At 49.4% G+C, this 71,771-nt stretch overlaps 1 protein-coding gene across 5 annotated transcripts; it reads left to right on the forward strand.

Moving 5' to 3' along the window:
• The first annotated feature begins 18,062 nt into the window (after positions 1 to 18,062).
• Positions 18,063 to 53,529, forward strand: LOC147099008 (transcription factor VBP-like). Of its 5 annotated transcripts, none has more exons than XM_085969533.1 (5): positions 18,063 to 18,635; positions 40,418 to 40,729; positions 42,532 to 42,755; positions 44,781 to 44,980; positions 47,654 to 53,529. In XM_085969533.1, exons 1-5 carry the CDS (start codon positions 18,521 to 18,523, stop codon positions 47,673 to 47,675), a joined length of 873 nt encoding a protein of 290 aa, XP_085825659.1. In that variant the 5' UTR covers positions 18,063 to 18,520; the 3' UTR covers positions 47,676 to 53,529. The 5 variants fall into 5 exon arrangements, with proteins under 5 accessions (XP_085825659.1, XP_085825661.1, XP_085825660.1 ...); XM_085969535.1 differs by having other exon boundaries at positions 44,781 to 44,968; XM_085969532.1 differs by having other exon boundaries at positions 18,066 to 18,635; positions 44,781 to 44,992.
• The last annotated feature ends 18,242 nt before the right edge of the window (positions 53,530 to 71,771 follow it).

The following is a 71,771-nucleotide window of genomic DNA, read 5'->3' on the forward strand; positions in this document are numbered from 1 at the left end:
TTAACCACCGCCCCGAACCCCCCCACCCTCGTGACCTTTAGCTGCAGGTAGTGAGTGGGACCGAGGTTAGGATCGGGCAACAGACAGTAGAAGTTGAGAAGTTTCAAAGGAGACGTCAAGCGCCAAGGCTTCTGAGAGAAGATTTCCTCCACACTTTGTGCAACAAAGTCATTCTCCTGCTTTTTATGAATAGGTTTAAGATTCTGCTCCCCTCATGTGGCTAATACATGGTTTCTGAACCCTGGTCCTTGTTTTCCGAGGGTTCCACCTCCCTTTCTCTCTTTCCGTAGCCTGGCTCCGCTCTATCCCTCCTGCCCTCCTCCAGTCCGGCTCGCAGTCACTGCTGTTCTCAGTCTGTGCTGCCGTGTACTCCTTTGCCAGCCCCACCCCCACACCAACCATTGGTGACAGAGCCTCCAGTCTTCCCAGCCCTGCACACGAGTTCACGCCCTCAACCCCTTGGTCTCGCCACATCCTTCCCATTTTCAGAAACTTGCTCAAAAACATAAGAAACAGGAGCAGGAGTCGGCCATTCGGCCCCTCGAGCCTGCCCCGCCATTCAGTAAGATCATGGCCGATCTGATCTTGGCCTCAACTCCACTTCCCTGCCCACTCCCCATAACCCTCGACTCCCCTGTTGCTCAAACACCTGTCTATCTTCGCCTTGAATATATTCAGTGACTCCGCCTCCACAGCTCTCTGGGGAAGAGAATTCCAAAGATTCACGACCCTCTGAGAGAAGAAATTCCTCATCTCCATCTTAAATGGGCGACCCCTTATCCTGAGACTTTGCCCCCTAGTTCTAGATTCCCCCACGAGGGGAAACATCCTCTCTGCATCTACCCTGTCAATCCCCCTCAGAATCTTATATGTTTCAATAAGATCCCCTCTCATTCTTCTAAACTCCAATGAGTATCGGCCCAACCTGCTCAACCTTTCCTCATAAGACAACCCCTTCATCTCCGGAATCAACCTCGTGAACCTTCTCTGAACTGCCTCCAATGCAAGAATATCCAAAACTGTACGCAGTACTCCAGGTGTGGTCTCACCAACGCCCTGTACAGTTGTAACAGGGCATCCCTACATTTATACTCCATCCCCCTTGCAATAAAGGCCAACATTCCATTTGCCTTCCTATTTACTTGCTGTACCTGCATGCTAACTTTTTGTGTTTCATGTACGAGGACCCCCAGGTCCCTCTGTACCGCCGCATTCTGTACTCTCTCTCCATTTAAATAATAATTTGCTTTTCTATTCTTCCTACCAAAGTGGGTAACCTCACATTTTCCTACATACTTCAACTACAACTTTGGTTCATTTTATCCCCAACCTTCAGCTGCTCACTGGAGAGGGAAAATCAACCAGTGGGAGGGAGAGAGGGAGGGTGGAAATTGGGCAGCGGAGGAGGGGGAGTGAACCAGCGGGGGAGAGGAGGAGTGGGGCAGAAGCAGAGGGGGAGTGGAGGAGTGGGGCAGCGGGGGAGAGGAGGAGTGGGGCAGCGGGGGAGAGGAGGAGTGGGGCAGCGGGGGAGAGGAGGAGCGGGGCAGAGGGGGAGAGGAGGAGCGGGGCAGCAGGGGAGAGGAGGAGTGGGGCAGCGGGGGAGAGGAGGAGTGGGGCAGCGGGGGAGAGAAGGAGTGGGGCAGAGGGGGAGAGGAGGAGCGGGGGAGAGGAGGAGTGGGGCAGCGGGGGAGAGGAGGAGTGGGGCAGCGGGGGAGAGGAGGAGTGGGGCAGCGGGGGAGAGGAGGAGTGGGGCAGCGGGGGAGAGGAGGAGTGGGGCAGCGGGGGAGAGGAGGAGTGGGGCAGCGGGGGAGAGGAGGAGTGGGGCAGCGGGGGAGAGGAGGAGTGGGGCAGCGGGGGAGAGGAGGAGTGGGGCAGCGGGGGAGAGGAGGAGTGGGGCAGCGGGGGAGAGGAGGAGTGGGGCAGCGGGGGAGAGAAGCAGAGGGGGAGAGGAGGAGTGGGGCAGCGGGGGAGAGGAGGAGTGGGGCAGCGGGGGAGAGGAGGAGTGGGGCAGCGGGGGAGAGGAGGAGTGGGGCAGCGGGGGAGAGGAGGAGCGGGGCAGAGGGGGAGAGGAGGAGCGGGGGAGAGGAGGAGTGGGGCAGCGGGGGAGAGGAGGAGTGGGGCAGCGGGGGAGAGGAGGAGTGGGGCAGCGGGGGAGAGGAGGAGTGGGGCAGCGGGGGAGAGGAGGAGTGGGGCAGCGGGGGAGAGGAGGAGTGGGGCAGCGGGGGAGAGGAGGAGTGGGGCAGCGGGGAGAGGAGTGGGGCAGCGGGGGAGAGGAGGAGTGGGGCAGCGGGGGAGAGGAGGAGTGGGCAGCGGGGGAGAGGAGGAGTGGGGCAGCGGGGGAGAGGAGGAGTGGGGCAGCGGGGGAGAGGAGGAGTGGGGCAGCGGGGGAGAGGAGGAGTGGGGCAGCGGGGGAGAGGAGGAGTGGGGCAGCGGGGGAGAGGAGGAGTGGGGAGCGGGGGAGAGGAGGAGTGGGGCAGCGGGGGAGAGGAGGAGTGGGGGAGAGGAGGAGTGGAGGAGCGGGGGAGAGGAGGAGTGGGGCAGCGGGGGAGAGGAGGTGGGGCAGAAGCAGAGGGGGAGCGGGGCAGCGGGGGAGAGGAGGAGCGGGGCAGCGGGGGAGAGGAGAAGCGGGGGAGAGGAGGAGCGGGGCAGCGGGGGAGAGGAGGAGCGGGGCAGCGGGGGAGAGGAGGAGGAGCGGGGCAGCGGGGGAGAGGAGGAGGAGCGGGGCAGCGGGGGAGAGGAGGAGCGGGGGAGAGGAGGAGCGGGGGAGCGGGGCAGCGGGGGAGAGGAGGAGCGGGGCAGCGGGGGAGAGGAGGAGCGGGGCAGCGGGGGAGAGGAGGAGCGGGGCAGCGGGGGAGAGGAGGAGCGGGGCAGCGGGGGAGAGGAGGAGCGGGGGAGCGGGGGACAGGAGGAGCGGGGCAGCGGGGGAGAGGAGGAGCGGGGCAGCGGGGCAGAGGAGGAGCGGGGGAGAGGAGGAGCGGGGGAGAGGGGCAGCGGGGGAGAGGAGGAGCGGGGCAGCGGGGGAGAGGAGGAGCGGGGGAGAGGAGGAGCGGGGCAGCGGGGGAGAGGAGGAGCGGGGGAGAGGAGGAGCGGGGGAGAGGAGCAGCGGGGGAGAGGAGCAGCGGGGGAGAGGAGGAGCGGGGGAGCGGGGGAGAGGAGGAGCGGGGCGGCGGGGGAGAGGAGGAGCGGGGCGGCGGGGGAGGAGGAGCGGGGAGAGGAGGAGCGGGGGAGAGGAGGAGCGGGAGGGAGAGGAGCAGCGGGGGAGAGGAGCAGCGGGGGAGAGGAGGAGCGGGGCAGCGGTGGAGAGGGGGAGCGGGGGAGAGGAGGAGCGGGGCGGCGGGGGAGAGGAGGAGCGGGGCGGCGGGGGAGGAGGAGCGGGGAGAGGAGGAGCGGGGCGGCGGGGAGAGGAGGAGCGGGGCGGCGGGGAGAGGAGGAGCGGGGCGGCGGGGAGAGGAGGAGCGGGGCGGCGGGGGAGAGGAGGAGCGGGGCAGCGGGGGAGAGGAGGAGTGGGGCAGAGGCAGAGGGAGTGGGGCGGAGGGGGGGCAGAGGGAAGGGGGAGGGGGGCAGAGGGGGAGGGGGGCAGAGTGCGGCAGAGGAGAGGGGGAGGGGGCAGAGGGGGAGGGGGCAGAGGGAGAGAGAGGGAGAGTGCGGCAGAGGGGAGAGAGGGGGAGGGAGAGGGGGCGGAGGGGGAGTGAGGCAGAGGGCAGGGGGAGTTGGGCAGAGGGGAGGGGGAGTGGGGCAGAGGGGAGGGGGCAGAGGGAGGGGGAGGGAGGGAGAGGGGAGTGGGGCAGAGGGAGGTGGGAGTGGGGCAGAGGGAGAGGGAGGGGGAGTGGGGAGGGAGAGGGGAGTGGGGCAGAGGGAGGGGGAGAGGGGAGGGGGAGTGGGGCAGAGGGAGTGGGGCAGAGGGAGGGGGAGTGGGAGAGAGGGAGTGGGGCAGCGGGAGAGGGGAGGGGGAGTGGGGCAGAGGGAGAGGCAGAGGGAGAGGGAGGGGGAGAGGGGAGGGGGAGTGGGGCAGAGGGAGTGGGGCAGAGAGGGAGGGGGAGTGGGGTAGCGGGAGGGGGGGAGTGGGAGAGAGGGAGTGGGGCAGCGGGAGAGGGGAGGGGGAGTGGGGCAGAGGGAGAGGGGAGGGAGGGGGAGTGGGGCAGGGGGAGTGGGGCAGAGGGAGTGGGGCAGAGGGAGAGGGAGGGGGAGTGGGGCAGCGGGGGGGGGGGAGTGGGAGAGAGGGAGTGGGGCAGGGGGAGTGGGGCAGAGGGGAGGGGGGCAGCGGGAGAGGGGGAGGGGGGCAGCGGGAGAGGGGGAGTGGGGCAGCGGGAGAGGGGGAGTGGGAGAGAGGGAGTGGGGCAGCGGGAGGGGGGAGGGGGAGTGGGGCAGCGGGAGGGGGGAGGGGGAGTGGGGCAGAGGGAGAGGGGAGGGGGCAGCGGGAGAGGGGGAGGGGGCAGCGGGAGAGGGGGAGTGGGGCAGCGGGAGAGGGGGAGTGGGAGAGAGGGAGTGGGGCAGCGGGAGTGGGGGAGTGGGCGAAGAACCAGACTTCACCAATAATCAGGGAAACAATTACGTTTTCGGGAATAACCACTTCGATATCCCTTCCCTTCCATACAGGCATAACTGCGACAAGCAGTCAAATACCAACGGAAAACAGCTACTACAGCTCTGTCGAAACCTGGGTCTGTACATTGTCAATGGTAGGTTCATAGGAGACCTCCTAGGAAGATCGACCTATTGCTCACCTCTTGGCTGCAGCACAGTAGACTATATGATTACAGACTTAGACCCATCCTCTTTCAGAGCATTCACAGTCAAACCACAAACAACACTGTCAGATCACAGTCAAATTACTATGTTCCTCAAAAAGACAGAAACAAACAACATAGAAACACAACCCAGTAAACTGTACAACACCAAAAAATCGTACAGATGGGCCAAAAACGACACGGAAAAATACCAGAAAACAATTAGCAATGCATCAACTCAAGCTCTCCTAGACACCTTTCTGGATAACATATACACTCACAATAAAGAAGGCGTAAACCGGGCAGTTAGTAAACTGAACAATATTTTTGATAATTTGGCAACAAATGCAAACTTGAAAGCTCGCAAGAACAAACCCAAAACAAAAAACTATGAAAAATGGTTTGACCGAGATTGCCATAACATGAGGAAAAAACTTAGAAAAATATCAAACCAAAAACACAGACATCCAGAAAACGAGGAACTACGCCTTACTTATTGTCAGACACTAACACAATACAGAAACACACTCAGAACCAAAAAAGAGCAATATATTAAGAATACACTCCGCTCCATGGAGGAATCCATTGATTCCAATTGTTTCTGGGAAAACTTGAAAACACTACACAAAAAACAACACGGCGATTTGGCCATTCAAAATGGGGACACATGGGTAAACCACTTTGAAAAATTATACCAGAAAAACACACTAAGACCAGAGCAACACCAAATATGCAAAAAACTGGAAAAGCTAGAAATGGCCATAAAAGATAACCAAAACCCGCTAGACGCCATAATAACAGAAAAAGAACTTCTTGAAAAACTCAAGGACCTGCGACCAGGAAAAGCCTGCGGGACAGACGGCATACTAAACGAGATGATTAAATACACAGACAACAAAATGAAACTGGCTATCCTAAAACTCTTCAACTTGGTTCTGAGTGTCGGTTATTTCCCTGATATCTGGAACAAAGGACTCATAACGCCCATATACAAAAGTGGGGACAAAATCGACCCAAACAACTATCGAGGCATCTGTGTAAACAGTAACCTGGGGAAGGTATTCTGTAGCATCATAAACAAAAGACTTATAAACTTCCTTGAGGAGCACAATGTCTTGAGTAAAAGCCAAATTGGATTCCTGCCAAACTATAGAACATCCGATCATATCTTCACCCTACAGACCCTAATTGACAAACACGTTCACCATAACAAAAGCAAAATCTACGCATGCTTTGTAGATTTCCAGAAGGCTTTCGACTCCATCTGGCATAACGGTTTATTCCTGAAACTTATCGAAAGCGGGGTAGGAGGGAAAACATATGGTGTAATTAAATCAATGTACACAAACAACAAATGTGCAGTTAAAATTGGAGACAAACAAACAAAATACTTCCCACAGGGGCGGGGGGTGACGCAGGGCTCGCCAATCTCACCGACACTCTTTAATATTTACATAAATGGATTGGCAAAACTACTTGAACAATCTACAGCACCCGGCCTCACCCTATATGAATCCAATGTTAAATTCCTCCTCTATGCAGACGACCTGGTTCTGCTGTCACCAACTAAAGAGGGGCTACAGCAGAACCTGGACCTGCTGGAGTCGTACTGCCAGACTTGGGCCCTGACAATAAATCCCCAAAAAACCAAAGTCCTTGTGTTCCAGCAAAGATCCAAACATCAGGGACCCAAAATAAATTTCACAGTAGGAACAACCAAAATTGAACAAACCACTAACTACACATACTTGAGCTTAAAAATCAGTCCTACGGGAAACTTCAAACTGGCTGTGAATGAACTGAAAGAGAAAGCAAGAAGGGCTTTCTATGCCATCAAAAAATCAATCCAAATAGAAATCCCAATTAGCATTTGGCTCAAAATTTTCAAATCAGTAATTGAACCAATTGCACTCTATGGCAGTGAGGTATGGGGACCGCTAACTCAACAAGAATTTGCAAAATGGGACAAACACCCAATTGAGATCCTACATGCAGAATTCTGTAAAAGTATCCTCCGGACTCAAAGGAAAACAGTAAACAATGCATGCAGGGCGGAACTAGGCCAATATCCATTAATAATCACTATCCAAAAAAGAGCCACCAAATTTTGGAATCACCTACAAATGAGCAATCCCCAATGCTATCACTACGACGCCCTGAAATGCCAAGAGCTGACCATAAAGAAGAATACCCTCAGTCAACTAGTCCTGGGACTCAGTGAAGTAACTACTAACAATACTAACAATAACCAGCCCCAGGACAGTGACAGGGTAACACAAAGAATTCGACCCAACACAATCGTCGCTAAGCAAAAGGAAAAATATCTGACATATTGGGCAGAAACAACAAAAACCCAAAGCAAACTCAATTGCTACTTGGCCCTAAACAGACAATACAACATAGCTGATTACCTGACCATGGTAAAGGATAACAAACTGAGAAGAACCTTGACAAGGTACAGACTTAGCGAACATAGCCTAGCGATCGAAAAAGGCAGACCAGGCTGCCAAGAGAAGACAGGATATGCTCTCACTGCAGTCAGGGAGTAGTGGAGACAGAGATGCACTTCCTCACAGCCTGCGGAAAATATCAGGGCATCAGGGAGAATTTCTACCAAAAATTCTCACAAATATGCCCTGATTTCAGAAATCTGAATGACAACCAAAAACTCCCATTCCTACTGGGAGAGGAGAGAAGCTGTGTAACACTGGCGGCACACTATGTTACAGCTTGCCATGAACAGAGGGACAACCAGTAAACTAAGAAAAGAATATATATAAACAATGCGAATGTATATTTATACACTCAGGGATATACCTGTTTATACACTGTATGAATAGAACTGCGTTTATGTGCTAAACCATAAATGTATTTTGATGCTTTGGCAACATAAGATGTAACTTATCATGCCAATAAAGCGATTTGAATTGTGAATTGTGAGTGGGAGAGAGGGGGAGTGGGGCAGCGGGAGAGGGGGAGTGGGAGAGAGAGGGAGTGGGGCAGCGGGAGGGGGGGATTCGGGGAGTGGGTGATGAGCCCGGAGACGGCCATTTCACTATTGCAGTGACTCTGAAAGAATAAAATGTGAACAAATGTCTCCTCTTCACCTGCCAGCAAGGTCCTTCAGTCAGCTGTGGCGGTGCGAGGTGATCAGTTCCTGCTGTCTGAAGTCCAAGTGGAAAATAAATAGACATCTCTGCCCAATTTAAGAACAAGGTATGGTTCTATAACGTATACCGAGGTAAGAACTTTAAGCGATAAATTACTGGCTAAACCAGCCTTCGGAGCAGAATGAAAATTCTGGCCTCCGAGTTCAAGGTGAAATTTAGCAATAAAGCTGTCTGCAGTACCCGGATCCTCCCACCAGGTGGTGCCTTGGCTCACTGTTGGCAACAGAACACAAGAAGGTCACTGCTCATGTTGATGCATTTCAGAATTATGTAACACAGGGTAGAATCTATTTTTCTTTCTTCCTGTCTTTCTTGACTCTTGCTGGGGAAATTGTTTCACTGGTGCCAGCAGCCCTCTGCCACCTAACCCTAGCAGTCAGTCTTCAAACCAGAGTCAAGACAGTGATCGTCAGCAGGCTATTCGACTGTGCTGGGCATCACGTTCAAGCCCTAATCCCAATACCCACCCCTCCAACACCGCCCCCCCCCCTTTCGGTGTTGATTACTGGATCCGAATCAGGGTCCGAAACCCCTTCCCGACCTGGGAGGGGCTCAGATTGATTGTCGAGGCTTTGTCACTGATCCAGCTAAGACCTGGGGACCCAGGCCGGTGTTCGTGTGGCTTAGCGAGTCAGTGGGCAAACTCCGAGCTGCCAGCGCAGCCGGCACCTGTGTTTGCTCTATTTTTAATTTTTTTTTCCCTTCCGACAGTTGGGCCCCTGTGGGTTGGACTTTTAATGAGCTACTCACACGCACACTTTTGAGATTAACACCTTCGTTGTGGAGATGTAAGAGAGAGCCTCGCTCTGTTTACAAGAGTGTGGCTGAATTATTCCCCACCCCCTCCAATTCCCTTTTTGCAGTAGCTCATAGAGCAGCCAGGCTCAAATTTGGTTTGACCGCCGCAGCAACAGGTAGGGGGGCGCAGTGAGGGTCATACAACCTGAGCCCCAGTGTCATTATTTGGGCCGAGCATTAGAAGGTATTACAGTCCCTACCACTTAAAGCTAATGTGCTTTGCCCGCTATACGCACTGGACAGTTTAGAATCTTGTAACACAGAAGGCCATTTGGCCCATTGTGCCTGTGATGAAATATGTCATTCATCAGACTCTGTATTTAACTACATATATTGTATTGCCTGCTCCTGTGTTTGTATTGCCTGCTCCTGTGTTTTCACCTTGTATTGTATATAGTGCACCGCCCCCTTTCTCCCCATTGGGTGTGTCGGCTCCGCCCATACCTGGCCCTACTTAAGACAAGCCCAGGCTTGTCTTGCAGCAGAACAGCAGAATGCTAGGTGAAGACACAGGCATCTTTCTTTGCTAATAAAAGCCTTGTTTTATCCAGTTAACTTTGAGCCTTGAAGTTATTGAGGCGCATCAGTGCCAGTGCCGGCTCTTTGAAAGAGCTATCGAATTAGTCCCACACCCTGCTGCTCTTTCCCCGTAGCCCAGCAAATTTTTCCTTTTCAAGTATTTCTCCAATTCCCTTTTGAAAGTTACTATTGAATCTGCTTCCGTCGCCCTTTCAGGCAGCGCATTCCAGATCACAACAACTCGCTGCGTAAAAAAAATTCTCGTCTCGCCTTCTGGTCCTTTTGCCAATGATCTTAAATCTGTGTCCTCTGGTTACTGACCCTCCTGCCAGTGGAAACAGTTTCTCCTTATTTACTCTCATGATTTTCAACACCTCTATTAAATCTCCACTTAACCTTCTCTGCTCTAAGGAGAACAACCCCAGCTTCTCCAGTCTCTCCACATAACTGAAGCCCCTCAACCCTGGTACCATTCTGGTAAATCGCCTTTAGGGACAGTATTCTACTGTAGGCCCACTAGGAACTGTGTTGAAACTCGTTTAACAAAGGACCCTTATAAGTAGAAGGCAGAGAGATTTTAATCCCACAGGTTTGGGCTGGTTTTCAACCTCAGCTCCTGGTGTGAAAGGCCACTGGATAACTCGCCCCACAGAAGCACGTTTTCTGCATAATACACAAATTTTGCAGCAGGAACCGGTCAGAAGAATAAAACGAGAAGTGGGGGGAAAAAAGACTTGCATTTATATAGCGCCTTTCACGACCACCAGACGTCTCAAAGCGCTTTACAGCCAATGAAGTACTTTTGAAGTGTAGTCACTGGTGTAAAGTGGGAAACACGGCAGCCAATTTGCGCACAGCAAGCTCCCACAAACAGCAATGTGATAATGACCAGATAATCTGTTTTAGTGATGTTGACTGAGAGATAAATATTGGCCCCAGGACATCGGGGAGAACTCCCCTGCTCTTCTATCGAAATAGTGGCCATGGGATCTTTTACGTCCACCTGAGAGAGCAGACGGAGGCCTCGGTTTAACGTCTCATCCAAAAGACGGAACCTCCGACAGTGCAGCACTCCCTCAGCACTGCACAGGAGTGTCAGCCTAGATTTTTGTGCTCAAGTCTCTGGAGTGGGACGCGAACCCACAACCTTCTGACTCAGAAGCGAGAGAGAGTGCCGCCCACTGAGCCACGGCTGACACACGGGACTCAGTGTTTCCAATTTTACTCGCACGTAAAATTCCAACAATTAAAACCCAACCTTCGTTTAGGTCGATGCATTAAAAGTATTGACATTTTAATACTGCGATGATGTGGAAACCTGATTCACGTGTTGCAAGCAATGGTACGTGGCTCTGTGCACTTACTGTACATGGGAAACGCTGGACGCAAGAAGACCCAGGCTCCAACTAGTTGGCCGCCTACCATTCTGGTAGTCACATGATACTACGATGATGGAGTTGTTGACAAGCAATCTCTTATCGAGCAGTGGTTTTCACGTCACGTCTCGACTGACTCATACTGTATCCTAAAATGTTATTTTCTGCAAAATCTATCGAATTTACATTTGAGTCCATCAATACTAACTGCTTTCACTGTCTCCCTGGGGAGCCTGTTCCACAGATTGACCGCTCGTTCACTGAAATAATGTTTCCGCAGATCAGTGCAGCGCTGAGGGCCAAGGCGGCTGAAGGCGCAGCAGTCAATGGCGGGGTGCAGAAAATTGGGGGGGCGGGGGTGATAGATCATAGAGTCATACAGCACAGAAAGGCCCTTCGGCCCATCGTGTCCATGCCAGCCATCAAGCCCTGTCTATTCTAATCCCATTTTTCAACACTTGGTCCCTAGCCTTGTATATTCCTTAGAGTTTAGAATAATGAGAGGTTATCTAGAAACATAGAAGATAGGAGCAGGAGTAGGCCATTTGGCCCCTCGAGCCTGTTTTGCCATTTAATGAGATCATGGCTGATCATCCAAATTTAGTACCCTGTCCCTGCTTTCTCCCCATATCCCTTGATCCCTTTAGCCTCAAGAAATATATCCAACTCCTTCTTGAATATATTTAATGAACTGGCCTCTACTGCCTTCTGTAGTAGAGAATTCCACAGGTTCACCACTCTCTGGGTGAAGAAATTCCTCCTCATCTCAGTCCTAAATGGCTTACCCCTTATCCTTAGACTAATTGAAACATATAAAATTCTTAGGGTGTTGACGGGGTTAATGCTGGGAAAATGTTACCCCTGGCTGGGGAATCTAGAACACGGGGTCACAGTCACAGAATAAGGGGTCGGCCATTTAGGACTGAGATGAGGAGAAATTTCTTCACTCAGAGGGTGGTGAATCTTTGGAATTCTCTACCCCAGAGGGCTGCGGAGGCTCAGTCGTTGAGTATATTCAAGACAGAGGTCGATAAATTTTTGGAAACAAAGGGAATTAAGGGATATGGGGATCAGGTGGAGATGAGGTAGAAGATCAGCCATGATCTTATTGAATGGCGGAGCAGGTTCAAAGGGCCAAATGGCCGACTCCTGCTCCTATTTCTTACGTTCTTAGGTTATTATAAACTCTCCTACCCATATACACGGCCACAACCTCAATCTTGTCATCTCACGTGGCCTTGCCCCTCCCACCCTAACTATCACTGATAAGGCAATCTCTGATCATTTCCTTATATCGCTCTCTACCCATATTGCCCTTCCCTCTTCAACTCCACTTCTTTCTGTGTCCACCCCTGGAAAAAAGCTCTCCCTTAAGTCCCAAACCACTGCACTTTAAATTCTCAACTATCTAACCTTTGGCCTACAATTCTTCATGACATTTCTGCAGCTACTGATTTGCTAAATCACACGCTCTCCACCACCTTTGATGCCCTTGTCCCCACTAAAACCATTACACTCTCTCACCTAGTCGTTCCCCTGGTATACCCCTCATCTCCGCTCCCTTAAGTCCAAGGGACGCCGACTTAAATGTCTTTGGCGGACGACCGGTTTAACCATCCACCAGATATTGCTGGATCATATGAAGCATTATCGAGTCCTGGTCTCCATCACTAAAACTGCGCACTATTCTAAGTTCATCCAGGAAGGCAAATATAACTCCTGGCTACTCTTCTCTGTCACAAATCGTCTTCTCAAACCTCCCTCCCCTGCCTCCTCCTCCCTCACCTCCAACAATAACTGCGAGGAGCGCATGGACTTTTTTGTTACAAAGGTCGAGAACATCTGTTCAGCTGCCTCTGCTACTTCCCTCCCTTCCCCTAGCCCACCAGGCTTAACTTCCTCTCTGTTTTCCCCCCTGCCCTAACCTGAATCTGCATATTTCTCTAGTTTCTCTCCTATCTCCCCTCCTTCTCTCTCAAAGCTCATCTTGTCGATGAGACCCACCTCTTGCTCTCGCGACCTTATTCATACTAAATTGCTGACCACCCAACTTCCCTTCCTGGCTCCCATTTTAGCTGATATTGTTAACGGTTCTCTCTCTCCTCGGGTACGGTCCCCCCTCCTTCAAATCTGCCGTCATCACCCCTCTCTTCAAAAAAAACCTCCATCCTTGCAAACTATCACCCCATCTCCAACCTCCCCGTCCTCTCCAAAATCCTTGAACGTGTTGTTTCCTCCCAACATCCCTGCTGAAACGGCTCTTATCAATGCCACAAATGACATCCTAATTGACTATGACAAAGGTAAACTAGCCCTCCTTGTCCTTCTCGACCTGTCTGCAGCCCTTGACACAGTTGACCACACAATTCTGCTCCAACGCCTCTCCACCGTCGTCCAGCTGGGTGGGACTGCACTCGCCTGGTTCCACTCTTATCTATCCAGTTGTAGCCAGAGAATCACCTGCAACAGCTTCTCTTCCCGCTCCCGCATCGTTACCTCTGGGGTCCCCCAAGGATCTATCCTTGGCCCCCTATTTCACATCTACATGCTGCCCCTTGGTGACATCATCCAACGACACTGCGTCAGTTTTCCCATGTACGCTGACGACACCCAGCTCTACCTCACTACCTCGTCTCTCGACCCCTCCACTGCCTCTACGTTGTCAGACTGCTTATCCGACATCCAGCACTGGATGAGCAGAAATTTCCTCCAATTAAATATCGGGAAGACCGAAGCCACTGTCTTCGTTCCACACCACTAACTCCGTTCTCCTGCCACCGGTTGATTCCATCCCTTTCCCTGGAAACTGTCTGAGGCTGCCCCAGTCTGTTCGCAACCTTGGTGTTATATTTGATCATCAGATAAGCTTCCTACCTCATACCCGCACTGTCACTAAGACCGCCCATTTCCACCTCCATAACATCGCCCGTCACTGCTCTTGCCTCAGCTTCTCTGCAGCTGAAACCTTCATCCATGGCTTTGTTACCTCTAGACTTGACTATTTCAACACACTCCTGGCCGGCCTCCCTAGTTCAACCCTCCATAAACCTGAGGTCATCCAAAACTCTGCTGCCCGTGTCCTAACTCGCACCAAGTCAAAGAGATAGGTTTTAAGGAGACCCTGAAAGGAGGAAAGAGAGGTAGGGAGGAACGAGGCCATTTGGTCCATCGTACCGGTGGCGGCACCGGCTCTTTGAAAGAAACTATCCAATTAGTCTCCCTCCCACCCTCAGCCTTTTGCCCATAGCCTTGCAAATCATTTTTCCCCCTTTCAAGGAGAAATTCAAATAATTTGATGCAATGCGATGACAGCAATGCAATGTGATGACAGCAATGCAGTGAGGAAAGCAATGCAATGCGATGATGAAAATGCAATGTGATGATAGCAATGCAATGTGATGATAGCAATGCCCTTGACATTCAATGGCATTACCATCGCTGAATCCCCCACTATCAACATCCTGGGGGTTACCATTGATCAGAAACTGAACTGGACCAGCCATATAAATACTGTGGCTACAAGAGCAGGCCAGAGGCTGGGAATTCTGCAGGGAGTGTCTCACCTCCTGACTCCCCAAAGCCTTTCCACCATCTACAAGGCACAAGTCAGGAACATAAGAACATAATAGGAGCAGGAGTAGGCCAATCGGCCCCTCGAGCCTGCTCCGCCATTCAATAAGATCATGGCTGATCTGATCCTAACCGCCAATCTACTATCACAGAACCATCTCCTGAATCTAACAGAATTAGACACACGAAATAGGAGCAGGATCAGGCTACATGGCCCCTGGGCCCACTCCGCTACCCACAGGGCCATGTCCGATCCGAACCTAGACTCATGTCCAAATTCCTGCCCGCTCCCCGTAACCCTGAATTCCCTTTACTTCTAGGAAACTGTCTATTTCTGTTTTAAATTTATGTAATGATGTAGCTTCTACAGCTTTTTGGGGCAGCATATTCCATGGACCTACCACCCTCTGAGTGAAGTAGTTCCTCCTCATCTCAGTTTTGAAAGAGCAGCCCCTTATTCTAAGACTATGCCCCCTAGTTCTAGTTTCACCCATCATCGGGAACATCCTCCCCGCATCCACCCGATCCAACCCCTTCACAATCTTATATGTTTCAATAAGATCGCCTCTCATTCTTCTGAACTCCAATGAGTAGAGTCCCAATCTACTCAACCTCTTCTCATATGTCCATCCCCTCATCCCCGGGATTAACCGAGTGAACCTTCTTTGTACTGACTCGAGAGCAAGTATGTCTTTTCTTAAGTATGGACACCAAAACTGTATGCAGTATTCCAGGTGCCGTCTCACCAATACCTTGTACAACTGAAGCAATACCTCCCTATTTTTATATTCTATCCCCCTAGCAATGAAAGCCAACATTCCATTGGCCTTCTTAATCACTTGCTGCACCTGCATACTAACCTTTTGAGTTTCGTGCACCAGGACCCCCAGATCCCTTTGTACTTCAGTACTTTCCAGTTTCTTGCCATTAAGATAATAACTTGCTCTACGATTTTTCCTGCCAAAGTGCATAACCTCACACTTTCCAGTATTGTATTCCATCTGCCAAATCTCTGCCCACTTACTTAGCCTGTCTATGTCCCCTTGCAGGTTTTTTATGTCCTCCTCACTCACTACTTTCCCTCCCATCTTAGTATCATCTGCAAACTTTGATATGTTACACTCGGTCCCCTCCTCCAAATCGTTAATATAGATTGTAAAGAGTTGGGGACCCAGCACTGACCCCTGTGGAACACCACTAGTTACTGATTGCCAGTCTGAGAATGAACCATTTATCCCAACTCTCTGCCTTCTGTTAGATAGCCAATCCTCTATCCATGCCAGAATATTACCCCCAATCCTGTGATTTTTTTTATCTTAAAACAATAATCTTTTGTGTGGCACCTTGTCAAATGCCTTTTGGAAGTCTAAATACACTACATCCACTGGTTCCCCTTTATCCACCCTATATGTTACTTCCTCAAAGAACTCCAGCAAATTTGTCAAACATGACTTCCCCTTCATAAAACCATGCTGACTTTGTCCTATTAAATTATGATTATCCAAACGTCCTGTTACTGTCTCTTTAATAATGGACTCCAAAATTTTACCTACCACAGATGTTAGGCTAACCAGTCTATAGTTTCCAGCCTTCTGTCTACTGCCCTTTTTAAATAAGGGTGTTACATTAGCAGTTTTCCAGTCTGCCGGGACCTTTGCTGAGTCCAGGGAGTTTTGGAAAATTATTACCAATGCATCCACAATCCCTACCGCCACTTCCCTCAAGACCCTAGGATGTAAGCCATCAGGTCCAGGTGATTTATCCGTCTTGAGTCCCATTATTTTACCGAGTACCACTTCCTTAGTGATTTTGATCGTGTTTAGCTCCTCCCCCCCTATAACCCCCTGTTTGTCCAGTGTTGGGATATTCTTAGTGTCCTCTACTGTGTGATGGAATACTCTCCACTTGCCTGGATAAGTGTAGCTCCATCCACCACCTTCAACATTCACTCCCTCCACCACCGGCGCACTGTAGCTGCAGTGTGTACCATCTACACGATGCACTGCAGCAACTCGCCAAAGCTCCTTCAACAGCACCTTCCAAACCCGCGACCTCTACCACTTAGAAGGACAAGGGCAGCAGACGCATGGGAACATCACCACCTACAAGTTCCCCTCCAAGCCACACACCATCCTGACTTGGACCTGTATCGCCGTTCCTTCACTGTCGCTGGGCCAAAATCCTGGAACTCCCTTCCTAACAGCATTGTGGGTGTACCTACACCATATGGACTGCAGCGGTTCAAGAAGGCGGCTCACCACCATCTTCTCAAGGGCAATTAGGGATGGGCACTAAATGCAGGCCTAGCCAGCGACACCCACATCCCATCAATGAATTTTTTAAAAATGCAGTGATGATAGCAATGCAATGTGATCGTAATGCAGTGATGATAGCACTGCAATGCGATGATGAAAATGCAATGTGATGACAGCAATGCAATGTGATGATAGCAATGCAGTGATGATGAAAATGCAATGTGATGATGAAAATGCAGTGTCACGATAGCAATGCAATGTCATGATAAATGTAAGATATCACACAACACCAGGTTATAGTCCAACAGCTTTATTTGAAATCACAAGCTTTCGGAGCACTGCTCCTTCGTCAGGTGAAGTCCGAAAGCTTGTGATTTCAAATAAAGCTGTTGGACTAAAACCTGGTGTTGTGTGATATCTTACATTTGTCCACCCCAGTCCAACTCCGGCATCTCCACACAACCAGGGACCCGGGTTCGAATCCGGCCTCGGGTGACTGTCTGTGTGGAGTTCGCACATTCTCCCCGTGTTTGCGTGGGTTTCCTCCGGGTGCTCCGGTTTCCTCCCACAGTCCAAAGATGTGCGGGTTAGGTTGATTGGCTATGATAAATTGACCCTTAGTGTTAGGGGGATTAAATACGTGGGGTTACGGGGATAGGGTGGGATATGTGTTGGTGTAGGTGTTACGAGGATCGGGTGGGATATGTGTCGGTGCAGGCTCGATGGGCCGAAATGGCCTCTATCTGCACTGTGGGGTTTCTGTGATTCTGTGATTTCTGTGATGTCATGATAGTAATGCAATGTGATGAGAAAATGCAATGTGATGTCAGCAATGCAGTGATGATAGCAATGCAATGTCAGGGCAGCACGGTGGCATAGTGGTTAGCACTGTTGCCTCACAGCGCCAGGGACCCGGGTTCAAATCTGGCCTCGGGTGACTGTCTGTGTGGAGTTTGCATATTCTCCCCGTGTTTGCGTGGGTTTCCTCCGGGTGCTCCGGTTTCCTCCCACAGTCCAAAGATGTGCGGGTTAGGTTGATTGGCCATGATAAAAATTTGGCCCTTAGTGTTAGGGGGGATTAAATACGTGGGGTTACGGGGATAGGGCTCGGGTGGGATGGCTGTCGGTGTAGGGACCGGGTGCTAGGGTTTGGATGATCAGCCATGATCTCGTTGAATGGCGGAGCAGGCTCGAAGGGCCGAATGGCCTACTCCTGCTCCTAGTTTCTATGTTTCTATGATAGCAATGCAGTGATGATGAAAATGCAATGTGATGATGAAAATGCAATGCGATGACAGCAATGCAATGTGTTAATTGAAAATACAATGTGATGATCGCAATGCGATGTGCTGTGATAATGAAAATGCAACGTGACGATAGCAAAGCAACGTGTTAATTGAGAATACAATGGAATGATCGCAATGCAAGGTGATGATCGCCCAATGTAGGTCAGGCTGTGCCGGGCTCCCGCTGTGGCTGCACGTGTACTGTCGCCTGATCTAAGCCATGGGGCCGGCCCGCCATTGGTCCGCCTCCCGCCACGTGACGTTACCGCCCCGTGACCGCGCCTGCGCGCGATGGCGGAAAGCGGCGGTTGGATAAATTATGCTAATAAAGTCTTATATAACACTGGCAAAGGATACCCTTGACAAACACGACTCTTGACACGAAAGCAAGTTGGGGCTGTGGAGAAATCGAATCCGTCGAGCCAAAAGTGTTATTGAAGCCGACGAACTCCGATAAAAATCAATCGGGTGAACGTGCGCTCCTTTTGCACCAATCAAAGCCAGCGCCGGGAAATAAATTATGATAAGCAGACATGACGTCAGACGCTCCGTTCACGAAGGAGTGCGGCGTTTGAATATATTATGATAATGAGCACCAATAGCGAGCGCGGGGCGGTCCGAGGGCGTAATTAATTATGTTAATAGCTCCCGGAGGACCAATGAGGACATTTGGCGTTTTGCTGCGCGCTGATTGCCATTCTATTGAATACGAAATGAGCCTGATCGGGACGCTGAGGTGAAATATCGGGTTTTCGGACTGACAGCGGCTGGCTTGTTGTGGATAGAAATAACATTCACTTCAATTAAAATTGTCAAAAAATGCACCGCAAGAGTTCGCAGCTCCCGGAGCGCGAGTCGCCGCTGCTGTCCTCGTTCCCGGTGGTTTTACAGAGTCTGATCGAGAACACGCCGCAGAAACTGCTGGAAAATCAGGGTAAGGACAGGCTTCAAAACAAGGCCGCGACCCCCGGTCACCCCCGGGTCCCCCCGCCCGCCGGATTCACCCCCTCACCCAACCCCGGGTCCCCCCGCCCGCCGGATTCACCCCCTCACCCAACCCCGGTCACCCCGGGTCCCCCCGCCCGCCGGATTCACCCCCTCACCCAATCCCGGTCACCCCCGGGTCCCCCCCGCCCGCCGGATTCACCCCCTCACCCAACCCGGGTTCCCCCCGCCAGCCGGATTCACCCCCTCACCCAACCCCGGTCACCCCCGGGTCCCCCCGCCTGCCGGATTCACCCCCTCACCTAACCCGGGTCCCCCCGCCCGCCGGATTCACCCCCTCACCCAACCCCGGGTCCCCCCGCCCGCCGGATTCACCCCCTCACCTCACCCCGGGTCCCCCCGCCCGCCGGATTCACCCCCTCACCCAATCCCGGTCACCCCCGGGTCCCCCCCGCCCGCCGGATTCACCCCCTCACCCAACCCGGGTCCCCCCCGCCCGCCGGATTCACCCCCTCACCCAACCCCGGTCACCCCCGGGTCCCCCCGCCTGCCGGATTCACCCCCTCACCTAACCCCGGTCACCCCCGGGTCCCCCCGCCCGCCGGATTCACCCCCTCACCCAACCCCGGTCACCCCCGGGTCCACCCGCCCGCCAGATTCCCCCCCTCACCCAACCCCGGTCACCCCCGGGTCCCCCCGCCCGCCGGATTCACCCCCTCACCCAATCCCGGTCACCCCCGGGTCCCCCCGCCCGCCGGATTCACCCCCTCACCCAACCCCGGTCACCCCCGGGTCCACCCGCCCGCCAGATTCCCCGGGTCCCCCCGTCCGCCGGATTCACCCCCTCACCCAATCCCGGGTCCCCCCGCCCGCCGGATTCACCCCCTCACCCAACCCCGGTCACCCCCGGGTCCACCCGCCCGCCAGATTCACCCCCTCACCCAACCCCGGTCACCCCCGGGTCCCCCCGCCCGCCCGATTCACCCCCTCACCCAATCCCGGTCACCCCCGGGTCCCCCCGCCCGCCGGATTCACCCCCTCACCCAATCCCGGTCACCCCCGGGTCCCCCCGCCCGCCGGATTCACCCCCTCACCCAACCCCGGTCACCCCCGGGTCCACCCGCCCGCCAGATTCCCCGGGTCCCCCCGCCCGCTGGATTCACCCCCTCACCCAACACGGGTCCACCCGCCCGCCAGATTCACCCACTCACCCAACCCCGGGTCCCCCCGCCCGCCGGATTCACCCCCTCACCCAATCCCGGTCACCCCCGGGTCCCCCCGCCCGCCGGATTCACCCCCTCACCCAACCCCGGTCACCCCCGGGTCCACCCGCCCGCCAGATTCCCCGGGTCCCCCCGCCCGCTGGATTCACCCCCTCACCCAACCCGCGTCCCCCCGCCCGCCGGATTCACCCCCTCACCCACCCCCGGGTCCCCCCGCCCGCCGGATTCACCCCCTCACCCAACCCCGGTCACCCCCGGGTCCCCCCGCCTGCCGGATTCACCCCCTCACCCAACCCCGGCCACCTCCGGGTCCCCCCCGCCCGCCGGATTCACCCCCTCACCCACCCCCCGGGTCCCCCCGCCCGCCGGATTCACCCCCTCACCCAACCCCGGTCACCCCCCCGGATCCCCCCGCCCGCCGGATTCACCCCCTCACCCAACCCGGGTCCCCCCGCCTGCCGGATTCACCCCCTCACCCAACCCGGGTCCCCCCGCCCGCCGGATTCACCCCCTCACCCAACCCGGGTCACCCCCGGGTCCCCCCGCCTGCCGGATTCACCCCCTCACCCAACCCCGGCCACCTCCGGGTCCCCCCCGCCCGCCGGATTCACCCCCTCACCCACCCCCCGGGTCCCCCCGCCCGCCGGATTCACCCCCTCACCCAACCCCGGTCACCCCCCCCGGATCCCCCCGCCCGCCGGATTCACCCCCTCACCCAACCCGGGTCCCCCCGCCCGCCGGATTCACCCCCTCACCCAACCCGGGTCCCCCCGCCCGCCGGATTCACCCCCTCACCCAACCCGGGTCCCCCCGCCCGCCGGATTCACCCCCTCACCCAACCCCGGGTCCCCCCGCCCGCCGGATTCACCCCCTCACCCAACCCCGGTCACCCCCGGGTCCCCCCGCCCGCCGGATTCACCCCCTCACCCAACCCCGGTCACCCCCGGGTCCCCCTGCCCGCCGGATTCACCCCTCACCCAACCCCGGTCACCCCCGGGTCCCCCCGCCTGCCGGATCCACCCCCTCCCCCAACCTGGGTCCCCCCGCCCGCCGGATCCACCCCCTCACCCAACCCCGGTCACCCCCGGCCGCCGGATTCACCCCCTCCCCCAACCCGGGTCCCCCCGCCCGCCAGATTCACCCCCTCACCCAACCCCGGGTCCCCCTGCCCGCCCACCGGATTCACCCCCCCCACCCAACCCCGGGTCACCCCGCCCGCTGGATTCTCCCCCTCAACCAACCCCGGTCACCCCCACCGGACAAGCGGGTCTCCACTCCCCCCATGACTGCTGGGTCCGGCCCCCCCCCCCCCCCCCCAATGTCTCTGGGGTCCAGATCGCCCCCACCCCCTCCATGTCTCCAGGGTCCGCGTCGCGCCCCCCCCCCCCCCGCCCGCAATGTCTCCAGGGTCCGTTTCTCTTTTTCTCTCTCTCTCTCTCTCTCTCTCTTTCTCCCCCCCCCCCCCTCCCCCCCCCAAAAATGTCTCCAGGGTCCGGGTCTCTTCCCCCACCAATGTCCAGGTTCTCTTTCTCCCCCCCCCCCCCCCCCCCAACCCCATGTCTCCAGGGTCCGCGTCCCCCTAACACTGATATATAAATCGATATATAATGAAACCCCACTAACATGGACACATTTTTGGGATGTAAGGGTAGCAAGGATTATGGCTCAAATGGTTTAATGAAGTTGAGGTACAGATCAGCCATGATCTAATTGAATGGCGGAAGAGGCTCAAGGGACTGAATGGCCTCCTCCTGTTCCTATTTAGCCAAAGCTCATAAAACAAACCCATGACCTCTAACACCTAGAAGGACAAGGGCAGCAGCTGCATGGGAACACTACCACCTCCAAGTCACACACCATCCTGACTTGGAAATATATCGCCGTTCCTTCATCGTCGCTGGGTCAAAATACTTGCTCTGCCAGAGCCAAGTCCACGGCGCCATGGGTGGCTCAGCTGCACGGGGGAGGAAGAAGAGTGAAAGAGCAATAGTCATAGGGGAGCAGACAGGAGTTTCTGTGACTCCAGGATGGTATGTTGCCTCCCTGGTGCCAGGGTCAAGGGTGGCGCTGAGCAGCTGCAGGACATGAGGGGGGAGGGTGAACAGCCAGAGGTCATGATCCATATCGGTACCAACGACATAGGTAGAAAGAGGGATGAGGTCCTGCAGGCAGATTTTAGGGAGCTAGGAAAGAGATTAAAAAGCAGGACCTCAAAGGTAGTCTCCGGATTACTCCCGGTGGCACCTGCTAGTGTGTACAGAAATAGGAGGATAGAGCAGATGAATGCGTGGCTGGAGAGATGGTACAGGAAGGAGGGCTTTAGATTCCTGAGGCATTGGGACCGTTTCTGGGGAAGGTGGGACCTGTACAAGCCGGGCGGGTTGCACCTTAACAGGACCGGGACCAATATCCTCGTGGGGGGGTTGCTAGTGTTGTTGGGGAGGGTTTAAACTAGTGCGGCAGTGGGATGTGAACCTGAGAGTAGATTCAGAAGGGAGAAAAGCAAAGCTGGAAATGGAAGGCAGAAAATTAGTAAGCGTGTTTGGAAGGCAGAGGAAACTAAGACTAGGAAATAGACAGCAAGGGAGTTTGGCAGTGCTAAATGCTATATACCTCAACGCAAGGAGTCTAAGGAATAAAGCAGATGAGCTGAGGGCACAGATGGACACGTGGGAGTATGATATAGCTATTACTGAGATATGACTGGAAGAAGGGCAGGACTGGCAGCTCAACATTCCTGGTTACAGGGTTTTCAAACAAGATAGAAAAATAGGGGCAGGAGCCGGCCCTTCGAGCCTGTCCGCCGTTCAGTACGATCATGGCTGATCCTCTATCTCAATACCATATTCCCCCTCTCTCCCCATACCCCTTGATGCCTTTTGTCTATCTCCTTCTTAAATATATTCAGTGACTTGGCCTCCACAGCCTTCTGTGGTAGAGAATTCCTCAGGTTCACCACCCTCTGAGTGAAGAAATTTCTCCTTATCATAGAGAGGGGGATTAAAAAAAGGCGGCGGGAGGATCACAATATTGATTAAAGAAACAATTACAGCTGTGAGGAGGAATGATATCTTGGAAGGATCATCCAATGAGGCCCTATGGGTTGAACTGAGAAGCAAAATAAGGGGCAATCACACTGCTGGGAGTGTACTATAGACCCCCCAAACAGTCAGGGGGCGATAGAAGAGCAACTATGTAGGCAAATTTCTGAGACGTGCAAAAATAGGGCAGTAATACTATAGGATTTCAACTTTCCTAATATTAACTGGGATAAAATGAGTGTGAAAGGTATAGAGGGAGCAGAATTCTTAAAATGCATTCAGGAGAACTTTTTTAGCCAGTACGTAGCAAGCCCAACAAGAGAAGGGGCTTCTGGACCTAGTTTTAGGGAATGAAGCTGGGCAGGTGGAAAGGGTATCAGTGGGAGAACATTTTGGTGGCAGTGATCATAATTCAGTTAGATTTAGGGTAGTTATGGAAAAGGACAAGGATAGACCAGGAATAAAAGTTCTCAATTGGGGAAAAGCTAATTTTACTAAGCTGAGATTTGATTTAGCCAAAGTGGACTGGAAACAGCTACTTGAAGGTAAATCAGTGACAGAGCAGTGGGAGGCATTCAAGGAGGCGATAGTTAGGGTTCAGAGCAAGTATGTTCCCTTAAAGAAAAAGGGTGCGATTAACAAATCTAGAGCTCCCTGGATGTCATGGGGCATACAGGGTAGGATAAAGAATGTTTTATAAATACATTAAGAGCAAGAGGATAACTAAAGTAAGAGTAGGGCCTATTCGTGACCATAAAGGTAACCTGTGTGTGGAGGCGGAAGACATGGGTATGGTTCTTAATGAATACTTTGCGTCTGTTTACATAAGAGAGGGACAATGCAGACATTGCAATCAGGGAGAAGGAGTGTGAAATATTAGATGAAATAAACATCGTGAAAGAGGAAGTATTAAGGGGTTTAGCATCTTTGAAAGTGGATAAATCCCCAGGCCCGGATGAAATGTATCTCAGGCTGTTAAGAGAAGTAAGAGAGGAAATAGCAAAGGTTCTGACCATCATTTTCCAATCCTCTCTGGCTACAGGTGTGGTGCCAGAGGACTGCTAATGTGGTACCGTTGTTTAAAAAGGGAGAAAGGGATAGACCGAGGAATTACAGGTCAGTCAGCCTAACCTCGGTGGTGGGAAAATTATTGGAAAAAATTCTGAGGGACAGGATAAATCTTCATTTAGAAAGACACGGATTAATCAGGGACAGTCAGCTTGGATTTGTTACGGGAAGGTCGTGTCTGACTAACTTGATTGCATTTTTTGAGGAGCTAACAAGGAGGGTCGAAGAGGGTAGTGCGTTTGATGTAGTCTGTATGGATTTTAGCAAGGCTTTTGATAAGGTCCCGCATGGCAGACTGGTCACGAAAGTAAAAGCCCATGGGATCCAAGGCAAAGTGGCAAGTTGGATCCAAAATTGGCTCAGAGGCAGGAAATAAAGGGTAATGATCGACGGGTATTTTTGTGACTGGAAGGCTGTTTCCAGTGGGGTTCCGCAGGGCTCAGTACTGGGTCCTTTGCTTTTTGTGGTATATATCAATGATTTGGACTTGAATGTAGGGGGTATGATTAAGAAGTTTGCAGATGATACAAAAATTGGCCGTGTGGTTGATAATTAAGAAGAAAGCTGCAGACTGCAGGAAGATATCAATGGACTGGTCAGGTGGGCAGAACAGTGGCAAATGGAATTCAGTCTGGAGAAGTGTGGGGTAATGCATTTGGGGAGGGCTAACAAGGAAAGGGAATACACTCTAAATGGTAGGATACTGAGTAGTGTAGAGGAACAAAGGGACCTTGGTGTGCATGTCCACAGATCCCTGAAGGTAGCAGGACAGGTAGATAAGGTGATTAAGAAGGCATACGGGATACTTGCCTTTACTAGCCGAGGCATAGAATATAAGAGCAGGGAGGTTATCTATAAATTGTATAAAATACTAGTTAGGCCGCAGCTAGAGTACTGTGTACAGTTCTGGTCACCACATTACAGGAAGGATGTGATTGCACTAGAGAGGGTACAGAGGAGATTTGCGAGGCTGGGGAATTTTGGCTATGAGGAAAGATTGGATCGGCTGGGGTTGTTTTCTTTGGAACAGAGGAGGCTGAGGGGAGACTTGATTGAGGTGTATAAAATTATGAGGAGCCTAGATAGAGTGGATAGGAAGGACCTATTTCCCTTAGCAGAGAGGTCAATAACCAGGGGGCATAGATTTAAAGTAATTGGTAGAAGGATTAGAGGGGAGTTGAGAACTTTTTTTCACCCAGAGGGTGGTGGGGGTCTGGAACTCACTGCCTGAAAGGGTGGTGGAGGCAGAAACCCTCATCACGTTTAAAAAGTACTTGGATGTACACCTGAAGTGCCGTAACCTACAGGGCTACGGACCAAGAGCTGGAAAGTGGGATTAGGCTGGATGGTTCTTTGTCGACCGGCACGGACAAGATGGGCCGAATGGCCTCCTTCTGTGCTGTAAATGTCTATGGTTCTATAAAAATCCTGGAACTCCCTCCCTAACAGCACTGTGGGAGTGCCTTCACCACACGGACTGCAGCAGTTCAAGTCGGCAGCTCACCACCACCTTTTCCAGGGCAACTAGGGAAGGGCAATAAATGCTGGCCTTGCCAGCGACGCCCACATCCCATGAACCAATTAAAAAAAACATTTTTCTCAATTAACCTCATGGGAAATGTCCTCTGCCCATTGTATACATTTCTCGGTCGTCAAATTCTGTGCGAGTATTACAGACACTCGCACAGGACCTTGCATTTAGGTCATCGGAGAACTAAATTTTGATCTGATATTCATTGAGTTCTGTCTGTGATGCCATTGTACTTAATTATAGACAGCATGCTTACCTCTTCCCGTTCAGTCGCCATTACCCAACGTAAACCATTTTTTGTTAATTGGAGGGGGGAAGCTCCCTTCTGTAAGTTCCGTCATTGGGATGAATTACTATACTAGTGTAAATCATGCTTTTAGACCTATTTTTCTGTGCAGTGCAACATTTAATGAAGTTTCTGATGCAGATGCTCTATTAACCCTTAATTACCCAAGGCAAGACTCCTCTGATGGTTTTTCTAGCTTTGACCCTCTCTATAAGGTGCAACTCATTCCAAATGCCACATCCTTGCCCAGGCGCACCAAGTTGCTTCTGGCTCCCTGCGGCTGACTTTAACCTTTCTGTCCCCGCTTTCAAATCCGTCCATGGATCGCCGCACTCTGCCTGAAGTGGTGATCTGCTCCATGGCCGTGGCCTTATTCTCTGCAGCACTCTTGCCTAGTACTTCCCTTTGCTACTCGCGCTCTGTAACCTCCTCGGAGCTCAACCTCTGACCCTGACCTAACCCTAACTCCCTCCGTTTCACAACCTTTTTTTCCCCTGCCCCTCTTGCTTGCCGTCCACTGTTTTGCATTGCTAAACTGAAATCCTCCACCACTGTGACTTGTTGGCCCTGAAATTAGATCGGGGGCTTGCCGCGCGTGCAAGCCCCCGATCTGCACTCACCCTGCGCGCCGACATCTGAAGCCCGGGCCTGCTTGCATTTCCTGTCACAGGCCCGGTTCAGCTGTCGGCGCGATGTGCTTACCTGATCCAGTGGCGTAGTTAGTGCGATGTACCGGCTGGGATCAGGTGAGCACTGTGCAGCCAATCAGGGGAGGGGAAACTCATTCATGAGTTTGACAGTAAGAGCTGTCAAACTCATGAAAAGTATGGGCTGCCAAAACACTACTTTAACTTTAAATAAAATTTTAAAAAACATCCCACTGATTGTAATAACTATAAATAAGTTTATAATAACTATAAATAAGTTTTTAAAAATGTTTTAAACAATTAATCAATTTTTTGAAAAAAATAAATTTTTTAAAAATAGGGTCTAAAACTAAACTTACCTTACTGTAAATTCTTTAAAAATAACAAACCTGTGGAAAAAAAATTCTACATTGTACTAGAAGCCCACTTACCTGAAAAACTAAATACTTACGTCTTGTTTTTCCACGCGTAAAGACCGGAGGCCTTTACACGCGCGCAACTTTGGAAAAAAAAGGAATTTTATTGCGCACGCGCTGCCTGTGCAGTTGCGCGCGTTCTGCCTCTGAACCCCTTCGTTCAGAGGAGAGGAAATGCCGGTTTTCCCCGCATGCGCTGTGCATGCTGAAAACCGGTATTTCCTCTGGCCAGACGCGTGTGTACCCCGACCGTACTCGCGCGTTGGGACAGGAATTACTGGCCCAACTTGGTTTGGTGGTTTTAGATACTGCTTGTGTGCTTAACGACCGAGGACCATATTGGGCTTGTATTCGCAGCTAAGCCTCGTTGTGTATGTACAATAACTAGCAGAGTGTAGCAGTGCCGTCTGTCTGGCTTTCAGTGAAGCTGGAATTTCTGAATTTGCCAGTTGCCGATTTTAACCGACAATGCACTGGCTGTTTTTATTTATAATGTGTGTTGAAGCCTGGGTTCTGGCTACTGATTACTTTCGGATGACTTTTTGTTCCAAAGTGCATATTTGTGGACATCGGATGAGGACAGGATGAGGCACAGACTTCCTGTGGTTGAACAGCTAGTTGAATATCCAGGCTTGGCTGCCAGGATTGGTCAGGGTATTCAGGAGAGGCTGTGGAACGATATTTCAGGAAGAGGAGAGAAGTACATGTGTGACACGGTGACCATTGACGCTATCCTTTTCAAAAAGTTACCTTGCCGTGCATGCTGACCCACAATCTCAGCTGAAAGTCAAAATTATTTTAAGAAATAAAAATGCTGGATATACTCATCAGGTCAGGCAGCATCTGTGAAGAGAGAAACTGAGTCAACGGCCCTGCTATTAGCTCAGAGGCAAGAAGGGATCGGGGCTGTTTTGCAGTCAAAAAAGCTGAAAGAACGGGTTTCCCTCGGGTCCTGCCGAATTTAATGGCAGGACCTGATTAACATTTTTTGTCTCCGTTTCCCAGAGCCAGCCAGACTGAGAGGCTGGCTGGCTGTCAGGCGGGTAAGCCTTCGGCACTAGGCCACGGCCAGAGAGCGAGGAGGTTGGGAGTGTGGGTGGGTTGATCGGAAGGGTCAGGAATGAGTGATCCGAAAGACCTTTTGAGGTGGGAGATTGTGGCTCGGGGATGGGGGGTGGATTGCGACCATGGCTTGGGGGAGGGTGGGAAGATGATGAGCTGGATCCAGCAAGTAACTGAAAAGCCACTTACAGGAAACTCTTTGGTATCCGGCACCGACAGGACCGGGATGGTGCCGGTTGATTAAAAATTCCGGATGACGGAGAGGGTTATTTACCGAGGCTATTTTTAACAAACAAAGAGTCAGACTCCTGTTATTGAGGTGTTCGGAATTCCGACAGCGCCAAGAAGCCGAGTCGTGGCAGTTTGGAAAACTACCCCCACTGACTAACTCGGCCACCGCGGGAGACTCGGACTCGGACTTGGCAACATTTCCGGTTATTGAGGTGTTGTTTTCGGAGTATGAATTTTGCCGGTTAATAGAGAATTCCGGATATTTAGGTGCCGTTTAAACAAGAGTTTCCTGTACCTGCTGGATCCAGCATTCCTTGCCTCTTTTGCTGCCGTGCTTCCCAAGGCCCGGGAAAACTGGCTGGCCAGAGTTAAATTTAAAATGGAGATTAAATCTGAGACATGCAGCCTCATTAGCATATTTAATCATCATCATAATAATAATCAACTTTATTGTCATTGTTAGTGCACAAGTGCAGTACAACGAAATGTAGGCTTGCGGCTCCCGAGAGTGTACATTTAGATTAAGACATTTAAACATTCAACATTCATTTGGCTTGTAATACATTAACATAAACATAATAAAGTGCATTGGCAGATGTGCAGGCTTTAGAGTTTATTTGTGGAGTTCAGTAGGATGACAGCCCTGGGACAGAAGCTGTTCCTAAATCTGGTCGTTCGGGTGCGAATGCATCTGTAGCATCTCCCAGATGGCAGGAGGGCGAACAGACTGTGGCTGGGGTGGGTAGGGTCTTTGATGATGGTCCGTGACCTCCGTAAACAGCGTTTCTGGTATATGTGCTCTATGGTCGGTAGCCGACCCGCCTCCTGGGAGTGGGTTGGTTGCCCACCCACCGTCTCGCCTCTATTAAAATAGGAAGTGGGCGGGTTGGGGTCTGGTTTGAGATTTTTAACATCCCACCTGACTCAAACCCGCCCGTTTTTGGGGCTTAAAATTCCCTTCAACGTTTCAGGTCAGTGATCTTTGTCAGAACTTGATGAAAGGTCATCGACCTGAAACGTTAACTCTGTTTCTCTCTCCACAGGCGCTGCCAGGCCTGCTGAGTATTTCCAGCATTTTCTGTTTTTATTTCAGTTTCCAGCACCCGCAGTATTTTGCTTTTGAGTCATTAAGTAATGCCTTGCTGCTGATGATGCATTCGTGCCGCTAGCTGGAGCCTCGGAGTGTACCAGGGTGTGGTAGCATGAGGCTGTACCTGTGATCTTTCCTGTGCCTCAACTATACTGCTGTAAGAAGGCACCAAATAGAAATGGCAGTGCTGCACGCAACATCAGAGGGAGGGTCACAATGGGCTTCTCTTACATATTCAGTGATTAAATATTTGTCACCCTTGGCTCAGGGGGCAGCACTCTCGCCTCTGAGTCAGAAGGTTGTGGATTCAAGCCCCACTCCAGAGACTTGAGCACAAAATCCAGGCTGACTCTCGAGTGAGGGAGTGCCGCACTGTCAGAGGTGCAGTTTTTCGGATGAGGCGTTAAACCGAGGCCCCGTCTGTTCTCTCAGGTGGACGTAAAAGATCCCATGACACTATTTTGAAGAAGAACTGGGGAGTTCTCCCCGGTGTCCTGGCCAATATTGATCCCTCAACCAACATCACTAAAACAGATGATCTGGTCATTATCACATTGCTGTTTGTGGGAGCTTGCTGTGCGCAAATTGGCTGCCACGTTTCCCACATTACAACAGTGACTACACTTCAAAAGTACTTCATTGGCTGTGAAGCGTTTGAGGATGTCCTGAGGTTGTAAAAGGCGCTCTAGAAATGGAAGTTCTGGGCTGTTTTGTGGAGCTGTTGTCGGCCCTCTTGGCCAAGGCAAATGAAGCAAGAGAAAAATAAGGCTGTAGAAAGAAGAGTTTCTTCCTCATCCCTCCCCACAAAAAACTGTCTGTTTTTAATTAGAGGCACGGTAAAGTGGGATGGTACTAGGAAGGAATTGGTGTGGTGGGGGGGCTGGGGGGGAATCAAAGAAACAAAATACTGTACCAAAGGAAGTTATGTAATGGTGAATTTTATGGTAGTAGTTAGTCACATGATGTGTGGCAGGATCAAAAATGTAGGTCCCGCCCTGTAATTTGAAAGTGTAGAAGACCCCCGACCCCCCCCCCCCAGTGACAGTAATCATTGTTTCCTTCATCGATGCTTTGAAAGTAAAATTAGATAATTGGAAAGGGGGACAGACAGAAGGGGATTTTGTGTCTGGAATAGCGGAACAGTCCAGAATTGCAGCTCTGAATAAGACATGAATGAGTGCTATGACTGTGACTTCCTGAAATTCTGTATCTGTGCTCTTCGATTATTTGGCGGGGGCGGGCGGGGGGGGGGGGGGAAGCTTCAGACGAAAAGAAAGAAAGCCTTGCATTTCTATAGCGCCTCTCACAACCTCAGGACGTTCCAAAGCGCTTTACGGCCAACTAAGTACTTTTTGAAGTGTGGTCACTGTTGTAATGTAGGAAACGCGGCGCACAGCAAGCTCCCACAGACAGCAATGTGATAATGACCAGATCATCTGTTTTAGTGATGTTGGTTGAGGGATAAATATTGGCCCCAGGACACTGGGGAGAACTCCCTGTAAATAGTGCCGTGGAATCTTTTACATGCACCTGAGGGAGCCTCGGTTTAACATCTCATCCAAAAGACGGCACCTCCGACAGTGCAGCACTCCCTCAGCACTGCACGGGGAGTGTCAGCCTGGATATTTGTGCTCAAGTCTCTGGAGTGGGACTGTGAACCCACAACCTTCTGACTCCGAGGCACGAGTGCTACCCACTGAGCCACGCCTGACATTACAAAAACATTAATATGTACACAGATACGTCTCGTAATTCCTTTAAAAGTGCAAAGTCAACTCTCGGCAATCGTATGACCATATGATTCTGCACTGATAATGTACATCGAGGCTGCAGGGTAAAAACACAGATTTATATTCCAAGTAGCAAATTCATGTACGGACTCAATGTGGAACACACGTTAATCATACAATATAAGGCTGTTTGCAGACGTTGGGGCTCTCCAGTGACTGGTTATCTATATCCTGCAGACCAGGTATTTTAAGATCTCCCAGGGGAAAGTGGATTCCAGAGAGATACTGAATATTAACGCAGGCTCGAAGTCACAGAATCACAGAAATCACAGAAACCCCACAGTGCAGATAGAGGCCATTTCGGCCCATCGAGCCTGCACCGACACATATCCCACCCAATCCCCGTAACCACTACACCAACACATATTCCACACTATCCCCATTACCCCACATATTTAATCCCCCTAACACTAAGGGTCAATTTATCATGGCCAATCAACCTAACCCGCACATCTTTGGACTGTGGGAGGAAACCGGAGCACCCGGAGGAAACCCACGCAAACACGGGGAGAATGTGCAAACTCCACACAGACAGTCACCCGAGGCCGGATTCGAACCCGGGTCCCTGGCGCTGTGAGGCAACAGTGCTAACCACTATGCCACCGTGCTGGGGTCATAGATTGAAATTTGGATAAGAAAAGTTGAATGCATAATTAATATATAACTTCTTCTTCCTGCAGAGGTTGGTGAACATCTGGAATGTCCTAACCACTGGAAGCAGAGGATGTTATACAGAGTGTCATGGATACATTTTTGGCAGATGGGGCACAGAAGTAAATTGGGACTACCCCAATGGAGTGGTTGGGTTCTGCCTTCCCTGGCTGGTGTGTCTAGAACTAGGGGGCATAGTCTCAGGATAAGGGGTCGGCCATTTAAGACTGAGATGAGGAGGAATTTGGGTTGTGAACCGTTGGAATTCTCTACCCCAGAGGGCTGTGGATGCTGAGTCATTGAGTATATTCAAGGCTGAGATCGATAGATTTTTGGACTCTAGGGAAATCAAGGGATACAGGGAAAGTGGAATTGAGGTCGAAGATCAGCCATGACCTTATTGAATGGCGGAACAGGCTCGAAGGGCCTTATGACCTACACCCCTCCTAATTTTTATGTCCTTTTTGGTGTTAAGTAAATTGGGACATGTGGAAGGGTAGTTTAATTATGTCTAGCGATACATCATGGCTAACTATGGAGAGTGAATTTCCTCAGCTTCTCCACACTGACCAGGAAAACTCTAGGCTTGATTCCGGTTTCCAGCTGATCTCAGCTGGCGAGGCTGTCACGCTGCTGGTTCTCAAAGCAGCATTGTAACGGAGATAGTGACACCACCTATCACATTTTAGAATGATCTTCTGCTGGCCTTTAACTTACTGTCTTGCTCATGCAAAGTAATGCCTTGATGTGCTCATGGATCGGCAATTACTCTTCATTAAATCATTCCCCAACATATCGAGGAAGCAGTCGCGCAGCATCCCATCTATTGATTGAGAGCTGGACTGGTTTCTGGCTGGGGTGGACATCACCTCTTACAGAAGGTAGGTAGGTACTGCAGGGAATCTGGGCTCCCAGTGATCTCCTGGATTAGTTTCGAGTGCCATGTTGGGGGAGGTCATTGAGGAATTTCCCAGATTTCTTTCCCCCCAAAATTAGTCAGGCGTTTTTTAATCTGATTTTTCGCTTCTCCCAGGAGATCACATGGTTTTTGGGTGGGGTGGAGAGTGCATATATTGTGGTACATCAAGGTATCGCAATTGTGTGGGACCGGCTGAATGGACCAGAGGGTCTTTACCTGTCTGTCATTGTCCGTATTGGCTCAGACTATTGTTCAATTGACTCAGAAACTGGCCTTGGTCTCTGAGCACGCTGTAAAACTGGCAGTAACAGTTACATATCTATAATCAAAGCATTCTATAAAAATAAGAACAGAATATGACTTTAAAATGGGGGCTGAAATACTGATACCTTGTGTACCACAGTATATATTCTCTCCACCCCACCCAAAACCATGTGATCTCCTGGGAGAGGTGACAAACCAGATTTTTTAGACTAAATTTGGGGCGAAAAAACTGGGAAATTCCCCCCCCCCCCCCCCCCCCACCCAAACCCCAGACCATCAAAAGTAATCCAGGAGATCACTCTGGCCCTGATAATTCTATGCAGTACCTACCTAAGAGGTGATCTCTGCCCCAGCCAGAAACTGATCCAGCTCTCGTTTGAAGGTACTAATTTTAGTAGAAAAACTCCTAACATACACAAGTGCATTTAGCTGTATTGTAAGAGTGTACATTTAGTTAACAAACATCTGCCACCAAGATGTAACCAAGGAAGTAAAGCCCTCGCATCGATCAAAAAACACTCGCACACTCTGCTTTCCACCCTTATCATTTCACCAACAAATGCACAAAAGGATTAACGTTCACATGCATATGCCGTGGGAATATTTGAGATTACAGGCCCATCCATGGTGGCTAGTGTTCATTTACTAATCAGAAATGCAATTGACCACATCTGGATTCCCAAAGAGAGAGTGACCAAAATATGATGGAATTTTATATTGAGTTTGAAAGTGATTTAGTTAAATCCGAAACTAACAAGAGAAGTTAAAAATAGTATTAGATCAAAGGAAGAGGCTTATAATGTTGCCAAAAAGAGTAGTAAGCCTGAGGAGTGGGAGGATTTTAGAATTCAGCAAAGGAGAACCAAGAAATTGATCAAGAAAGGGAAAATAGAATATGAGAGTAAACTAGCAAGAGACATAAAAACAGACTGTAAAAGCTTCTATAGGTATGCAAACAGGAAAAGATTAGCGAAAGTAAATGTGGGTCCCTTGCAGGCTGAGACAGGAGAAATTATAATGGGGAATAAGGAAATGGCAGAGAAATTAAACAAATACTTTGGCCGCGATTTTTCCGGTCGATGCGGCTTGGGGGCGGGACAGGTGCCTTCCGGGTTCCAGTCCCGCCCCCAACGACATCCGATGCACAGACGCAATTTTGCATCAATTGGCCTTGTTATGCCCACCCTGCGGGCTTGCCGGCCAATTATGAGGAAGCCAGTGTCAGTTGATGATCCGTCATCTGCCGGTTTTCTTAAAGGGGCCACACACTTTTTGACAGCTGATTTTTCAGTGTTTGACAGCATTGCTGCAAACACTGACAATCACTGTACAAAGGTGAGCCCTTGCACCCAGGCTCTCCAGTGACTCCCTCCTTAGGGTAGAACAGATGGCAGCTGCAGGTGAGGTTACAGAAGCGATCTGTCACTGGTGAGAGAGGTTCTCCCAATGAGGTGGGACTACACAAACAATTCAAAACTTGTCACCTACAGAAAAGTCTAAATACATTAAAAATGATTTTCCCAACATTTCCTTACCTCTGAAACTCACCAGTGTACCATTGGATCCTTCACACCACTTCTGCAGCTGTCATCAATGCACAAACATTACAGTAGACACACAATGCACCACACTTACCTGGCGTGGTGTCCGGACGTCGGGAAGCCCGCAGTAGACCTGTCAAAATTGCAAAAAGCCTCTTAACTGCCTGTTAACAACCTGTTAGCAAGCAGTTAAGTGCCTATAATCCTCTTCCCGCCGCTAGGTGTCGGGTCCCTGCGCAAATCTTTGCGATTTTGCCGGATGTCCCGCCCCCTGAGCACCAGCAAAATTCCCCCCCCCCTTTTGTATCTGTCTTCACGGAAGAAGACGCAAAAAAATTTCCAGAAATAGTGAAGAACCAAGGGTCTAGCAAGAATGAAGAACTGAAAGAAATGAGTATTAGTTAAAAAAAAATAGTACTGGAGAAATTAATGGGACTGAAAGCCAATAAATCCCCTGGACCTGATGGCCTACATCCTAGGGTTTTGAAAGAGGTGGCTAGAGAGATAGTGGATGCATTGGTTGTCATCTTCCAAAATTCCATAGATTCTAGAACGGTTCCCGAGGATTGGAAGGTGGCAAATGTAACCTCACTATTTAAGAAAGGAGGGAGAGAGAAAACCGGGAACTACAGACCAGTTAGCCTGACATCAGTAGTAGGGAAAATGCTAGAATCTATTATTAAGAACGTGGTAACAAGGCACTTAGAAAATAATAATAGGATTGGGCAGAATCAACACGGATTTATGAAAGGGAAATCATGCTTGATGAATCTTAGTTTTTTGAGGTTGTAACTAGCAGAATAGATAAGGGGGAACCAGTGGATGTGGTGTATTTGGATTTTCAGAAGGCATTCGATAAGGTGCCACACAAGAGGTTAATAAACAAAATTAGGGCTCATGGGATTGGGGGTAATGTACTAGCATGGATTGAGGATTGGTTAACGGACAGAAAACAGAGAGTAGGAATAAACGGGTAATTTTCGGGTTGGCAGGCTGTAACTAGTGGGGTGCCACAAGGATCAGTGCTTGGGCCTCAGCTATTCACAATCTACATCAATGATTTGGATGAGGGGACCAAATGTAATATATCCAAGTTTGCTGATGATACAAAGCTAGGTGGGAATGTAAGATGTGAGGAGGATGCAAGGAGGCTTCAAGGGGATATAGACAGGCTAAGTGAGTGGACAAGAACATGGCAAATGGAATATAATGTGGAGAAATGTGAAGTTATCCACTTTGATACGAAAAATAGAAAAGCTGAGTATTTTTTAAATGGTGAGAGATTGGGAAATGTTGGTGTTCAGAGGGACTGGGTGTCCTTGTACATGAATCACTGAAGGTTAACATGCAGGTACAGCAAGCAATTAGGAAAGCAAATGGTATGTTGGCCTTTATTACAAGAGGATTTGAGTATAAGCGTAAAGACGTCTTACTGCAATTATATAGGGCCCTGGTGAGACCACACCTGGAGTATTGTGTACAGTTTTGGTCTCCTTACCTAAGGAAGGATATACTTGCCATAGAGGGAGTGCAACGAAGGTTCACCAGACTGGTTCCTGGGATGGGGGATTGTCCTATGAGGAGAGATTGAGTAGACTAGACCTATATTCTCTAGAGTTTAGAGGAATGAAAGGTGACCTCATTGAAACATACAAAATTCTTACAGGGCTTGACAGGATAGATGCAGTGAGGATGTTTCCCCTGGCTGGGGAGTCTAGAACCAGGGGTCACAGTCTCAGAATAAGGGGTCGGCCACTTGGGACTGAGATGAGGAGAAATTTCTTCACTCGGAGGGTGGTGAATCTTTGGAATTCTCTACCCCAGAGGGCTGTGGAGGCTCAGTCGTTGAGTATATTGAAGACAGAGATCGATAGATTTTTGGATATTAAGGGTATCAAGGGCTATGGGGATAGTGCAGGAAAGTGGAGATGAGGTAGAAGATCAGCCATGATCTTACTGAATGGCGGAGCAGGCTCGAGGGGCCAAATGGCCGACTCCTGCTCCTATTTCTTATGTTCTTATTTCTGTTTCTATTGTGGAATTTGTACTGCAGTGGGCGGAGGACATATTGCTATGGAGACCATGAGAAACCGAGAGAGTAATCTGTGGTTTAACTGGTGTTTGAGATTTAAGTTTCACTGTTCAGTCATAAGTGGATCAGTTCTGCTTCGTCTGCTTTTACTATAGGCTGCTGTTGGATCAACTTGCTCAAAACCCTCCCAAGACACAGAAAGGACAGGAAAGAAGAGGCAGCGAGCGTTTTCTTCAGTATTGCCACCTGATGCCAATCAAAATCCAGACACAACAGGATAGGGTGGAATTGTAGCTTGAATTTCTTTTGTTAACTTTGCTGATGATGATGAAAATACATTGAGGGGAAAAAAACCCACAGAATAAGATATCCGAGTAAGTAGAGAAAAAAATAAACATAAGAAATCGGAGCAGGAATAGGCCACTTGGCCCCTCGAGCCTGCTCCGCCATTCAATAAGATCATGGCTGATCTTGGGCTCAAAGCCACTTCCCTGCCCGCTCCCCATAACCCTTCACTCCCTTATCTTACAAAAATCTGTCTATCTCCACCTTAAATGTATTTAATGACCCAGCCTCCACGGCTCTCTGGGGCAGAGAATTCCACAGATTTACGACCCATTGAGAGAAGAAATTCCTCCTCATCTCAGTTCTAAACGGGCGACCCTTTATTGTAAAACTATGCCCCCGCGTTCTCGATTTCTCCATGAGGGGAAACATCCTCTCTGCATCTACCTTGTTGAGCCCCCTCAGTATCTTATGTTTCGATAAGATCACCTCTCATTCTTCTAAATTCCAATGAGTATAGGCCCAACCTGCTCAACCTTTCCTCATAAGTCAACCCCCTCATCTCTGGAATCAACCTCGTGAATCGTCTCTGAACTGCCTCCAATGCAAGTATATCCTTCCTTAAATAAGGAGACCAAAACTGTACGCAGTACTCCAGGTGTGGTCTCACCAATACCCTGTACAGTTGTAGCAGGACTCCCCTGCTTTTATACTCCAACCCCTTTGAAATAAAGGCCAACATTCCATTTGCCTTTTTGATTACTTGCTGTACCTGCATGCTAACTTTTTGTGTTTCATGCACAAGGACCCCCAGGTCCCTCTGAACTGTAGCATTTTGTAATCTGTCTCCATTTAAATAATTTGCTTTTATTTTTCCTGCCAAAGTGTATAACCTCACACTTTCCCACATTACACTTCATCTGCCAAATGTTTGCCCACTCACTTAGTCTGTCTATATCCCTTTGCAAGTTCTTTGAGTCCTCTGAACAACTTGCTTTCCCACCCATCTTTGTATCATCCGCAAACTTGGCTACATTACACTCGGTCCCTTCATCCAAGTCATTGATGTCGATTGTAAATAGTTGAGGCCCCAGCACCGATCCCTGTGGCACCCCACTAGTTACTGTTTGCCAACCAGGAAAATGACTCATTTATCCCGACTCTCTGCTTTCTGTTAGTTAGCCAATTCTCTATCCATGCTAATATATTACCCCCAATTCCGTGAGCTCTTATGCAGTAACCTTTTATGTGGCATCTTATCGAACTATCCTTAAGAATCACTGGTTTATATTTCAGAGGTTTCCACTCCCAAGATTGGATTGTCTGGTCCAAAGCTGGATTGCTGGCAATCTGTGTGTCTCTCCTAGTATTTTTTGCACATTGCCCCATGGCCTTGTGGTGAAAGGCAGAGTGAAGGGTAATGCTAAGCCTAACAACACAGTTGGCAGGTTCAGTTATTGGTCTCTGCTCTGTTTTTTCAATACAGCAGGGCACACACAACTGCTACATTTCTGGGTCAGCAGGAAGGGAAAAGCAGCAGCTCTTCATACGAACAGACGAAATTGGTGGGTAGGAAAGGACCAGCTGGTCTAGCAGGCCTGCCCCCGCACCTTGTGACGGTTGGAGTATCACGGCTAAACACTCCCCGCCCCGCAGCCCTGTAATCTCCAGCGAGAGGCAAAAATAAAACCAAGGCCAGAAGGGAAAATATACTCTGGACAATTCCTCTCCAACTCCCTCAGGCGATCGAAACCAGTCCAGGAGATCACATGGACCCAGTGTTCTCTATAAAGACACTTACCTTCGATATGATGTGCTCTCTGCCCCAGTCAGGAACCGGCCCAGCTCCCTCTTGAAGGCAGAGAGTCAGCATCCATCACACCAGCCAGCAACACACTCCAGAGGCTCGCTACTCTCTGGGAAATGAAGAACCGCCCAACATCCCAGTCCATTCCTACTCTTACATAGTGTAAACTCGTGTCTCCTGGTCCTCCCCAATCTGTTAAACTGGAATAACCTCATTGCTATACACGGCGAGGAGCAGGTCCAGCTCTGCTCTAATTTTTGGGTGTCCACTGTTGAGGTACACGCATGAATAATGGCTAGTTGGGTGAGGCTGGACATCCATTGCTGCCTGTGGAACTCTCCCAGTGAGGGAGGAAATGGTCTTGGGAGAAAACTGGTGGACAGGGGGAAACGAGCAAGTACTAGAACTACTTAATCTAGCTGAGGGTGACCCACTGAAAGATTTCATATTACCGGGTTTAGTCCTACCTGAATAGGTTATTGCGCATTCCCGAATTCCATCGCTCCACCGTTGACGGCCGTGCCTTCAGCTGCCTGGGCCCTAAGCTCTGGAAGTCTCTCCCTGAACTTCTCTCTCCTCCTTTAGGAAGCTCTGTAAAACCTACCTCTTTGACCAAGCCTTTGGTCACCTGCCCTGATATCTCCTTATGTGGCTCGCTGTCGAATTGCTAACTCTCGTGAAGCGCCTTGGGAATTTCTACTACGTTAAAGGTGTGCTATATAAATGTTACAATTTTAAGATGCTTCTCTGCCGCAAACTGAAGGTGACCAGCAAGTTGCAGTCTCTACCATTCCCAGAGAACAATTAAAACCTTTTTTTGAGTCTATATTTTTTGAGTCTATAATAACAAACAGTCTGGCCTGTAATCGGCCCCAAGGTAATTTCAAGATGCGTCGATTCCCGCCTGGAGACCGCAGTATATTAAAACCACGTCCCGCCCCAATCCACCTCCAACTTGTTGGCCGACGCAATGGTGTGAATATTCACTCCGTAATGAGAAAGCGTGATGAGGTTGATTTCGGCATTGGCAGTACTGCAGTTAGTCGGACTGATTGTTGTTTAAGGAAGGGACCAGTTAATCAGAATTCCTGCCAGTGACATGTGTGTCATACGCATAAACAACACTTGAGGACAGGATTGGACATGACTGTGATGGTTCATATGGTCAAATAGCCTGCTGACACTGCCAAAATTTGTGCGTGAGGAATGGTTACTAGACGAAGTACCACGGGGGGGCTTGGTGTTCGTAGTATGGTAGCATAGTGGTTATGTTACTGGACTAGTAATCCAAAATCCGGGACTAATACTCTGGAGACATGAGTTCAAACCCCACCACAGCAGCTGGGGAATTTAAATTCAGTTCATTAAATAAATCTGGAATAAAAAGCTAGTATCAGTCATGGTGACCATGAAACTACCGGATTGTTGTAAAAACCCATCTGGTTAGACGGAGGAAATCTGCCGCCCTTACCCAGCCTGGCCTATATCTGACTCCAGACCCACAGCAATGTGGTTGACTCTTAATCGCCCTCTGAAATGGCCCAGCAAGACACTCGGTTGTGACAAAAAAAAAACCTGCTGCGACTGCAGCGGTTCAAGGCGGCAGCTCACCACCACCTTCCCAAGGGCAATTGGGGATGGGCAATAAATGCTGGCCTTGCCATTGACGCCCACATCCCCTGAATGAATTTTTTTTTTTAATTTTAAGCGAGTAAAGGGCCAAAAATAGCAAAGTAAAACTTGGCTGTTCGTTTTTTTTAATTTAAACACTTTTTACCAACAGCAGAGAAACAGACTTGACGATGGTTATTTCTTTTTTTGCATGAGTGAAACATTGTGTGTCAATTAACAAGGTGGGGAAAAAAGCCTGTTTTTAATTTTCTCCAGGGAAAGACGAGGACAAAGAGAAGAATGTGGATGAAGCGGCCAGCAGCACCACGGCAGCATCTGCCTCCCTCATGCCAGCCATCTGGGACAAGACCATTCCGTACGATGGTGAGACCTTCCACCTCGAGTACATGGATCTGGATGAATTCCTGCTGGAAAATGGCATCCCAGATAGCCCGAGCCAGCTCGAGCTGCAGGATGCACTGGAAAATAGCCTCCTGCCAGTGTCGGAGCTGGAAGAGAAGGAGTTGTCTCCTACGCTGTCCTCGCCTGTTTCCAGGGGCGTGATGTACCCCACAGTGGACAGTGATGGTGGGTCCTGACTGAAGTGAAAATGTGTTTTAAGTGCTTGGATTGAGTGTTGTATCTCTGAACCTGGGTTCAAATTAAGCCCAGACTGACTGGAAGACAGTCTCCTCTATCTATAGGTTGGGAAGATCGAATGCGAGATGTGTTTGGCCAGTCTCGGCCTTGTTCCAAGTAGACGTGGGGGCCCATAAGTACAAAATTGCCCCAATTGCTACATTAGCAAGCTCCCTGTGAGGCCAGAAGATGGGATATTCGTCTGCAATTGGGGCAGAGGTCGGGCTGAGCTGTCATTGCCCTCTTGCGATTAAATAGTCAGGAGTAGCTAGCCCAAGCTCGCAGATCAGCAGTGGCTAGCCCAAGCTCGCGGATCAGCAGTGGCTAGCCCAAGCTCGCGGATCAGCAGTGGCTAGCCCAAGCTCGCGGATCAGCAGTGGCTAGCCCAAGCTCGCAGATCAGGAGTGGCTAGCCCAAGCTCGCGAATCAGCAGTGGCTAGCCCAAGCTCGCAGATCAGCAGTGGCTAGCCCAAGCTCGCAGATCAGGAGTGGCTAGCCCAAGCTCGCGGATCAGGAGTGGCTAGCCCAAGCTCGCGGATCAGGAGTGGCTAGCCCAAGCTCGCGGATCAGCAGTGGCTAGCCCAAGCTCGCGGATCAGGAGTGGCTAGCCCAAGCTCGCGGATCAGCAGTGGCTAGCCCAAGCTCGCGGATCAGCAGTGGCTAGCCCAAGCTCGCAGATCAGCAGTGGCTAGCCCAAGCTCGCAGATCAGGAGTGGCTAGCCCAAGCTCGCGGATCAGCAGTGGCTAGCCCAAGCTCGCGGATCAGGAGTGACTAGCCCAAGCTCGCGGATCAGCGGTGGCTAGCCCCAGCTCGCAGATCAGGAGTGACTAGCCCAAGCTCGCAGATCAGGAGTGGCTAGCCCAAGCTCGCGGATCAGGAGTGGCTACTTGGTGAGGTTCCAGAGGGGCAGCCAGCATCTGTGAAACCATACCCGAGAGCGGGAAAGGGTTGGGGGAGGAGAGGCATGGGGTGGGTGGGTGGGGGAGAGGCATGCCACCCAGTGTTGACTGTGGATTCCGGCATTCCGATAACGTAACCTTCAACAATGACCTAACCTGTTTTGTGTTTGCTGTTGCAGGTTCTAACCCCTGAATGCCTCGTCCGAGGCCATAAGCTTCAATACAGAGGGTGTCATTTAGCAGTGTGATTTTAAAATGTCCCCCTCCCTACAAACCACTAACCAGCCATGGGCAGATCTATTTCTGTATTGTATAGCCACTGTGAAATTCCACAGAATAAAAGTTGCTTTCTGTGTGTTTTCCCTCCCCCTCGCGCCCCCCGCCCCCTTTAAGGGAAATGCTTCCTTCAATGTAACCCTGGCTGATTTTTGTTTTGTTTCCGTCTTCATAGTGGTGGGGTGCTGAGCGGTTAACTGCAGTAACGGCATTGATCTGAGATAGGTATGGATCAACCTCTCACTGGGCAGACTGCTAACCAACAAAACCATTTAAAAATTAATCTTACTTATCGCTGGAACTGAGGAACAAGTTGTACTTCTTTCAGTTAGACCCCGTGATGTGCATGATCACATTGGTGTTGCAAAACATCACCTAAACTGTTTACGGGACTGGTGCTTGTGTTGTCATGGTGTAAGCTTAATCCAATGTGAAATGGGAGAGGACCAGCGAATCTCGCATGTATAACCTGCTCACAAATCATCCCTGTGAGGCTTTATTTTATGATTTTAAGGATTTGAAAGGCAGTTTTTACATAACTGATCTATCTGTGCCTGTGCTCTCCCATATTCTAGATTCTGATGGGAACCATTCTGAACGGCAAACTCCCAGCCCTGTTGACCTGGAGACGATTGATGTGCTGGTGAACTTTGAACCAGACCCTACCGACCTGGCGCTATCCAGCGTCCCCGGGGGAGAGCTGTTCAATCCTCGCAAGCACAAGTTCTCTGACGAAGAACTCAAGCCGCAGCCCATGATTAAAAAGGCAAAAAAGATCTACGTGCCAGATGAGCATAAGGTACCTGTCTGCCAACCCTCTCTGCCGCAGACTTGCAGTGAAACTCTGCAGGGCAGGGCTCGCATGCTCCCAGCCTGATCACTCGATTTTTCACAAGTTGATTCCTGGGATCCAAGGGCTTTAAGCTGTATGAAACTGAGCGGAACAGTCTGCTCTGCAATGGCGAAGCAAGTTGGTTCAGTGAGCAGGAGACATGTAGACTAGAGGTTTGACCGCTGGTCTGTGCTGAATGATCTAATCTTAGTTGGGATGACTAAGGATGGTAATGAAGTACTTTTTTGAAGTGTAATAGAAACATAGAAGATAGGAGCAGGAGTAGGCCATTCAGCCCCTCGAGCCTGCTCCGCCATTTAATGAGATCATGGCTGATCATCCAAACTCAGTACCTTGTCCCTGCCTTCTCCCCATATCCCTTGATCCCTTTAGCCTTAAGAAATATATCTAACTCCTTCTTGAATATACTTAATGAATTGGCCTCAACTGCCTTCTGTGGTAGAGAATTCCACAGGTTCACCACTCTCTGGGTGAAGAAATTCCTCCTCATCTCTGACCTAAATGGCTTACCCCTTATCCTTAGACTGTGACCCCTGGTTCTGGACTCCCCCGCCATCGGGAACATCCTTCCTGCATCTAGTCTGTCTAGTCCTGTCAGAATTTTATAAGTTTCAATGAGATCCCCTCTCATTCTTCTAAACTCCAGCGAGTATAAGCCCAGTTGACCCAATCTCTCCTCATACGTCATTCCTGCCATCCCAGGTATCAGTCTGGTGAATCTTTGCTGCACTCCCTCCATGGCAAGAACATCCTTCCTCAGATAAGGCGACCAAAACTGCACACAATACTCAAGATGTGGTCTCACCAAGGCCCTGTACAACTGCAGTAAGACATCCTTGTTCCTGTACTTGAACCCTCTCGCTACGAAGGCCAACATACCATTTGCCACCTTAACCGCCTGCTGCACCTGCATGCTTACCTTCAGCGACTGGTGCACAAGGACACCCAGGTCTCGTTGCACTGTTGTAATGTGGAAAACGCGGCAGCCAATTTACGCACAGCAAGCTCCCACAAACAGCAATGTAGTAATCACCAGATAATCTGTTTTTACTTATGTTGATTGAGGGATAAATATTGTCCAGGACACCGGGGAGAACTCCCCAGCTCTTCTTCGAAACAGTGCCATGGAATCTTTTACGTCCACCTGAGAGGGAAGACGGGACCTCGGTTTAATGTCTCATTCGGAAGACGGCACCTCCGACGGTGCTTACTTACAGCTCACTGGATAGCAATCAGGATCATTTATCCTAGCGTCCTTCCTTCCCAGTGCAGGGATACTGAGAGCACTTGTAATCCACGCCTGAGGGAACTCCAAACATACCAGGAACTGAATCTGGGATCTTGCTGCCTGTGCCTGTGTACCACAGTCAATGGTATGTCTATCCACAGAGCCATGGTAACCTCTGGCGCTGCAGAAATGCAAGTCATTTCTTTCTATCAGTTGGGATACTACCATTGCCTGTGTGTTGTGAGGTGCCCTTTTTGTGGTTTTGAAGTCTGCTGGCAGGGTCTGGTACACGAGGATTGGCCACGTGGGTGAAATGCTGGAGAGCCACCAACACGAGAGTCGTCACCTTTTCAGGAAGGGAGAAAATTGAAACGAAAGAAGGACTTACATTTCTATAGCGCCTTTCACGACCACCGGCTGCCCCAAAGCACTTTAAAGCCAATGAAGTACTTTTTGGAATGTAGTCACTGTTGTAATGTAGGAAACGCGGCAGCCAATTTGCGCACAGCAAGCTCCCACAAACAGCAATGTGATAATGACCAGATCACCTGTTTTAGTGATGTTGGTTGAGGGATAAATATTGGCCAGGACACCGGGGAGAACTCCCCTAGAGAACAGACGGGGCCTCAGTTTAATGTCTCATCCGAAAGACAGCACCTCCGACAGTGCAGCACTCCCTCAGTACTTACAAAAACAGCCTGGGATAGCGTTTCCCTGTAACTTTAATATATCTTTTGTTTAAGGATGAACGATACTGGTCAAGGCGCAAGAAGAACAACGTGGCAGCAAAGCGCTCTCGAGACGCCCGGAGGCTGAAGGAGAATCAGATCACAGTGCGGGCGGCCTTCCTGGAGAAGGAAAACTCTGCCCTGAGGCTGGAGGTGGCCGAGCTGCGCAAGGAGGTGGGACGGTACAAGAACATCATCTCCAAGTATGAGGCCAAGTATGGAGCCCTGTAAGAGACCTTCAGCTGTCGGTGGGGTGGGGGGGGGTGAAATGATTGTAAAATTATTCTCAACAAAGGGACAGCCCATAACCTGTTGCTTTCAGACGAGCAGAGCTTACTCTTCTCAGCTACCCCCTCACCTCACCGACCCTCGTCCAAAAAAAACCAAGTTGACTGACTTTTAAATTGAACAGCCAGATATATTCGTGGAGCATTCCTCCTCGTTCCCCCAACTTTATTTTAATACGAATAAAATGGAATAAATCTTCCTGTCCTTTCGGAAGCGACGTTAAAAACCAGCGGATATTAAACACTTTAACAGGGAGAACAGATCGTAGGGTTTGATTTTTGCAAGAATGAGGTGAAATTGGCCTGGAGCTGCCTTCCTCTAAACCCGTCCTTTTGAAATACCGGGCTGCTCATCATAGACATTTCGTTCATGTTAGAGGAGCTTGGGCTATGACCTTTCAGTATCCATGGGGGCTAACGAGAGCGCTAACGGGGCGCAAATCAACTAGCGCCTGGGCGCGGCGCCGCTAACAACTCCCGTGAAATTCAGCGGGAGGTTAGCAGCGGCACTAACCGTTAGCACGGCGCTGCACCGCCGGCAATGATGTCATCGCCGCGCACTGCGCCCCAGCTGTAATATTGGGTGACTTACCGCCAGACGCTATGTCCGCCGGGGTCAGGGGGGCCTACTTGCGGCCGGGGCGGCGCTAGTTAAAGGGGAGGTGGCGGTCGGCCATTTTTGTTGCTGGCCGCCTGCCAGCACCTGCCCCCCGCTGCTGTCCCCGGCCCCCGTGAAGCCTCCCTGCGGGGTGCCAGCTGCTCTCCGTGAGCCCGGCACTCCTCTTGAGTGTCGGGCTCGTTTCTCGGCACTCCCGATTCCTGGTGGCCCAGCTGGATGCCGGAACGTGCTGCGCCAGGCTCCTCCCCTTTATTAAGGGGGAGGAAGGCCTGTAGTACCAGTAGCGCCCCTCCTCCCTCTTGGGGCGCTACTGGTACTGCAGGCCTTCCTCCCCCTTAATAAAGGGGTGGAGCCTGGCCCTCCTCCCTCTTGGGGCGCTACCTGGGAAAATCAGCCGCGGGGGCGGCAACATTTTCGGGGCACTAATTTGAAGGTAGCGAAAGGCACTACCCAATTTTTACCCCATGCCTCCAAAAATCTAGAATGAGTCCGCAGGAGTAGGCCGTGCGCCCCCTCGAGCCTGCTCCGCCATTCAGTAGGATCACAGCTGATCTTCAACCTCAGCTCCATTTTCCTGCCCGAACCCTTGATTCTCCTAGTGCCTGAAAATCTATCGATCTCAGTCTTGAGACTGATTCGGTTTGGCTCTGTACAAACTGTTTACTGATCGTGGCCAGTGTGTGATGCCGATTTATTTTCTCCCCTTTCCATTGTTTGGGTCGCTCCCAAGCTGCGTATAATACGTAGCCTAGAACCAGGCCCAGGCCTTCACCAATCTGAAACCAGCACACGGCACGAGCAGCTCTGAAGCTGGGGCTCCCCCCGTAACACTCTTCTTCCCACTCTGACACTTGCTCACAGTGTACTATTAATTGGCCTCCAATCCCCACCAGCCAAATGGCTGTGGTGGAAACATAGAAACATAGAAGATAGGAGCAGGAGTAGACCATTCGGCCCCTCGAGCCTGCTCTGCCATTCAATGAGATCATGGCTGATCATCCAAATTCAGTACCCTGTCCCTGCTTTCTCCCCATATCTCTTGATCCCTTTAGCCTTAAGAAATATATCCAACTCCTTCTTGAATATATTTAATGAATTGGCCCCCACTGCCTTCTGTGGTAGAGAATTGCACAGGTTCACCACTCTCTGGGTGAAGAAATTCCTCATCTCCGTCCTAAATGGACTTACCCTTTATCTTTAGAATGTGACCCCTGGTTCTGGACTCCCCGACCATCGGGAACATCCTTCCTGCATCTAGTCTGTCTAGTCCTGTCAGAATTTTATAAGTTTCAATGAGACCCCCTCTCATTCTTCTAAACTCCAGCGAGTATAAACCCAATCGACCCAATCTCTCCTCATACGTCATTCCTGCCATCCCAGGTATCAGTCTGGTGAATCTTCGCTGCACTCCCTCCATAGCAAGAACATCCTTCCTCAGATAAGGCGACCAAAACTGCACACAATACTCAAGGTGTGGTCTCACCAAGGCCCTGTACAACTGCAGTAAGACATCCTTGTTCCTGTACTCGAACCCTCTTGCTACGAAGGCCAACATACCATTTGCCTTCTTAACCGCCTGCTGCAACTGCATGCTTACCTTCAGCGACTGGTGCACAAGGACACCCAGGTCTCGTTGCACTTCCCCTTCTCCCAATCTATTGCCGTTCAGATAATAATCTGCCTTCCTGTTTTTGACACCCAAACCGCCACAGAAAGCCTTACTCCAGTCTAACTGCTGAGGCAGATTGAGATCTTCCTATAAGCAGCCCAGAGTGCTGAACAAATTGGCAGAGCATCAGGCCTGGTGCATGGTTTATTTTTCATTTTAATTTTTTTCTCCTTTAGAACATCAAGTTGTAACATAACGGATTAACTTTGGAAATTTAGAGGCGGGTAGGGTGTGCTTTGAGGTGGAAATTCATCTTGTTAATGTATGCGACTAGTTGCGGCACTGATGTTACCTTGTCCCCTTTTATTTTAAGTGATTCGTGGGACTTGGAATGATTCAACTAAGATATTATTCCCCCCCTCTCTGGAATGGACAGAACTGAGCCACTGGGGCAAATGGTATAAGCAAGTAGAAAACCAACTTTTAAATGTGTCTGTAATCTGACTGTGTTGCTGTGTGAGGAGTACGTTGTATCATTTATACAGGAAACTCGTTTAAACGGCACCTAAATATCTGGAATTCTCTACTAACCGGCAAAATTCATACTCCGAAAATAACACCTCAATAACCGGAAATGTTGCCGAGTCCGAGTCTCCCGCGGTGGCCGAGCTAGTCAGTGGGGGTAGTTCTCCAAACTGCCACTACTCGGCTTCTTGGCGCTGTCGGAAGTCCGAACACCTCAATAACAGGAGTCTGACTCTCCCGCGCTGCCGGTAGTCTCTTCCGATCCGCCATTTTTTTGTGTGTCTCCCGCACTGCCGGTAATCTCTTCCGATCTGCTATTTTTCTGTGTTTCCCGCGCTGCCGGTAGTCTCTTCCGATCCGCCATTTTTCTGTGTTTCCCGCGCTGCCGTTAGTCTCTTCTTCCGATCCGCCATTTTTCTGTGTGTCTCCACGCTGCTGGTAGTCTCTTCCAATCTACCATTTTTCTGTGTTTCCTGCGCTGCCGTTAGTCTCTTCTTCCGATCCGCCATTTTTCTGTGTGTCTCCACGCTGCTGGTAGTCTCTTCCAATCTACCATTTTTCTGTGTCTCCCGCGCTGCCGTTAGTCTCTTCTTCCGATCCGCCATTTTTCTGTGTGTCTCCCGCGCTGCTGGTAGTCTCTTCCGATCCGCCATTTTTCTGTGTGTCTCCCGCGCTGCTGGTAGTCTCTTCCGATCCGCCATTTTTCTGTGTCTCCCGCACTGCCATTAGTCTCTTCTTCTGATCCGCCATTTTTCTGTGTGTCTCTCCATCTTTATCGTAGATAACCCTCTCCCTCATCCGGAATTTTTAATCAACCGGCACCATCCCGGTCCCGTCGGTGCCGGATACGAAAGAGTTTCCTGTACTTTCAGTGCTTACTTCTCTGTTTCTTACCCCCCACTTCTACCTCCATAACTTTCGGCTGCTGTCAGTAAACCTGCCAGGCCGATACCCTCTTGAGATTTTCAGCATTCGCTTCTCTCGTGCTGGGATACATTTTTATTTAATCTTTGCTTTAAAAAAAAAATCATTCCCCTCCGGTTTGGATCCATTGCATTTCTTCCCCCCCCCCCCCCTTTTTCATAACTAATGCCTCAGAAAGTTGATTATGATTCTGTAGAATGTAGAAAACACTCAACATACCAATGTTGCACAGAATGATATCTCCTTCAAACGTCTAGTGATTTCAAAAGAAAAGAATAGCCTTTTTTTTGCCAAACGATTGGATATTTCAGTGCAGAGGCAGTAGTTGCTAGCAGAATATTCAGGAGCCGTACAAATGACTATGAATCTTACACAGATTGTTGTACACATCAATTTTAACTTTTTAATTTTGTGTGTGAGATTCGATTTTTTTTTTTTTTTTTAACCCTACTCACTCAGTAGAAACCTGGTAGGTGGGCAGTTAAAATTGCCCTGGCTCTTACCTGTCCGAAAGCCGCCATGATCGCAATGTCTGCAATTTTAAAATGCTGTCCTGAGCAGGCGCCCGGAGCCAACAGGGTCCTCCTTTACATAGGCATGTCGCGGCCCAATGACTTCATTGAGACTCGACTGTAATTTTAACTCTGGCCTGAGCGGGGAATCCACCTGGAGTTAAAATCGGGGCCAATATATAAACTTGGCTTTTAAACTAAAGCAGTGTTTGCATTCCCCAGCATCAGGATGCAGTTTCTTTTCAATGGCCTTTTTAAAAAATAAAAAAAAAAGATGTTTTGTTATCGGCGTACTCGTCGATCTCCCGTGACCTTGCACGACCCTTCAGGTGGAGCAGGGTCAGAGGACAAGGACTAACTGGATCAGGGATGTAATACAGCCGCCATTTTAAAGTCATACATTCTGTCCTTTTTATTATATTTCCGTTGTCCACACTCCAATGGGAACTGCCTATGTAATGTGACACGCTGTAATTACAGAGAAGTTATGCTAAACTTGTATCGAACCTTGGTTAGACCACACTTGGAATAACTCTCCATATTCTGAAAAGCATATAGAGGCACTGGAGAAAGTGCGAAAAAGAATCACCAGGTTGATGCCAGAACTGAGAGATTATAACTATCGGGAAAGGCCGAACAGGCTGGGGCTCTTTTCTCTACAAAAGAGAAGGCTGAGGGGTGACCTGATGGAGGTTTTTATAAATTATGAAGGGGTTTGATCGGGTAGACGTAGAGAAGATGTTTCCACGTGTAGAGACTCCAAAACTAGGGGCCTTAAATATAAGACAATCGCTAATAAATCCAATCGGGAATTCAGGAGAAACTGCTTTACCCAGAGTGTGGTAAGAATGTGGGACTTGCTACCAATGTTCCCTTTAATTTTGTTTGTTGGCTGCGCGGCCCCTTTAAGTGGCTGCGTGGCCCGTTCAAAGTACGGCTGCTCAGCTTAAGGGGAACATTGCTCGCTACCGCAGGGAGCGGTTGAGGTGAATTGCATAGCTGCATTTAAGGGGAAGCTAGACAAATACATGAGGGAGAAGGGAATAGAAGGATAGCCTGATTGGGTGAGATGAAGAGGGGTGGGAGGAGGCTCGTGTGGAGGATGAACACCGGCACGGGCCCGTTGGGTCGAATGGCCTGTTTCGGTGCTGTACGTTCTATGCACTGCATCACCACCGGTAGGGAAGTGACCAGTTTGCCTACACCATACTCCCATTAAATTCCTACATTGGTGTTTATAATAGAAAGAAGTGACATGAGTGAGTGCACGTGGAAGATTTTTAATATAGGTTAGTGCGGTGCGTACTGGGATGGCCGAGGAGGTTTTTGGGAGATCTGAGTCTAAAATGTCTGTCTTAACCAGGATGCGAAGAGCTTAAATTAAAAAAAAAAAAAACATTTTGTTTTCCTTTTAAAAAGGAGTTTTTGCAAATATATAAACCCGGCTTATTCCAGATGTCAAATGATTAAAGCTTAGCTATTCCTACACTGCTCAGACTGAACCAAATTAGGCCGACATAAAAACGTCTGTCTGTGTGTGTGTCTGTGTGTCTGTGTGTGTGTCTGTGTGTGTGTCTGTGTGTGTGTCTGTGTGTGTGTCTGTGTGTGTGTCTGTGTGTGTGTCTGTGTGTGTGTGTGTGTGTCTGTGTGTGTGTGTCTGTGTGTGTGTCTGTGTGTGTGTGTGTGTGTGTGTGTCTCCACACCCCCTGCCCCCGGAGAGCACTCGCGTCTCCTGCCATCTGATTGCGTGCGCCACACTCCCTAAGGACGTTCACACTTTCATTGGCTGGTACATAAGGGCATAAGAGGTGGGAGCAGGAGTAGGTCATTTGGCCCCTCTAGCCTGCTGATCTGATCTTGGCCTCAACTCCACTTCCCTGCCTGCTCCCCATAACCCTCGACTCCCTTATCGTTCAAAAATCTGCCTATCTCCACCTTAAATATATTCAGTGACCCAGCCTCCACAGCTCTCTGGGGAAGAGAATTCCAAAGATTCACGACCCTCTGAGAGAAGAAATTCCTCCTCATTTCCGATTTAAAAGGGTGCCCCCTTATTCTGAAATTATGCCCCCTAAGGACACTGATCCTGTGTATGAAAGAGGCTGGACTTTTCTTAAAGTATATCTAGAGGTGTAAAATGCTGGATTTGCACCATGGGCCAGTGAGCACGTGAAAGATAAAAAGGTGGATTCGTGCGTTGAGTGAGGGACCCTTCCTTTTCTGCCACTGTATCTGTAGTGTTGAGATTTTCATGGTATCTGTAAGTGTGACTGGTACTGGAGGGTGGGGGGGGGGGAGCCATTTAGGACATGCTGCTGGACCTAGTGGCCAATGTCCACTGTAAACTTGGCTACTTAACAAGCTAATTCGGCCATGATGTGGTTATATTTAACGTGTTAAAATAAAAACACTGGTCACGCAATACTCCACTCCTTGCTGCAGGGTTATTTTTTTTTTGGCTCAATAACTTTTAACAGTTTGCTTGTTTGAAATGCTGTGTGTTTAATAAAATCTATATATCTTGTATATGGAACCTCTGTGTTCTGGCACTACCACTGCTATGTAATTAGATTATACGTGGATCGGTTATATAAACCTTCAACAAAGGGAGCATTTTATTTCAGGGATGTTACAGTACAGAATCGCCGCATTTCTCTGCCTTATTAGTTATTCAATGTTAACGGACACCTTCGCTGCTTAAAGGGTGCTGGTTTTTAAACTTTCTAGGTTAGCAGTGAGCAGTGGTTTAAAGGGTATAAAATATCCATCTCCTGCAGGTACTTCGATTTTGGTTTATCTGAATCACATAACTTGTTCAGCTAGAGGGCGGTGGCTTTAACCAGCAGCTTCCCCTGGGGGATCTGTTTCAGTAAAAGTAGAGTGTCACTGGGCTGTACGGGCCCGGACTCCCCCTCCCCCCCCCCCCCCCCGGTCAGTGCTGACTCAGCCCATCTGAGCGGAGGGGCTTCAGCTGGCCTCTGTGTCCCTGGGTTAGGAAGAGGAAAAAACTCGGCCAGCCTCGCCCTCCTGATCCCTATCTAGTGATCCCTCCTGGAATGTGCATGGGCGGGTGCCTGGCGAGGGTCGTGCCGGGCATGGCTTCGATGCCCTCTTAAGGTTGAATAGCCTTGCTGTCTATAAGCTCACACTGGTCAAGGGTATTGGACCCTCAACACAAGCCAGCAAAACTCAGGAGGAAGGGCAAGATATTTGTTATTCTGTATTTGTACATTCGGACTATGGGTTTTGCTCGATTTAACCATCTGACTTAAACAAAGCATGGCCATTCCCAACAGGCGATGGGTTTAAAATGTCCCCCTCTAGGCTACCGTACTCTCGTTTCTATGGTGGTTGGCCTGGAGACGGGCCATTCAGGACGGACTCCAGTTAACCAGACAAGCCCTGGGCGGCCCAAGCGCTATTTTGGCCTGGGTTTGAGTGCGTTATTCCAGCCACTGGGTAAAGTGCTATTGGAACGGAGTGCTGCAGTGTGTTAGGATCTGGCCATTCACCTCTGGGCCCTGGGGTGGCTGAAAGGGCCCTCTCCGAAATTAAGCTGCCGGTTGAATCCAGTCCTTGAAGTGGGCGCATGTCACAGCACAAAACTGGCCTTCGTTTGTTCATGTGCTAATACGCAGTTGCGCGCAGGCCGCTAGTGCGGGAAGTGGCATCTTAGTGCTGAGGCATATTGCTGGAGTCAAGATAAGGCGCTTTCCTCCGCATCCAACTGACCTGAGTTTTTAATGCTGACACTGGGTGCCTGAAATGGAGGGCGTTGCACTTCCCAGCACTCGCATAAAAATTCAGGCAAGGAAAAAGTTTGTAACAGTATCGAAGTATGGTGTTCCACTTTGCTTTTTGAGCTTGGGAGAAGTGTGTGGGGGGGCGCGCAAGGAAAAAGATAGGAATAAATGACCATCCCTCTTGCTTTGGTTAAATTGCACCACCTGCTGGCTGCAGCAGGTGGTGCGAGGCTGTGGCTACCTTGTCCTTCCCAGCCCAAGGAGGGTTGGATGAAGGGGGGGGGGTCCGTGAGGCAGAAGGAAGAGAGTTTTTATAAAACCATGTCTGGATCAGATCTGGCGCACAATGTGTATATGTTAAACTCTGTGATCTCTAATACAGTATCTGTATAAAATGTACATTCTAGCTGTGACTAATGTGTAAAGGTTTAAAAAGTCTATTTTTGATTCTGTTCGTTCTTTGTAGAACAATAAATGGGTTTAAAACCTCACTCTGTATTTCTTTCCCTTTTTATATATAAAGGCTTATAAAAATAATATATTCACTGGTGTGCGTGTTTGTTTTTTTTTATGCCATGGAGGGAGTGCAGTGAAGATTCACCAGACTGATACCTGGGATGGCAGGAATGACGTATGAAGAGAGATTGGGTCGATTGGGCTTATACTCGCTGGAGTTTAGAAGAATGAGAGGGGATCTCATTGAAATTTATAAAATTCTAACAGGACTAGACAGACTAGATGCAGGAAGGATGTTCCCGATGGCAGGGGAGTCCAGAACCAGGGGTCACAGTCTAAGGATAAAGGGGTAAGCCATTTAGGACAGAGATGAGGAGGAATTTCTTCACCCAGAGAGTGGTGAACCTGTGGAATTCTCTACCACAGAAGGCAGTTGAGGCCAATTCATTAAATATATTCAAGGAGTTAGATATATTTCTTAAGGCTAAAGGGATCAAGGGATATGGAAAGAAAGCAGGGACAGGGTACTGAGTTTGGATGATCAGCCATGATCTCATTGAATGGTGGAGCAGGCTTGAGGGGCCGAATGGCCTACTCCTCCTATCTTCTATGTTTCTATGTTAACAAGCTGCATTATAAGCAGTGGAAGGAACGGTGTGGAGCGCGAGTCAGTCAGTCGGTCATTGTCTTGTCTCTTGAGTCAGGCCGTTGTCTGTTTAAGCCCTGCTCCGTCACATCATCAAGGTTGACACTTCAACAACAACAACTTGCATTTATATAGCGCCTTTAATGTAGTAAAACATCCCAAGGCACTGCACAGGAGCGACTGTCAAAACACGATTTGACACTGACCCACGTAAGGAGATATTAGGACAGGCTTGGTCAAGGAGGTAGGTTTTAAGGAGCGACTTAAAAAGGAGAAGAGAGAGAGAGAGAGAGAGGTTTAGGGGGTACTTCACTGCAGTACTGAAGGGCTGCACTGCCTGAGGTGCCGACCTTGGAGTGAGACCTTTTTAAAAACAGTCCCTGCGCTCTGAAAGTGATTGATTGTGTGGGAAGACCTTGAGGTGCTTCCCTGCCTGTATAAAGCAGGAGATAAATCCTTTGTTCATTTTCTTCACCGGCAACGAGACTGGTTGGTTCGATGCGCTGTGTCGGCTGCTGGTTGTCTTTGTTGCCTGAGAGGCGGTGGCTCTGCATCACTCTTTAGGATGGTTTGAAGTTATCGCCCCATTACAATCATTGGCACTCTCCTGGTGTGTGTGGGTCCTGTTCCTGCTGCTGTCAGAACATCCTGTGGGTGAGGTATCCCTATCACTCCAGTTTTATAGGGGGACATGCTTTGAACAAGACTGCTCCCTCTAGACTTTCTCTTTCCCGTTTTAAGTTTGCTGCCCTTTCACCCCTATCTTGATTGGGCTCCACTGCCTAAAGTTGGAAATGCTCCAGAGCATAAAATGGAGTTGAGTTATACAGTACCCCAGGCGTACAAAGCTGAGCTGGAGCTCTCCCTTTCCAATCCTGAAAAACAGGTACTAACGGTAAACTGCGAGATGTGTGTTTGCTGCAGACTCGGCCTTGTAACCGTGACAACATGCACCCCTGCCCCACGCCCCCCAGCTTCTAACTGGGGCAGTGTGTGCTGTGTAATGATTGGGTCTTCATATTTTTGCTCTGGTTTTTGGAATGGAGGAGGTTAAGTCCGATTATGGATTGCCTGTTTCACGTGGAAGCTGTTGCTGACTTTACAAATAAAGCAGCCACGATATTCTACTATTCTCCTTCTCTTTCTTCCCCCACCCCAGCCACTTCCAACTCTCAATGCAAGGCAGCAGGTATAATAATGAAGAGAGTGGGGGCCCTGACGGGCACCTTTTCCCTGGTGAAAGTTCTACTGTTGCAGCTGGCTTGCCCTGCCCCCCTGATTATATAAAGTCCTGTAATAAAAACAGAAAATGCTGGAGATACTCAGCAGGTCAGGCAGCATCTGTGAAGAGAGAAACAGAGTTAACGTTTCAGGTCGATGACCTTTTGTCAGAACTGGGAAAAAAGGAAATGGAACAGATTTTTAAGCAAGTGTAGTGGCTGGGAAAGGGGGGAGAGGAGGAAAGAACAAAAGGGAAGGTCTGTGAGAGGATAGAAGGCAGGAGAGATTAAGAGACATTAAGAGATATTCAAGGCAAGAGGCGATGGTAATGGGACAGGTTAAGCAACAAAGGCTGGCTCTAGATGAAGTGTAAATTGTGCTGGCAGAAAGAAAGACAGCTGCCCTGTGGGAGAGAAGAACAAAACAAAAGTGGATAAAAGATATATAGAAACATAGAAACTAGGAGCAGGAGTAGGCCATTCGGCCCTTCGAGCCTGCTCCGCCATTCAACGAGATCATGGCTGATCATCCAAACCCTAGCACCCGGTCCCTACACCAACAGCCATCCCACCCAAGCCCTGTCCCCGTAACCCCACGTATTTAATCCCCCCTAACACTAAGGGCCAATTTTTATCATGGCCAATCAACCTAACCCGCACATCTTTAGACTGTGGGAGGAAACCGGAGCACCCGGAGAAAACCCACGCAAACACGGGGAGAATGTGCAAACTCCACACAGACAGTCACATGTTGAGTCCAGAAGGCTGTAAAGTGCCTAATCGAAAGATGAGGTGCTGTTCCTCGAGCTTACGCTGAGCTTCAGTGGAACAATGCAAGAGGCCGAGGACGGTGAGGTCTGAGTGGGAGTGGAGCGGTGAATTAAAGTGACAGGCCACCGGGAGCTCGGGGGTCCCCCTTACGGACTGAACGGAGGTGTTCCGCAAAGCGGTCACCCAATCTGCATTTGGTCTCCCCAATGTAAAGACCGCATCGTGAGCAGCGAATACAGTATACTAGATTGCAAGAAGTACAAGTAAATCGCTGTTTCACTTATTTCAGATTTCCAGCATCTGCAGTATTTTCTTTTTGTATAAAGTCCCGTCCCTGATTATATAATGCCTCGCCCCCCCTGGTGATGTAATGACTGGCTCCTGATTATGCAACACCTCCGAGTCAGATGGTCGTGGGTTCAAGTCCCACTCCAGAGACTTGAGCACAAAGATCCAAGCTGACGCTCCCAGTGCAGTGCTGTCGGAGATGACGTCTTTCAGACGAGACGTTAAACCGAGGCCCTGTCTGTTCTCCGAGGTGAAGATTCCCATGGCGCATGTTACATTGCTTATGATTACTGAACGCTGGGGCTCGGATTTGTTCTTTGTGCACCTTCTTCAGCATTTCCATTCTGCCTGTATGTGTTTTAAAACTTGATGTAAATTGAGGCAGTATGGAAGATCATTCGAGAAAATTGCATTGTCCCTAAACCAGGAGAATTCTTTTCAAAATCATATCCCTGTTCTTGGCCCACTGCCAGCAACTAGCTGCTTCATCAGAGCGGCGCCCAGGTATAAGCTCTATGGCAACCAGCTGGAGTGTGTTGCAAACCCCCACAGGGTAAGTGGCAAAGCCCTGATGGTGAACCAGAGCCCAGCAGATACTGATACAGCAGCACAGGTTGTTAGCCGGGGCTCAGTGGGTAGCACACTCCTCTCTGACTCTGAAAGTTGTAGGTTCAAGCCCCACTCCAGTGCAGTGCTGAGGGAGTGCTGCACTGTCGGAGGTGCCGTCTTTCAGACGAGACGTTGAGCCTGCTCTCTCAGGTGGATGTAAAAGATCCCACAGCCACTATTCAAAGAAGAGCAGGGCTGTCCTGAGCCAATATTTATCCCTCAACCAACATCACTAAAATCAGATTATCTGGTCATTATCACATTGCTGTTTATGGGAGCTTGCTGTGCACAAAATTGGCTGCTGCGTTTTCTACATTACAACAGTGACTACACTTTCAAAAAGCACTTCATTGGTTGTGACGTGCTGAGGTCGTGAAAGGTGCTATATAAATGCAAGTCTGTCTTTACATACCGGCACCATTACCCTTAGCTGGTATCAGGCCCTAGGCCCCACTCAGTAAATTCCACTCATTACCCCTGTATGCTGCACTGTAGCCATGAAGGAGAAAGTTTTTTTTGGCTACCAAATTATACGTAGAAAGCTTCACTGGGTATATTTATTAAGTGGCTAATACATTTGAAGTGTTGAAAGGACAAGCTGCCTCACTTCATTGCCTTAATCAGGTGAGCCATCCAGGCCGAGAGGCCCCAGTCTTTGCTGGATGGTTTGAGGCTGGAATTATTGGTGGCGGGAGCCCCTGCATTAGGGAGGGGAGAATCAGCCATGGTTCCTGCTCCTGACTCCTACCTGTGCCAGAATGTATGTGTGTGGAGAGCATTGGGCTTTGATGTACGTTGGTCACACAGCCTGCAGATTACATGGCCGCGGGTCGCCCGTGGGCCAAGAGAGTGCCTGTGGAATTGGAACCAATGCCTTCAGGAGAGAGGGATAAACTGGCTGCAGCAATAAACAGAGGCGCTCAACCGGATCTGCAGTAAAAACGCTGTGCCAACCTTTGCTCGATGATCTCTTCGGTCTCGTGTGGTGATATTGTGCCACCTGCTGCCAGAGGCCTAGAATTGCAGCTAAAGGCAGATCTGTACTTGGCCTGTTTACTTGAAGCTGCATTGAGGATTATGAATGGATATTATAAAATACGAGACGATTCGAAAATTATAACGAGGGTGAGAAGACTGGAAATATAACAACTTGTCCTTTTTTTTGAGGAATTGGCATCCCGAGACGAACTATGCTCCCATTTCGAAGATGCACCATATCCCCGGTGTCCTGGGGCCAATATTTATCCCTCAACCAACGTCAATAAAAACAGATGATCTGGTCATTTATCACATTGCTATTTGTGGGAGCTTGCTGTGCACAAATTGGCTGCCGTGTTTCCCACATTACCACAGTGACTACGCTTCAAAAAGTACTTCATTGGCTGTAAAGCGCTTTGGCTCCATAGAAATGCTTTTTTTTTAAGAGCGAAAATAAAACCCTTTGCTATTTTACTCTTTGGGCTTTAATGACATTTTGTCAGGACTGAGGAAGCAAAATATTTGGGAATATCTTGATAAGAATGTTTGTAAAGTCGCGAAGTCTATTTTTGCAAGCAAAGGCAAGGCGAGGAAGCGCGGCACAGGGACTGAGGGTCACCTCAACTGACATGGAATTCATCCCAAAGATTACTCCGACTGAGCAGCCTGGGCCTCACATGACTTGGAGCCACTGTCAGCCTGCAAGCTGAAGGAATGTACAGGCGATCGAACTGCACGAGCGGAAGTACTTCAAAACAACTAAAGAGACTGAAATAACAACAGAAAATGCTGGAAAAACTCAGCAAGTCAGGCAACATCCGTGGAGAGAAATTTGAGTTGACGTTTCGGGTTTGACCCTTCTTCAAAACTGGAGAGAAAAGGAACTAGATCGAAGGCAGGGCTGCGCCTGTCATTTCAATTCACCGCTCCATTCCCACTCGGACCTCACCGTCCTTGGCCTCTTGTACTGTTCCACGGAAGCTCAACGTAAACTCGAGGAACAGCACCTCATCTTCCGATTAGGCACTCTGCAGCCTTCCGGTCTCAATATTGAGTTCAACAATTTCAGATCATAACCTCGGCCCCTATTTCATTTTCACTTATATTTTTCCACTCCTTTCCTTTCCCCCCCCCTTTCCTTTTGTTTCTCTCTCACACCTGGCAGCTATCTTTTACCCTGCCAGTACACTTTACACCTAATCACAGCCTATTACCATCTCGTCTAGCGTCTAATCTCTTTTACTTCTTTTGGTTCTTTTATTCTTTTGTTCGATCGCAGCCCTGCCTTCGATCTAGTTCCTTTTCTCTCCAGTTTTGAAGAAGGGTCAAACCCGAAACGTCAACTCAAATTTCTCTCCACGGATGTTGCCTGACTTGCTGAGTTTTTCCAGCATTTTCTGTTGTTATTTCGGATTTCCAACATCTGCAGTATTTTGCTATCGAACTAAAGAGACTGTCCTGATGGCTGATCATTACCAAGTATTTACCGCACAGAGACAGGCCATTCGGCCCAACTGGTCCGTGCCGGTGTTTATGCTCCACACCAGCCTCCTCCCACCCCTCTTCATCTCACCCCATCAATATAATCTTCTATTCCTTTCTCCCTCATGTATTTATCCAGCTTCCCCTTAAAAGCGTCTACACTATCCGCCTCCACCACTCCCTGTGGTAGCGAGTTCCACATTCTCACCACTCTCTGGGGAAAGAGGTTTCTCCTGAATTCCCTGTTGGATTTACTGGTGACTGTCTTACATGGGTGGCCCCTAGTTTTGTTTCTGCCATGTTTATCAGTGAGTTGCTGAGCCACGGGGAGAAGGACGGGGAGTCTGACACCCGGTCTCTGGTGAGCTCGTTGATCTGTGGCGCGGAGGCAGGTGGTTGCTCCAATTGGCCTCAGCCCCCCACGGGCGAGGGAGAGCAGAATCGACTCCTCTCCTGTTCTTGCTTGGTATCCATCACCCCCCCCCCCCCCAACTCGGAAGTGCCCGTGTGATTGCTGAACAAAGACAGGATTGGGCTCAGATGTGACGCACGCCGCAGTCAAATAGTCCGCCTGTCGACACTCCCCATCCTTGAACAATAATTACTTGTACAAGGGGGCCGGGGGGAATCAGACCCCAGCCAGGATCGCACACCTTCAGCAGCGGAGTAAACGGGAGTGAGGAAACAGAAACAGAAAGCCATTGTTGGTTAGCGAGCTGTTAATATTTACACTGGTGCCCCAGTGCGATGGCCAGAATCAGAGCTCGCAAATTCTCAATCTGTGCAGAGCCAGCACAGGACTGAGATCAGATGGTTCTCCCGCAGAGAGGGAGAGCAAATGGCTTCCAGCTTTCTTGGCCACTCGTACCTGGTGTTGTCCACGCCCCTCCCCCCGGCCCTCACTTTTATGTGACAGCCGCTATTTAATTGTAAGCAGGGTTTCTTTGGGGTCAAGGTGGCTCTACGGTGACACACTGTGGATGACTGGAATCCAGTAACCCTCTCTGCGGTGGATGGTGCAGTCTGATGTCCGAGGCTGGCAGTACTCCAAGCTTCAGGAGGGATTGATCTGCCACTGGTCCAGGTAACACTGCAGGCCAATATCGGAATGGGTAGGATCAGTCCTTGTTGAACAAGCAGCGGGATGTTTACCACTGCCGCACACTGATAGTTGTTTGGCTTTAGCTACATAATGCTGTTCCGTCTGGAGGGTCTCTCAGCCTTGACCATTGCCAACCATCTTGGGCTTGGGTCAAGAGCTGTGGCCTACTGGGGAAAGACTGTGCACGCCATACCAACAACAACAACTTGCATTTATCTAGTGCCTTTAAAATAGTAAAAATGCCCCAAGCTGTTTCACTGGAGCGATTATCAGACAAAATTTGCCACCGAGTCCCAAAAGGAGACGTTAGGACAGGTGAGCAAAAGCTTGGTCAAAGAGGCTTTAAGGCGCTTCTTAAAGGAGGAGAGGGAGATAGAGCGGCGGAGAGGTTTAGGGAGGAATTCCAGAGCTCGGGGCCCAGGCAGCTGAAGGCACGGCCGCCAATGGTGGAGCGATGGAAATTTGGGGATGTGCAAGAGGCCAGAATTGGAGGAGCGCAGAGATCTCGGAGGGTTGTGGGGCTGGAGGAGGTTACAGAAATAGGGAGGGGGGGGCCATGGAGGGATTTGAAAACCAGGATGAGAATTTTAAAATCAGGTGTTGCTAAACATGGATTTGGACATCGATAAACTATCAGGCCAACAGTAACTATGGGGATTTTTCAACAGCTTGGATTGGAGAATCCGAACCATGGCAACCGGGTTGCCACGCGTGTCAGACACCTGGCTGAAGAATAAAGGAAGTAGAATATTATATGACACTGGTGCAGAAGGGGGAAGCTCTTCCCAGATGAGGGCAGAGCAGAGAAAGCTGTAATCTGCAGCTACAGGCCTATATAGAATCATAGAATGGTTACAGCACAGAAGGAGGCCATTCGGCCCGTCGAGCCTACATAAGAACATAAGAAATAGGAGCAGGAGTAGGCCAATCGGCCCCTCGAGCCTGCTCTGCCATTTAATAAGATCATGGCTGATCTGGTCCTAACCGCCAATCTACTATCACAGAACCATCTCCTGAATCTAACAGAATTAGACACACGAAATAGGAGCAGGATCAGGCTACACGGCCCCTGGGCCCGCTCCGCTACCCACAGGGCCATGTCCGATCCGAACCTAGACTCATGGCCAAATTCCTGCCCGCTCCCCGTAACCCTTAATTCCCTTTACTTCTAGGAAACTGTCTATTTCTGTTTTAAATTTATGTAATGATGCAGCTTCTACAGCTTTTTGGGGCAGCATATTCCATGGACCTACCACCCTCTGAGTGAAGTAGTTCCTCCTCATCTCAGTTTTGAAAGAGCAGCCCCTTATTCTAAGACTATGCCCCCTAGTTCTAGTTTCACCCATCATCGGGAACATCCTCCCCGCATCCACCCGATCTAACCCCTTCACAATCTTATATGTTTCAATAAGATCACCTCTCATTCTTCTGAACTCCAATGAGTAGAATCCCAATCTACTCAACCTCTCCTCATATGTCCATCCCCTCATCCCCGGGATTAACCGAGTGAACCTTCTTTGTACTGACTCGAGAGCAAGTATGTCTTTTCTTAAGTATGGACACCAAAACTGTATGCAGTATTCCAGGTGCGGTCTCACCAATACCTTGTACAACTGAAGCAATACCTCCCTATTTTTATATTCTATCCCCCTAGCAATGAAAGCCAACATTCCATTGGCCTTCTTAATCACTTGCTGCACCTGCATACTAACCTTTTGAGTTTCGTGCACCAGGACCCCAAGATCCCTTTGTACTTCAGTACTTTCCAGTTTCTTGCCATTAAGATAATAACTTGCTCTACGAATTTTCCTGCCAAAGTGCATAACCTCACACTTTCCAGTATTGTATTCCATCTGCCAAATCTCTGCCCACTTACTTAGCCTGTCTATGTCCCCTTGCAGGTTTTTTATGTCCTCCTCACTCACTACTTTCCCTCCCATCTTAGTATCATCTGCAAACTTTGATATGTTACACTCGGTCCCCTCCTCCAAATCATTAATATAGATTGTAAAGAGTTGGGGACCCAGCACTGACCCCTGCGGAACACCACTAGTTACTGATTGCCAGTCTGAGAATGAACCATTTCTCCCAACTCTCTGCCTTCTGTTAGATAGCCAATCCTCTATCCATGCCAGAATATTACCCCCAATCCTGTGATTTTTTATCTTAAGCAATAATCTTTTGTGTGGCACCTTGTCAAATGCCTTTTGGAAGTCTAAATACACTATGTACACTGGTTCCCCTTTATCCACCCTATATGTTACTTCCTCAAAGAACTCCAGCAAATTTGTCAAACATGACTTCCCCTTCATAAAACCATGCTGACTTTGTCCTATTAAATTATGATTATCCAAATGTCCTGTTACTGTCTCCTTAATAATGGACTCCAAAATTTTACCTACCACAGATGTTAGGCTAACCGGTCTATAGTTTCCAGCCTTCTGTCTACTGCCCTTTTTAAATAAGGGTGTTACATTAGCAGTTTTCCAGTCTGCCGGGACCTTTGCCGAATCCAGGGAGTTTTGGAAATTATCACTAATGCATCCACAATCCCTACCGCCACTTCCCTCAAGACCCTAGGATGTAAGCCATGAGGTCCAGGTGATTTATCCGCCTTGAGTCCCATTATTTTACCAAGTACCACTTCCTTAGTGATTTTGATCGTGTTTAGCTCCTCCCCCCCTATAGCCCCCTGTTTGTCCAGTGTTGGGATATTCTTAGTGTCTTCTACTGTAAAGACTGATACAAAATATTCATTCAGTGTTTTTGCCATCTCCATATTTCCCACCATTAATTTTCCGGTCTCATCCTCTAAGGGACCAACATTTACTTTAGCCACCCTTTTTCTTTTGATATAACTATAAAAACTCTTACTATCTGTTTTTATATTTTTTGCTAATTTACTTTCATAATCTATCTTCCCTTTCTTAATCAATCTTTTTGTTATTTTTTGCTGTCTTTTAAAGTTTTCCCAATCCTCTATCCTCCCACTAGATTTGGCTACCTTATATACCCTTGTTTTTAGTCGAATACTATCCTTAATTTCTTTACTTAGCCACGGATGGCTGTCTTTTCTTTTACACCCTTTTCTTCTCAGTGGAATATATATTTTTTGGAAGTTGTAAAATAACTCCTTAAATGTACACCACTGATCGTGTATCGTCTTACCCTTTAATCTATTTTCCCAATCCACTCTACTCAATTCCGCTCTCATACCTTCATAGTCTCCTTTATTCAAGCTTAGCACGCTTGTTTGAGATCCAACCTTCTCACCCTCTAATTGAATATGGAATTCAACCATGTTATGGTCACTCATTCCAAGGGGATCCTTTACTAGGACATTTTTAATTAAGCCTGTCTCGTTACACAGGACCAGATCTAAGGTTGCTTGCCCCCTGGTCGGTTCAGTTACATACTGCTCAAGAAACCCATCCCTAATACACTCAATGAACTCACCCTCAAGGCAGCCCTGCCCAATTTGATTTGTCCAATTAATATGATAGTTAAAATCCCCCATAATTATAGATGTTCCCTTATTACAAGCCTCAACTATTTCCTGATTGATACTCCGTCCAACAGAGTTGCAACTGTTCGGAGGCCTATAGACTACGCCCACTAGTGTTTTTTTCCCCTTATTATTCCTTATCTCCACCCAAACTGTTTCATTATCCTGATCTTTTGACCCAATATCATTTCTCTGTATTACAGTGATTCCTTCCTTTATTAACATAGCCACCCCACCTCCCCTTCCTTCCTGCCTGTCCTTCCTGATCGTTAAATAACCTGGTATGTTTAATTCCCAGGCATTGTCACCCTGCAGCCATGTTTCTGTAATGGCCACAAGATCATACCCATATGTAGTTATTTGTGCCATTAACTCGTCTATTTTGTTACGAATGCTACGTGCATTCAGATAGAGAACTTTCAAATATGTTTTGTGACACTTAGTTCCTGCTTTTGCCCTTTTTATTACTTTACCTTTTACTCCCTACCTTCTGCCCCTTCCTGACACGCTCTGGTTTTTAATTTCCCCACTGCTACCTAAGTCTATGACCTTCTCTGTTGTCATTTTTATTATTTGCTCTCTAGGAACCTCCCCCCCACTAGTTAGTTTAAAGCCCTCTCTACAGCCCTAGTTATATGATCCGCCAGGACTCTAGTCCCAGCACTGGCCAAGTGAAGCCCATCCCAACGGAACAGCTCCCTCCTGCCCCAGTACTGGTGCCAGTGTCCCAGGAAGCAAAACCCATTTCTCCCACACCAGTCTTTGAGCCACGCATTTAACTCTCTAATTTTATTTGTCCTAGCCAAATTCGCTCGTGGCTCATTATTACCCTTGAGGTTCTGTTTTTTAATTTGACCCCTAGCTGCTCATACTCCTTTAACAGAACCGGCTTCCTAGTCCTATCTACGTCGTTTGTACCAACATGGACCACGACAACTGGATCCACCCCCTCCCACTGCAAGTTTCTTTCCAGCCCAGAGGAGATGTCCTTAATCCTGGCACCGGGTAGGCAACACAGCCTTCGGGACTCTCGCTCTCGGCTGCAGAGAACTCTATCTATCCCCCTAATAATACTATCCCCTACCACTACAACATTTCTATTTACTCCCCCCTCTTGAATGGCCCCCCGTTCCACGGTGCTGTGGCCAGATTGCTCATCCTCCCTGCAGTCCCTGCTCCTGTCCCCACAGGGAGTAAGAACCTCGAACCTGTTGGGCAAGAGCAAGGGCTGCGGCTCCTCCAGCTCTACCTCCTGGATCCCTGTACCTGCCTCACTCGTAGTCACACCGCCCTGTCCCTGACCATGGGCTACATCTGAATTAATTAACTTCATAGGTGTGACCACCTCCTGATACACAGAGTCCAGGTACTTCTCCCCCTCCGTGATGTGTCGCAGTGTCTGAAGCTCAGACTCCAGCTCATCAACACGGAGCTGGAGTTCCTGTAGCAGCAGACACTTGTCACAGACGTAATCACCGTGAGCCTCAATGGGGTCCACCGGCTCCCACATCTCGCAACAGTAACACATCACCTGCTCCATTCTATGTAATTAATTCAATTTTTTATTGTTAGTTATGGACACCCTCTGCCCGATTTTAGATGCTAGTATCCCCTTTAATTAATTGGATTTAAATTAAATCAATCCCTCTAATTACACCAGTTAAATGGTTTACCAACAGTCACTCTGCACCAGAAAGGCCTTATTAACTACAACCCACAGAGTTAAAGTTTGAAAAGAGCACCTAACACCCCACTTACCCTAACTCACACTTACCCAAACTCACAGCACTCTCTGCTGACTCGCACTCAGTGCTTGCTCGCACTAGCACTGGTCTTTTTATACTGTTTGTTTGTTTACAGCCAAATGAGTCACCCCTGCTGATTGGTTAGAAAACTAGTTTCCACTGCCTGCTGTGCCAATTTACTCCTACTGCAGTGTAACCTTGTTTTACTCTTCTTAAACCAACAGAATCTCAAATATTTAACTTTTCCCCTTTACTTAAACTGCTTAAGTAATCTTATCAAGAATGATTTAAAGAGAAATAACAATTAAAGAACTCTCACACTTACCCAAACTCACCACTCTCTGCTGACTCGCACTCTGCAAGAGCACTTCAGCTAGTCCCACTCCCCCGCCCTTTCACTGTAGCCCTGCAAATTTCTTTCCTTCAGATACTTTTCCAATTCCCTTTTGAAAGCTGCGATTGAATCTGCCTCCAACACCCTCTCAGGCAGTGCATTCCAGATCCTAACCACTCGCTGAGTAAAAAAGTTTTTTCTTACATTGCCTTTGGTTCTTTTGCCAATCACCTTAAATCTGTGTCCTCTGGTTCTCGACCCTTCTGCCAATGGGAACAGTTTCTCTCTATCTACTCTGTCCAGACCCCTCATTATTGTGAACACCTCGATCAAATCTCCTCTCAATCTTCTCTGCTCCAAGGAGAACAACGCCAGCTTTTCCAATCTATCCACGTAACTGAAGTCCCTCATTCCTGGAACCATTCTCGTAAATCTTTTCTGCACCCTCTCTAAGGCCTTCACATCCTTCCTAAAGTGCGGTACCCAGAATTGGACACAGTACTTCAGTTGGGGCCGAACCAGTGTTTTATAAAGGTTCATCAAAAATTCCACGGTTTTGTACTCTATACCTCTATTTATGAAGCTCAGGATCCCGTATGCTTTTTTAACCGCTTTCTCAACCTGCCCTGCCACCTTCAATGATTTGTGCACATATACCCCCAGGTCGCTCTGTTCATGCACCCTCTTTAGGATTGTACCCTTTAGTTTATATTTCTTCTCCTCATTCTTTCTACCAAAATGTATCACTTCACACTTTTCTGCGTTAAATTTCATCCGCCACGTGTCCGCCCATTCCACCATTCTGTCTGTCTTCCTGAAGTCTATCACTCTCCTCCTCACTGTTCACTATACTTCCAAGTTTTGTGTCATCTGCAAATTTTGAAATTGTGCCTTGTACACCCACGTCCAAGTCATTAATATATATCAAGAAAGGCATTTTCTCTGGAGTTTAGAAGAATGCGAGGTGATCTCATTGAAACATACAAGATTCTGAAGGGGATTGACAGGGTAGATGCTGAGAGGTTGTTTCCCCCTGGCTGGAGAGTCTAGAACTAGGGGGCATAGTCTCTGGATAAGGGGTCAACCATGATGAGGAGAAATGTCTTCACTCAGAGGGTTGTGAATCTTTGGAATTCTCTGCCCCAGAGGGCTGTGGATGCTGAATCGTGCAGCATATTCAAGACAGAGATAGATTTTTGGACTCCAGGGGAATCAAGGGATATGGAGAGCGGGCGGGAAAGTGGAGTTGAGGTGGAAGATCAGCCATGATCTTATTGAATGGCAGAGCAGGCTCGAGGCGCCGAATGGCCAACTCCTGCTCCTAATTCTTATGTTCTTATGTTCTAACCGTGCAGTACCTAAACATGGAGAGCTTGATGTTGATACTTAGTGCCTGGAATGGAGAGCGTTCCATTCACCGGCATCAACATCCCTCATATATAGATGCACTTAAGGGGAAGCCAGATAAACACATGAGGGAGACAGGAATATGTTAAAAATAACAACAGAAAATGCTGGAAAAACTCAGCAGGCCAGGCAGCATCCGTGCAGGGAGAAACAGAGTTAACGTTTCAGGTCGAAACCCTTTGTCAAGACTGAAAAGGCACAGGAAATGAAACAGATTAAAAGGCCAGTTTGGGGGCTGGGAGAGAACAAAAGAGAAGTGAAGAGACATTAAGAGGTATTCAAAACGAGACGAGGTGGTGATAGGACTAGTGGAGACAAAAGACGGCTCTAGATTAGGTGTGAAATGCGCTGGCAGAATGGGAGACAGCTGCCATGTGGGAGAGAGAAAAAGGGCCAAAACAAAGGTGTTGATAAAAAATAAGTAAAAATGTAATGGGGGCCGAGGTTATGATCTGAAATTGTTGAACTCGATATTGAGTCCGGAAGGCTGTAAAGTGCCTAATCGGAAGATGAGGTGCTGTTCCTCGAGTTTACGCTGAGCTCCCGTGGAACAATGCAAGAGCCCGAGTACAGTGAGGTCTGAGTGGGAATGGAGCGGTGAATTAAAATGACAGGCGACCGGAAGCTCGGGGTCATCCTTACGGACTGAACGGAGGTGTTCCGCAAAGTGGTCACCCAATCTGCGTTTGGTCTCCCCAATGTAGAGGAGACCGCATTGTGAGCAGCGAATACAGTATACTAGATTAACATAGAAACATAGAAGATAGGAGCAGGAGTAGGCCATTCGGCCCCTCGAGCCTGCTCCACCATTCAATGAGATCATGGCTGATCATCCAAACTCAGTACCCTGTCCCTGCTTTCTCCCCATATCCCTTGATCACTTTAGCCTTAAGAAATATATCTAACTCCCTCTTGAATATATTTAATGAATTGGCCTCAACTGCCTTCTGTGGTAGAGAATTCCACAGGTTCACCACTCTCTGGGTGAAGAAATTCCTCCTCATCCCAGTCCTAAATGGCTTACCCCTTATCCTTAGACTGTGACCCTTTGTTCTGGACTCCCCGGCCATCAGGAACATCCTTCCTGCATCTAGTCTGTCTAGTCCTGTTAGAATTTTATAAGTTTCAATGAGATCCCCTCTCATTCTTCTAAACTCCAGCGAGTATAAGCCCAATCGACCCAATCTCTCCTCATACGTCATTCCTGCCATCCCAGGTCTGGTGAATCTTCGCTGCACTCCCTCCATGGCAAGAACATCCTTCCTCAGATAAGGCGACCAAAACTGCACACAATACTCAAGATGTGGTCTCACCAAGGCCCTGTACAACTGCAGCAAGACATCCTTGTTCCTGTACTCGAATCCTCTCGCTACGAAGGCCAACATACCATTTGCCTTCTTAACTGCCTGCTGCACCTGCATGCTTACCTTCAGCGACTGGTGCACAAGGACACCCAGGTCTCGTTGCACTTCCCCTTCTCCCAAACTAATGCTGTTCAGATAATAATCTGCCTTCCTGTTTTTGCCACCAAAGTGGATAACCTCGCATTTATCCACATTATACTGCATCTGCCATGCATCTGCCCAATCACCCAACCTGTCCAAATCTTACTGGAGTTTCTCGGCATCCTCCTCACAGCACACACGCCCACCCAGCTTTGTGTCGTCTGCAAACTTGGAGATATTACATCTAGTTCCCTCGTTTAGATCATTAATATATATTGTGAATAGCTGAGGTCCTAGGACCAATCCCTGCGGTACCCCACTAGTCACTGCCTGCCACTCGGAAAAAGACCCGTTTATTCCAACTCTTTGCTTCCTGTCTGCCAACCAGTTCTCTATCCAAGTTAGTACCTTACCCCCAATCCCATGTGCCTTAACTTTACACGCTAATCTCTTATGCGGGACCTTATCGAAAGCCTTCTGAAAGTCCAAATACACCACATCCACTGGTTCTCCCTTATCTATTCTACCAGTTACATCCTCAAAAAATTCCAGTAGATTAGTCAAGCACGATTTACCTTTTGTAAATCCATGTTGACTTTGTCCGATCCTGTCACTGTTTTCCAAGTGCTCTGCTATTACATCTTTTATAATGGACTCTAGCATTTTCCCCACTACCGATGTCAGGTCTATAATTCCCCGTTTTCTCTCTACCACCTTTTTTGAATAGTGGGGTTACATTTGCTACCCTCCAATCCATGGGTACTGTTCCAGAGTCTATAGAATTTTGGAAGATGACCAGCAATGCATCTACTATTTCTAGGGACACTTCCTTAAGTACCCTAGATTATCAGGCCCTGGGGACTTAACGGCCTTCAATCCCATCAATTTCCCTAACACCATTTCCCTACAAATACTGATTTCATTCAGTTCCTCCCTCTCATTAAACCCTATGTTCCCCGACATCTCTGGGAGGTTATTTGCAAGATTGCAAGAAGTACAAGTAAATCGCTGTTTCACCTGGAAGGGGTGTTTGGGGCCCTGGACAGTGGGAAGGGGGGGGGTATAAGGGCAGGTGTTGCATCTCCTGCGCTTGCACGGGAAGGTGCTGGGCGAAGGGGAAGGGGTGCTGGGAGTGATAGAGGAGTGGACTAGGGTGTCTCGGAGGGAGCGGTCCTTACGGAATGCTGAAAGGGGAGGGGAGGGGAAGATGCGTTTGGTGGTGGGATCACGTTGGAGGTGGCGGAGGATGATCCGTTGAATGTGGAGGCTGGTGGGGTGAAAGGTGAGGACAAGGGGAACCCTATCGTGGTTCCAGGAGGGAGGGGCAGGGGTGAGGGCAGAAGTGCGGGAAATAGAACGGACACGGTCGAGGGCCGTGTCAACAACGGTAGAGGGGAATCCTCGGTTGAGGAAAAAGGAAGACATGTCGGAAGCACTGGTATGGAATGTGGCATCGTCGGAGCAGATGCGGCGGAGACGGAGAAACTGGGAGAATGGAATAGAGTCCTTACAGGAGGCGGGGTGGGAGGAAGTGTAGTCCAGGTAGCTGTGGGAGTCAGTGGGCTTGTAATGAATGTTGGTCAATAACCTATCCCCAGAGCTGGAGACGGAGAAGTCGAGGAAGGGAAGGGAAGAGTCGGAGATGGACCATGTGAAGGTGAGGGAAGGGTGGAAATTGGAAGCAAAGTGAATGAAATTGTCTAGTTCAGGGCGAGAGCAGGAAACGGCACCGATACAGTCATCAATGTACCGGAAAAAGAGGTGAGGGAGGGGACCCGAGTAGGACTGGAACAAAGAGTGTTCCACATTTCCCATGAAAAGGCAGGCATAGCTAGGACCCATGCGGGTACCCATAGCAACACCTTTAATTTGGAGGAAATGAGTGGAGTCAAAGGAGAAGTTGTTCAATGTGAGAACAAGTTCAGCCAGGCGGAGGAGGGTAGTGGTGGATGGGGACTGGTTGGGCCTCTGTTCAAGGAAGAAGCAGAGCGCCCTCAGGCCATCCTGGTGGGGGATGGAGGTGTAGAGGGATTGTACGTCCATGGTGAAAAGGAGGCGGTTGGGGCCAGGAAACTGGAAACTGTTAAAGTGGCGGAGGGCGTCCGAAGAGTCGCGGATGTAGGTGGGAAGAGACTGGACAAGGGGAGAAAGGATAGAGTCGAGATAGGAAGAGATAAGTTCGGTGGGGCAAGAACAGGCTGAAACGATGGGTCTACCGGGGCAGTCCTGTTTGTGGATCTTGGGAAGGAGGTAGAAGCGGGCTGTGCGGGGTTGGGGAACTATGAGGTTGGCGGCCGCGGGGGGAAGATCTCCCCCCCCACTCTCCGCAGCCCCCCAAAAAGAACTGGGGCGGAGGGAAATATGAGAAAGCAAAGTAGCCGTTGAGTCAACACAGTAGGTTGGGGACGGGGAGACGATTGGAATGAAAGGATTGACAGACGAGGCAGCTGGAGGTCAATGGGAGACAGCTGGAGGTCAACGGGGGACAGCTGTCACACCAGCCTGTTACCCACAAGGTGACTCCAATCCAGCCGACAAATCCCCTGACCAGGAGAATCTGATATCGCTTACACGCTGATTCTTCAATTGCCAAAGGCAGTCTTTAGATCCATTCCTCCCAGTTCATGCTGCGGCCGGCAACGTTTTTTTCCAAACACTTATCATATTCCAAGTAAAGAAATGATTTACATTTACTGTTCACACATTTAGATTGACAGCCGTAGGTGCCAATACTTAACTCTGCAATGATGTTCCGGGGTTACCTGACCTGTACCACTTTATATAAGGAAATGCAGGGAT

This window comes from Somniosus microcephalus, chromosome 28 (assembly GCF_052327205.1).
Source record: "Somniosus microcephalus isolate GS21.2 chromosome 28, FLI_Smic_1.0, whole genome shotgun sequence".
In the NCBI taxonomy this organism is placed as follows: domain Eukaryota; kingdom Metazoa; phylum Chordata; class Chondrichthyes; order Squaliformes; family Somniosidae; genus Somniosus; species Somniosus microcephalus.

Bases quoted from the DNA above. Each gene is read 5' to 3' on its own strand.
- LOC147099008 (XM_085969532.1), top strand. From the start codon at position 18,521: ATGCACCGCAAGAGTTCGCAGCTCCCGGAGCGCGAGTCGCCGCTGCTG. The intron at 18,636-40,417 runs GTAAGGACAGGC...AATTTTCTCCAG, and splicing joins GAAACTGCTGGAAAATCAGG to GGAAAGACGAGGACAAAGAG. The intron at 42,756-44,780 runs GTACCTGTCTGC...CTTTTGTTTAAG, and splicing joins ACGTGCCAGATGAGCATAAG to GATGAACGATACTGGTCAAG.